General features: G+C 45.7%; 1 protein-coding gene across 1 annotated transcript; it reads right to left on the reverse strand.

The window, feature by feature from the left end:
• Window positions 1-9,444: 9,444 nt before the first annotated feature.
• Window positions 9,445-38,512, reverse strand: ercc6l2 (excision repair cross-complementation group 6-like 2). Its single transcript, XM_084456852.1, is given in 21 exon segments — window positions 9,445-9,995; window positions 9,997-10,774; window positions 11,876-12,054; window positions 12,179-12,333; window positions 12,486-13,662; window positions 14,249-14,623; window positions 14,738-14,890; window positions 15,077-15,176; window positions 15,367-15,462; window positions 15,683-15,828; window positions 17,189-17,260; window positions 17,345-17,464; window positions 17,670-17,786; window positions 17,880-18,020; window positions 18,291-18,498; window positions 18,668-18,829; window positions 19,072-19,190; window positions 36,729-36,803; window positions 37,046-37,162; window positions 37,706-38,157; window positions 38,301-38,512. Coding segments are annotated over 21 exon segments (5,106 nt in total). The 5' UTR covers window positions 38,329-38,512; the 3' UTR covers window positions 9,445-9,659.
• Between the last annotated feature and the right edge of the window lie 33,577 nt (window positions 38,513-72,089).

Genomic DNA, 72,089 nt, shown 5'->3' on the forward strand with positions numbered 1-72,089 from the left:
CGTTCAGTGGACAACATAAAGACAGCAATATGGGGTAGTCTGCTTCACTGATGACAACCCCATGCGCACCAGGAACATATTGTGGTTTTAGGACAGTTTTGTTGACTGCAGCTGAGTGGGTTCTACAGACCAGCTGCTTAGAACAGTTTTGTAAACTCCAGAACAGTTTTGTGGATAGCTAGTGTGGTGCCATCTGAGGAGTGACTCTGTAGACCAGGGGTGGCCAACCAGTCAGAGACTAAGAGCCACAAAAATGACTGTGGTACCACCCAGAGCCCCACCATATATACCAGCGTTTCTCAACCTTTTTTTCAGTCACCGCACCCTTCATAAGTACTTAAAATCCCAAGGCACCCAGTCTAAAATAAGAAGAAAAACATTATTGTCCATTAAATATACATTTAAAGTTAATTTATTTAAAATTAATACATACAACAAGATATTTTCTGACATAATATATTTTGGACTGGGCTGGGTTAGGCTGGACTGGGCTGGGTTAGGCTGGGCTGGACTGGGTAAGGCTGGACTGGGCTGGGTTAGGCTGAACTGGCCTGGGTTAGGCTGGGCTGGACTGGGTTAGGCTGGACTGGACTGGGTTAGGCTGGACTGGGCTGGGTTAGGCTGGGCTGGGTTAGGCTGGACTGGACTGGGTTAGGCTGGACTGGGCTGGGTTGGGCTGGACTGGGCTCGAGATTTGAGGCTTTGAAATGTCCCAATGATGTCTGGCATATCAGACAGAATGTCTTACCATTACGTTCTATGAAGAAAAAATTACTCCCCACTCGGGTAAAAAATGTCCTGTGTTCGTCTTCATATATTCTTTTAGCTGCGCATTTCTTTCCAGCCATTCTTTGGTTGTGTACAGTAGCCTAGGCTACGTTAGCTTTTGTCGTAAAAGAGAATGACCCACGCAAAGCAAATTATTTTGTTTACAATAGGTGTGTTTACATGACAAATATTTTTCAATCTGGTTGATTTCAAGCTGATTTCATCTTGAGCGTATACAAGGGATACAAAGTAAACTGGTTGGATGTTTACATGCGACAACGAAACAAATGTTTCGAACGCGCACGCAGCCGTGAGTGATTGCGTTACGATGGTTACAAACAGCTGATTACGGAACTGTCGCGCGTGCCTTGATTAGTCAAGTCTTGAGCATGCGCAAAATGAACGCAGCATCAATCCGTTTCAAGGTAGTATACATGACGGACCAAACGGTTTCGAAAAGGTTTAAACTACCTTCTTGAAAGCGATTGGAATTTCAATCGGGTTGGGGCATTTCAGTCGGATTGAGGTGTTTATATGACATATTTTCAATCGGTTTGGTCTTCCAAACCTATTTGAAACCGATTCAAACTGTTCATGTAAACGCACCTAATAATTTTGTTACCAAGGTGATTTGCTACCTATATGATTGGTTTGAAGTGGTTCTCACGCGACTTCCTCACTAGCGAAACGAATCATGATTTTATGACAAATCTGCAATAAACTAAAATGGGCGGGAAGAAATGCACAGCGAAACTAGAGAGAGAGAAACGTTCTTATGGAATGAATGAATTTATGGAGGAGCCGCACATTGACGGGCAAAGAGCCGCATGCGGCTCGCGAGCCGCGGGTTGGCCACCCCTGCTGTAGACCTATGACGGCGTAGCTTGATGTCTCCTATGGTGTTGCTTTTGACGATGGTTATATCACTTGTTTGTTTGGCAATCTATATTTAGCTTCTATTGGTGTTTACCCTGCATTGTTTACCACATCTTGTCCTGTGTATTTATGAATCAGCTTACTCTTCATGTTCATTCATTCATTCATTCATGTTTTCTCCATGTAAAACGCTTAAAAAAACACAAAAAGCTAGATAATCTGTTTTCTCATGCATGTCCTCGTCAAATGTGTCTATCTTTGTCCATGATCTGTTTAACAAAATAATACAAGCTTTCTAAAAGGGAATGTTCTCTACTAACATTGTCTCGTCTCTAGTCTCGTCTTACTAACATCCCACTCGTGGGCTGTACCTTGACGTGGTGAGTGGGCTTCCAACTAAACAGGTCTTACTTCTCTATACAAAATGTCTACTCCTGGACTATTTTGAATCCACAACATGCTGTGTTATTCAGTTTTCAGTTTCTATGTGTTTTCAGATGTTGTGTAATGTTACTAATGATGTGATTGGATATTGTGTTTGTAAATATTGGTTTACAATGCAAATGTATGGTTTTTTACAATACAAATTTTCAAAGCCCGTTTTCTCAAAATGAGTTATTTCTCATCTTAGGGACATCAAAACCACCACTTGAGTAGCACCTACATACACCTAACTTTCCAGTTTTGTTCCAATCCATATTCTGAGAGTTTGTCCAATAGGGATTTTTTTAAATTTCATTCATAGCCTGATTTATATAACAGTTTATCCCTAAAACATGGCGAAAATTGGTCTTTTTATGACTGTTGACAGTATTTTCTGATTTCTGAAGTGAAGAAAAGAGATATCAAAAATCCCCCTTGGACAAAGTTTGAATAGGGATATGTGAACAAAATGAAACAAGAATTTTGAATCTGTCTTGAACCAGAATTTCCCGAAATTATGCAAATTAGCGCATATTTAGCGCATATAATGCCTAATTTGCATATTTATCCATAAGATTTCAGAAAACTTGTAATACAAAAAAGATGCTCCTTAATGTACCTAACAAACTGGGGGAGTTTGATGGTGATACCTATTAAGGATTTTTTTTTCCTATTCACCTGGGGTGTCTCCCCTTAATTACTAAAAAACGATAAAAAATATCACAAATCTGAATACATCTGAACAGCTAAAGACTATAAACATTTTAAAGTTTGAATGAGGTTTCTAGGACAAAGTTTTAAAGTAGTAGTTAAGGGCCAAAAAACTGAGGAGAATGATAATAACTAGAAAATTGCATTTCCTGCAGAAAATGCGTGTGAATGCTGAGCAGCTGAATGGAAAAGCAAAATTTTGCTGAAAATGCATGAATGTGAAAAATCTGAAATGTCAAATGCATCACACCTGAACGGCTGAAAAGCCTGGAAGCTGAAAGACCTTGAAGCTTAGCTGAACTGTGAAACTGGCAGAATTGGAAGCTGAAGTGCATTACATAAAGAAGCTAAGAACTTAAATACATTGCTACAAAAGCTGGAAGATAAACTGTTACACTGTAATGATGGAATGTATAGCTAAAAAGATTGGAAGCTGAAACACCTGGAAGCTTAGCTGAAATATGAAACTGGGAGAGTTGGAATCTGAACTGCATTGCCTAAAGAAGCTAAAAACTTAAACACATTGCTACAAAAGCTGGAAGATAAACTGTAATACTGTCAGAGCTGAAACATGGAATAAATGATGGAATGTATTGCTAAAAAGCTTGTAGGCTGGAAAACCTGGAAGCTTAGCTGAAATGTGAAACTGGCAGAATTGGAACTGCATTACCTAAAGAAGCTAAGAACTTAAATACTTTTAAACTTTTCAACCTGAGTAGTTTAAGCCTTTAACTGGGCCTTTAGCTTGAAAGATGAGCAATAGAGTAATACTGTCAAAGCTGAAAGATGGAATAAATAATGAGATGTATAGCTTAAAAGCTTGGAAGCCTATCGGGGACAGTACAGTGACCTCTGGGCAATGTATGCACAAGACGGTGAAGACCATATGTCTATAGCCCACATGGGCTGAGTTCTGTGGTTCATGGCGTGGATAGTGGTGTGGTGGAAAGACTCCGCCCCCTTGGGTCACAGGGCTGGTCGAGGGCAGTGCATCCTCTGGTGAAGACCGTGTGTCTCTAGCTCACTCAGGGCCTGACTTGTGGGATCTGTGGCGTGGATAGTGGCGTGGTGGCAAGACTCTGCCTCCTTGGGTCAGAGCCGATAGTAAACAGTGTAGGTCGCGCCAAGCTACCCACCTGCCTTCACCAGTGAAGACCGTGTGTCTCTAGCTGCCTCAGAGGCTGTGTTGTGAGTTCCGTGGCGTATTAGTGGCGTAATGGCGAGACTCCACCCCCTTGGGTCAGAGCCGGTCTTGGACAGTGTACGCCGCTCTGGGCCTCCCACCTGCCCCCACCGGCGAGGACCCTGTGTCCTTAGCCCACTCTGGGCATCCCACCTGCCCCCACCGGCGATGACCCTGTGTCCTTAGCCCACTCAGGGTCTGAGTTGTGGGGTGCGTGGCGTGGATAGTGGTGTGGTGGCGAGATTCCGCCCCCTTGGGTCAGAGCCAGACAGTGAAGACCATGTGTCTCTAGCCCACATGGGCTGAGTTGTGGTGTCCGTGGCGTGGTGGCGAGACTCCGCCCCCTTGGGTCAGAGCCGGTCGTGAACAGTGTAGGCCATACCGGACTACTCACCTGCCTTCACCAGTGAAGACCGTGTCTCTAGCCGCCTCAGAGGCTGTGTTGTGAGGTCCGTGGCGTGGTAGTGGCGTGGTGGCGAGACTCCGCCCTCTTGGGTCAGAGCCAGTGGTAAACACTGTAGGCCGTGCCGTGCTACCCACCTGCCTTCACCAGTGAAGACCGTGTGTCTCTAGCTGCCTCAGAGGCTGTGTTGTGAGGTCCGTGGCGTGGTGGCGAGATTCCGCCCCCTTGGATCAGAGCCGGTAGTGAACACTGTAGGCAGCACCGGGCTACCCACCTGCCTTCACCAGTGAAGACCGTGTGTCTCTAGCTGCCTCAGAGGCTGTGTTGTGAGGTCCGTGGCGTGGTAGTGGCGTGATGGCGAGACTCCGCCTCCTTGGGTCAGAGCCGGTCTTGGACAGTGTACGCCACTCTGGGCCTCCCACCTGCCCCCACCGGCGATGACCCTGTGTCCTTAGCCCACTCAGGGTCTAAGTTGTGGGGTGCGTGGCGTGGATAGTGGCGTGGTGGCGAGACTCAGAGCTGGTCGGGGGCAGATCAGTGACCTCCGCGCCATCCCCATGCACCCCCTGGCGAAGACCGCGTGTCTCTAGCCCACTCAGGGGCCGATCTGTACTGTACCTGTGGAGGTGTTAGTATGGAAGTTCAGATGAGAAGCAGTAGCTGTAGAGGTGTTTGTGTTGACAAAAGGACACATGCTCACGTTACAACTACTGCTAGTACTACACACAAAAATAGATTAGACCAGTCATCATGACTCATGCAGTTTTAATACGTTCATTAGCAAAAAAAGTACAAAAGCTATTAATATGAGTTTACAACCTGAATAATATTGTCATTCTGAATATTTCTTTGAATAGAAGGAAGGTAGGAAGGAAGTTAGGAAGGAAGGAAGGAGGGAAGGAAGGAAGGAAGGAAGGAAGGAAGGAAGGAAGGAAGGAAGGAAGGAAGGAAGGAAGGAAGGAAGGAAGGAAGGAAGGAAGGAATATGAATGCTACCACAGTAGTCATAAAAGGGTGCCTGTACAGAGAGCCTGCGTGTGTCCCCAAATTCAAATCCCAACTGACACTGTAAGCATCCTCTCATTCACTTCAATGGAAAGGCATGCCGGCTTCAGACAGCTCTCTCTCAAAAAGTATAAAGGTCACAGCCTAGATATTAACACAGTAGAAATCCTGAGAAAATGTAGCTTAAAAACTGTAGGCATGGCAACGAGTTAGAAAAAGGATAAAAATGCAAAATGAGCAGCTCAAAAGTAAGTGTGGGCCCATAGGTTTCAATGGAGAGCGCAGTTGCCAAACAAATTGTCTTACAGCGAAAACTATAAGTCACACGGCTTAGATACTTACATTCTACGAATCAGCACAGTTGTGTGAACGTAATGTATAATATGATGTATAATGAGAAGTTAAGACTGTAGGTGCGACAGCAGTTTACAAAACTTTTGTTTTAAACAAACGAGCTGCTATACTCTAAAAACAGAACATTCCACACATCCACTTCAATGTTAAAAAAAGGTCCAAAACAAACTTAAATTACATAAAAACTATAAGGAATTTTCCTTATATCTGTTGACACCTTGAAGACAGCTAAAGGTCCTGAACATTTTAAACTTTGAAGGAGGTTTCTAGCACAAAAAGATCTGCCCATAGACTTCAATTGTAAAAAAAAAAAAAAAAAAAGGTTGAAAAAAGCTGAATATTTTTTAAAAGTATTAGTTATTAAAATCTGACCCCATAAAGACCTTAAAGAGCTGAACATTTTGATAGTTGAATGGTTTCTGTAGCTCAAAGTATGAAGGAGTTGAAGGCTGAAGGAGGTTTCAAAACTCCCCCATTGACTTCCATTCAAAAGTTTGTTTGGAAAAAGCTGAATATTTTAAAAACTGTAAAAGGTATTACAAATCTGAAAGAGGTCCCATCGTGTCCTTAACAAGCTGAACATTTTGATACTTGAATGGTTGAAGTAGCTCAAAGTATGAAGGAGCTACAGATTGCCAAAAAAACGTACGGAGGAAGTAAGAAAAAACTATAAAGAACTGGTCTAAAGCATTCACACTAATAAAGAACTGGATAACAATAGTATGAATGCTGACAGCATTCACACTAATAAAGAACTGGATAACAATAATGTGAATGCTGAATCATCAAAGTACATTTCCTGGAGAAAATGTGAGGTGGGCTAGCTGCTGCAGCTGTATGTAACAGCTACTGCTAGTACTACTACGGACCGGGCAATCTCCATGCACCCACTGGCGAAGACCGTGTGTCTCTAGCCCACTCAGGGGCTGAATTGTGGGGTCCGTGGCATGGACAGTGGTGTGGTGGCGAGACTCCGCCCCCTCAGGTCAGAGCCGGTTGGGTACAGTGTACCCCTCTCCGGGCCACCTACCCGCCCCCACTGGTGAAGACCATGTGTCTCTAGCCCACTCAGGGGCTGAGTTGCGGGGCCCGTGGCGTGGATAGTGGCGTGGTGATGAGACTCCGCCCCCTCAAGTCAGAGCAGGTCGGGAGCAGTGCAATGACCTCCGGGTAATCTCCATGCACCCACGGGCGAAGACCGTGTGTCTCTACCCCACTCAGAGGCGTAGTTGTGGGTTCTGTGGCATGGATAGTGGCATGGTGATGAAACTCCGCCCGCTTAGGTCATAGCTAGTCAGGGACAGTGTAGCCCTCTCCAGGCTACCCACCAGCCCCCACCGGTGAAGACTGTGTGTCTCTAGCCCACTCAGGGGCTGAGTTGTGAGGCCCGTGGCGTGGATAGTAACGTGGTGGCGAGACTCCGCCCCCTCGGATCACACTGGGTCGAGGGCATTACAATGACCTCCGGGCAATCTCTGTGCACCCACTGGCTCAGACCTCGTGTCTCTAGCTCACTCAGAGGCTGAGTTGAGGGATCTGTGGCATGGTTACTGGCGTGACGGCGAGACTCCGCCCTCTCATGTCATAGCAGGTCGTGTACAGTGTACCCCAATCCGGGCCACCCACCTGCCTTCACCAGCGAAGACCGTGTGTCTCTAACCCACTCAGGGGCAATCTCCATGCACCCACCTTTAAGATACCTTCCAGCTCTCTCCTGTGAACTGTCACCATAGCAACCACAGCGCAGCAGCACAGCTCTACAGCACCACAGCACAGAACACACAGAATTCACTGACTCACTCGCCATATATTTCAATGGGGAGCGCAGTTGCTGAACAAATCGTCACACAGCGAAAACTATAAGTCACACAGCTTAGATACTTACATTGTACGAATCCAGCCAGCCTTTGCCGCCCGGGTCTGGTACGTCGGTGCCCCCCGCCTTCACCGCCACCTAGTTGGCAGCGCACCCGACCCCGACAATTCCTCCCGCGGCTGGTGGGTCCACGGGACGGTTGTGCACAGTTGTGTGAACATTTTAATATATAATGTGTGTGAGCGTTCAAAACTGTAGGAGTGCCAGCAGTTTACAAAATGTGTGAATATTTTCAAAGCAACAGCTGCCACCACTCTAAAAACAAAGTTTCTGAACATTCCAAAAGCAGTTTCAAGCAGTTTCAATGGGAAAAAAATAGTTTTAAAAGTTAAATTTCTACAAAACTATAAATAAAAAAAATAAAAAAAATCTGAATGGATCCGTTAAAGGGCTAAACATTATGAACATTTCAAAGTTTAAATGAAGTTTCTAGCACAGAGTATGAAGACGTAGTTAAGGAGACAAACTGGAGATAACTATAATAGAAAGAAAGAAAGAAAGAAAGAAAGAAAGAAAGAAAGAAAGAAAGAAAGAAAGAAAGAAAGAAAGAAAGAAAGAAAGAAAGAAAGAAAGAAAGAAAGAAAGAAAGAAAGAAAAATAGTGGGAATATCACAAGTTGGGCTAGCTTCTACAAGCTAACCCACCTAATAATAAACTATAAAGAACTGGATAACAATAGTGAAAGACTAAGAAGCCAAGGAGACACAGAGAGTAGGATCAGAAGAACAAGACTAAGAAGCCAAGGAGACAGAAAGAGTAGGCTTCTATTCCCCTCAGTCTCTGATGTGAACAGGTGTGAGAGATGTGTGGCCTGTCTGTGTGTGTGAGGAGACACATCAGGCCTGTTCTACCTCCCAGAGGGTCCACACACACGCACACACACACACACTGAAGTCTGGGTGTTCTGTTGAGGCACATATCAGCCTCCTTGTTTATTGATAGCCATCAACATTTTCTCGTTTCTACTAAACAAAACACAAACCTACACAGAGCTGCTCTCTTCTGTGGCTCCGCTTACCTCAGCACAACAGCTGAAAGATGTCAAACAGAGCTGCGAGTTCAGGCTCAGATCGCACTCTCCCACACACACACACACACACACACACACACACACACACACACACACACACACACACACACACACACACACACACACACACACACACACACACACACACACACACACACACACACACACACACACACACACACACACACACACACACACACACACACACACACACACACACACACTCTGGTCCAGTTGGTGGCGTCCACCGCCAGGTGTCAGAGGTCCTGATGGGCCTACCTTGTTTTTATAAAAACCTCACAAGGTTTTTGAACGTTTCCATCTGGAGGACAAGCTGACTCAAAGCCGATATAAACTATTGAAATCTCTACGGGGATTGTATACACTGAAGCCAAATTAATTCAAAATTATCGAAACCTCAGTACAGCTTTCAATAGGTTTTCTATCAGCTGTGGAAAAGCTTGCCCCCGGAAATAGAAAATTCAAAAGTTGAGTTGATGTATTAATGAAAGCAACCATAGGAAACTTGTACACTCTTCCCTTCCTGTGCGTGATAGGTCAGCCGGTATATGCATGCGTTATAGTGCTATTTACATACAACAGGAAATGCTACAAGTTCATCAATGAGGATAAAGTGGAGCAGGGAGAAAAGTAAAGGAATAGAATTCATTCTGATTCCAGTAACAGTCACTGACCTTTGTTTATTCCAGGAAGCATGATCATAATTACAGTAACATCTGAGTTTGCTTTTCAAACTACTATCAGGTTGAGAGATGCTCTTGATTCCCAACTGGTGGAAATAGTACAATAGGGCAATAATACAGTACATTTCCTAACCCTTTTTAAAAAAGCAACTGAAAGGTTAGTGTTAACTTAAAAAGGTTAGTGTTGACTTAAAGGGTCTGATTAAAACACCCACAGAAACAACCAACTAACCTATACATTCAGCTATAGGGATTCTGCCTATTAAGACATGGCAATAAAATAAAAGTGTATAAACAAACTTTTTTTTAAATCAGTACATTGTTCTGTCATCTCTTCCACAGGAACTTGTCGTTCCTTTTCCACAGTGCTGCGTTCTCTCGTTCCTCCCCTCCCCTGGGCTTGGCCCTGAGCTTGGTGCTCAAACACACCCTCTCCACCTCACTCAGGTCCGTCAGCCGGTTGATACTTTCCTCGTTCCCCTCGCTCAGGATGTCCCAGAAGTCTTTGCGGCTTCCCCTCGGCCTCTCGGTGGGTCGCGAAGGGGGTGTCACGGGGGGGGGGGGCGCGGCACCGGGCGGAGGGGGAATGCGCGAGGGCGGGGCTGATGCCTGGCGATGGCAGTGCAGCGGCGGCATGTCTGGGAGGGGTCGTGACTCGGGTTTTTGGGGACCTTTGGTCAGCGGTCCTGCGTTTGGGCTTGAGCAGGTCGTCCAGGATGGAGGTGTCGCCTATCAGCTCTGAGAGGAGGAGCTGCTGGCCGGGGCTCGAGGGGGGCTGAGGGGTCTCTCTCTGCCGCAGGATGTCCTCCCTCCCCCCGGGGGAGACCAGCAGGCCTCTCCCCCCTCCCTGCTCGGGGGCAGAGGAGTTAGCCTGGGTTGGACACCCATGGCTGAGGGCAGAGGAGGACGGAGTGGGTCCAGGGTCTCCGTCCCTCTGGTCCAGGTCCTCCCCGGGGCCCAGAACCATGCTCCTACCACTGGCACGCTCTGGGCTGGAGAGACCAGCCGCCCTGGAGTTCCGAGAACCGTAACCCTCTTTCTTTCTCTTCGCCCCTACTCTGGCCTCCCGGCGCCTCTCGTCCTCCTCTTCCTCGGGGAACTGGGCCGCTCTCTGAGGTAATACAAAACTGGTTGTGGTCCTATCTGCTGTCTGGGGTTCTTGCTCTAGAACCGCTCGGTGGTGGGTTCTTTTAAAGGTCTTTTTGTTTCTGGGTCTAGAGGAGGAAGAGGAGGAGGGCTGTGCAGTCCTCTCGGGTGTGGGCTGGGCAGTCACAGGTTCTGGGTAGTTCTCCCTGATGATGGTTGCTAGCTCGGTGCCCTGGGAGGTGTAGAACTGTCGTAGGCGGGCCAGTCTCTGAGCCGAGGTGCTCCTCAGAACCTCCTGGGCAAACTGACGGACTGACTCTGCTCCGCACACAGCCGCCATTGCCTCCAGCTGCTGCCTGCAACACACGCACGCACGCACAGACACACGCACAGACACACGCACACACGCACGCACGCACGCATGCACGCACACACGCACACACCGCTTAAGCTCCCTTCCTGTGTAGCAGCAGTCATTAAAATGTGGCAAAGCCAGACTGGGGCACAGAAATAGTTGTGTTAGGCCCTGGTGGTGCAGCTCATTACGAGGTGTTCCTAGCATTTGTGGCTTTCATAGGAAAAACAAATACAGCAACAGTGGTAGAAAAAAAAACTTGAACCGCTGGATTTAAATCCTTTAACAGCAGAGTTAATTGAGGGGAATAGAGTTGCGAAATGTGTGTGTGTGTGTTTGTTATGGGCTAAAATAGGTCTTTCCCTGGAGAGATAGAGTGAGGCCAGGGTGAGAAGATGAGAGGGAGAGTGTGTTAGGAGACAAGTAGTGTGTGTGTGTGTGTGTGTGTGTATGTATGTGTGTGTCGGTTTGGAAGACCCAGGGGCCAGCATTATGGGCAGTCTCAGGAGAGCTGTGGTCTTGGATGGGGAAAAGGCCTGTACTGAAACAGTCTGAACACAACTGGGTAATCACTGGCAAGATGCTGGGAAATGGGTGGGAGGGATACTCAGAGGTGGTCCTGACACACACACACACGCTCATACACACACACACGCTCATACACACACACACACACACACACACACACACACACACACACACACACACACACACACACACACACACACACACAGTGCCCCTTAGGCCCAGATGGGGGCGCCACACCCTAGCTCTGGAGGGTTCTGGTCTGGCCATCTGCCCTGCTCTACCGGGAATGTCTCACCCTCCTCCCCTCCTCTCCCCCAGCCCCCCTTCCCTCCTCTCTCATATCTTACCCCTCTTCTCTCCCTCTCTCTTTCCTCTCTCTCCTCGTCCCCCTCCTCTAATTTCTTCCCTCTTTCCCCATTCCCTCTCCTCTCTCCTTTCTTCCCTCTCCTCTGTTCCCTCTCCCCTCCTCTCATCTCTTCCCTCTCCTCTATCTTCCTCCTCCACTCCTCTCCCCCTCCACTCCTCTCTCCCCTCCTCTCCTCTATCGTTGTTGTCTCTCCTCCTGTCCCCTCACCTGCGCATGGCTCCGGGGGTCTCTCCAATGATGAAGGTGGTGTGTGTGGTGGGGTGGACGCTCCGGGCGGTGTGTGTAGCTGGGTGGTCGGGGGAAGGCCTCTCCCCCGGCCCCTGCCCTGCTGCCAGCCCCCATCCCGCCTCGGAATGGGCCTGGGGGGCAGTCTGCTCACACTGGGGCTGTAGCACGCACGCAAACAACAAACATGTTATTATAACACAAACTTATGTGTGTGTGTGTGTGTGTGTGTGTGTGTGTGTGTGTGTGGACCAGAAGCTTGTCTAGGTTCGGGGGGACATGTACCTCTTGGCTCTCCAGCAGCTGATTGGCTGGGAGCTGGGAGTACCTCTTGTGTTCGAACACGTCTCGGAGTGCGGCCCGGCTGATTCGCTCCTCGGCCTTGCTCCCGCCCACCACCCGCTGGTTGGAGTGGGTATAGACAACCTCCTGTACGCAGCCTGAACACATGCGCGCGCACGCACGCACGCACACACACACACACACACTTTATGTTGTGTTTATCACTACAAACTTTCCTTTAGAAAGTTTACAATTATTTTTAGGCTATTGCCTATCTGTTCTATGTAAAGAAATTGACGCTCAACCTTACCTAGAACATGATCTATGGTTCCTTGGGCTGCTCTGACTGTGTGTGGAACATCATTGTTCTTCAGACCGGTGAAAGAGACAGCCGGTCTGTCCGTCTGTCCAGGCCTGTCCATCTGTCTGGCTGCTCTGGGCCCGTCTGTCTGTCCAGGCCTGTCCATCTGTCTGGCTGCTCTGGGCCCGTCTGTCTGTCCAGGCCTGTCCATCTGTCTGGCTGCTCTAGGCCCGTCTGTCTGTCCAGGCCTGTCCATCTGTCTGGCTGCTCTGGTCCCGTCTGTCTGTCCAGGCCTGTCCATCTGTCTGGCTGCTCTGGTCCCGTCTGACTGCAGGGCTGCAAGATGGCCGCCCAGTACAGGCCTCCCCTTCCTGACAGGACAGTGTTTTTCATCTGAGGAGCTGAAGGACGCGATGTCCTCTGTGTGTCTGGACCTGGCTCTGGGTCTGCCCCTCCCTCTCGGCGCGGTCGGTCTGCGCTGTAAGGAGGGCCCTGTGGGCCTGGTCATCACCTCCATATCCAAGTCCTCGGACTCGTCCGAGTAAAACCCCGGCCACTGCATGCTGGAAACCGCGGCTCTGGCGTTGAAGGGTCTGCCTCCGTCCGAGGACGAGCCTGAGTCTTCATCATCCCGGACCTCCTCCGCCATCATCCTCCTCTTCCTCCTGCTGCTCTTCATCCCAGCGGCAGAGCCCGGCCTCTCTCCCCGCGCGTCGTCGTCGCTCCCTTCGTACACCGGACCGCGGGCCCCCTCTCTGCTCCGTCCTCGTCCTCCTCCGCTCCCTCCGTCGGAGCCGCCAGACACAGGCCGGTCACCCTTCCCTCTCTGCAGGGCGGCGCTGCTCCCCTCCTGCCTCCCTGGGTCTCCCGCAGCCACCCTGTCCCCCTCGCGGTCGCTTCCTCCTCCTCCCCTGGACTCCGGCCCCTCTCTCACCCCCGGCCCCAGCAACAGCCGGGAGAAGCCGTGCTGGAGGAGACTCCGCAGCCCAGGGGAGGTGGAGGTGGACACTCTCTCGGGCAGTTCGGGGGCCTTCCTGCTGCTACCCCCCCGCTCCTCCTCATCATCCTCGCTGCCACTGCTGAAGTCCAGTAATTTTCTGGGGGGACGCGCTGCGCCCCGGGTTCCCTTGTTGGCGCCCCCACTGCCCGGCTCTGAGGGGGATACTCCTGGAGCCTCCCCGGGCTCCTGAAACACACACACACACCATGAGATCAAGTCAAGATTGATTTTACAGTGCGTGATCGCAGAGTTTCCATTGACTTTACAAAGACAAAACAGATGGGTAATGATGGATGATATCACAATTAGCTACACTACAGGCCTCGCCATCTATCAAGTATTCCTCCTCGGAATGCTAAAATGGCTGTAATGATAAATAATCTGAATATAAACATGCTCGCAGGCCCGCAGTCATGACTTAATGAACAGTTAAACAATATGACACACAGCCGAACATCCGCGGTGGCTCGGAGAAGCTTGTGAGAGCGCCTTTATGGGCGAGACCACCTACAGCGATACTAATCTTATGAAATTTGCCAACCAGATGACTCTTCCGTATGTGTGTGTGTACATTATTGCACCCTGGTGTATGTGTGGTTGTTAAAGTCTGAATGGCTATGCAGCCAGATCTATAAAGGGGACAGCGTGTGAATGTGTGTGCCTGTGTGTTTCAGTATATAGAATGGAGCTTCAGCTGGGAACTGTGACAGCAGATAAGGGGCATCACTGTGTAAATAAATAGGCCAGATAGCTAGCCTTCAGTGTGGTCTGCTGCTTCCATTACAACAAGGTAGTTACAGCCATCTGTTGGTGGACACACTATCATAAAGAGAGAAAGAAAGAGAGAGATGGGAGGAGGGAAGGCAGAGGGGAGATGGAAAGAGAGGGGGATTTGGTACAATGAGAGATGGAGAGAGAGAGGGGCAGCAAGAAGACCATGTGTGAGGTATCCCCGCTCTTTCACGAGGGAATGAAGGGATGAGTGGGCCGTCTGAGAGGCAGAGAAGGGTGGGAACGACGAGCGCCTCCTGTCACGGTCCCTGAGAAAGAAAGAGCTTCTCACGCTCTCTCTCTTCCTCTCCTCCTCCTCCTCTTCCCCTGTGTGCGTGCTGGCAGTCATCACTCCCACCTCCACTCGGCCCTCCCGCTGCGAGGAACACACACGTTATACTCACACAAACACAAACATACACGCTCTGCAACCTCGTCACGATTGTGCCACGTGCTACGATCGGTCGACGTGATAAGGGGCTTCCCTGACCTCCAGTATCTGGCGCGTGAGGCAGGTTCCCTGGGTCTGCAGCCTGAACAGGTTCCTGACCCCAAACAGCTCCCCCTTCTGGCCGTCAGCGCCCTGCACCGCCTCGAAGTAGCGCCGGGCGCTCTCCCTGCCAACCACCGAACACTGCAGCTGCTGCAAGGGAGGAGAGAAGATGGGAGAGAGAGAGGAGGAGAAAGGAGGGAGGGAGGAGAAGGTGAACAAAAGGGCATTGTTGCAATGGCAGTTGGACTTAAGCAGCGGTAAAGGTGACGCGTTTTAGAGAAGTGGCGTCCTCCCAAACGGCGGACAGAGACGGAGGAGAGAGCAACGGTGCCGCACCTGCTTGTAGATCTGTCTGAGGTAGACGACCTCCTCCACCGTCCCCAGAGAGATGAGTCTGAGCACAGTCACGTCCCGGCACTGGCCGATACGATAGGCCCTGGCGGACACGCACACACAGAGGGAGAGAGCAGGGTTGGGAGAGACCATGTGGAGCAGCGGCATGTCCATTACTGGAAGAGAAACGTTCAGAATACAGCATAGGCTCGCTGCCCACGCCATCCACTGTAAACCACACAAGCAATGTGGCTGGCCAAGAGAGTATGTACTGCAGATAGAGCAGCCCTCACCTGTCTATGGCCTGCAGGTCGTTGGCCGGGTTCCAGGTAGGGTCGAACAGCACCACCACATTGGCCCCTACAAAGTTGAGGCCTAGACTCCCGGCCCTGGGAGTGAAGAGAGAGAGAGAGAGAGAGAGAGAGAGAGGGAGGGACGGAGGGAGGGAGGGAGAGAGAGAGAGAGAGTAGAGCTAGCCATGGTACTCACATGGTGAAGATCAGACAGAGGTTGAAATCCCTGTGTGTGTGTGTGGGGGGTAGGTACTCACCTGGTGGAGACCAGGCAGAGGTTGATATCTCTGTGTGGGGGGGGGGTCATGGTACTCACATGGTGGAGACCAGGCAGAGGTTGATGTCTGGGCAGCTGTTGAACTCATTCACTATCCCCATCCGGTCCCGGGCCTTGGTGTTGCCGTCCAGGCGGCTGTAGTCCAGGCCCTCCGCCATGCAATAACTCTCCAGAACATCCAGCAGCTTCAGGGTTAACACAGTCGGAGGGAGGGAGGGAGGGAGGGAGGGAGGGAGGGAGGGAGGGAGGCAGGGAGGGTGGGTGGGTTGGTTGGTTGGTTGGTTGGTTGGATGAATGGTTGGATGGATGGATGGATGGATGGATGGATGGATGGATGGATGGATGGATGGATGGATGGATGGGTGGGTCGGGTGGGTGGATGGATGGATGGATGGATGGATGGATGGATGGATGGATGGATGGATGGATGGATGGATGGATGGATGGATGGGTGGGTCGGGTGGGTGGATGGATGGATGGATGGATGGATGGATGGACGGACGGACGGACGGACAGACAGACCGATGCTTTAATAATCCCAGAGGGGAAATTCCTTGGCTGTAGCAGTACATAAAACACATAAGCACAGTAAAAACAGCACAACAGCCCAATAAGGGCATTAGAAAGGCACAATCAGTACCATTTACAGTAAAAACAATTAAACCAGAGTGTAAATATCATCTCAGCTGTACCAGTCAAATTCAACTCACTCCAAGGTGGCTCAGGTCCATGGCATCCCACCAGTCAGGGGATGCGCTGAGCAGTCTGATGGCACCTGGTAGGACGGACCTACCGTAGCGCGCTGTGGCAGAATCAGTCTGCAGATGGAAGTGCTCCTCTGCCTAGTCTCAACGCCAGACCCATGAGAGTTCTTTCACTGATGCATTACATGAGCTACGCTAACTACATTACTGCATGCTGCAGATCTCTCTATGAGTCTGGGACACTTCATGCAAAGATCTAGTCATCAAATCCTGACAATTCATTGGTACTGAAACGCCGGAATCCCGGCGACACCAATCAGTAACAACTTTCTCGACCACCCAACCTGACCCCACTCATCCAACCTGGGCTAGCATCTCTCATTTGCTGCTACAACCAGTCACTCTTTCAACTTTGACCTGTCGATACTCCCTCAGAATACCAGTGTATTGTAGTATGCGGAGCGCAGCGTCCATGATGGCCCTCAGTATAGAGGGCCTTATAGAGACTTTTCCGAGAAAAACATCTCTCCTGCTACCACCCTACCACTCAGTCTGTAAACTAAACATCATTGCCATGGGCAGCAGGAGGGGGGTTGGATGGGTTTGTCCTTGAGAGCGGAGCCCTCCAGCTTTGACACAATCAAAGCCCGCTGTTAGATGACATCATTGACACTTTCCTACTGGACACACTAGACCATTTCAGATCATCCAACTCTCACACGCCCCTCCCTAAAATCACTTGAAAGCACACACTACACACACTGCATGCCTACACACACACACACACACACACACACACACACAAACACACACACACACACAGTGGAATAGAACGAGTTACCTTGGTGGACAGAGAGAAGAGCAGGACTTTGTCTTTCCTCTGAACATAATGTCTGAGCAGCTTCTGAAGGACCTGCGATCGAGGGATGAGAGATTTGATTGAATCAACCTAAATACATATGAACAATATATCAGTTATTAACCCCCAGCTACGTACCTTCATCTTGCCACTGTACATGGGGTCTGACATGGCCTCAAAAGACTTGTGTTTGCATCCCTGCACAAAGTCGGGAAACATCTGGAACACCTTCTCACAGATGGCACTCACATACTTCACCTAAGAAGATCACGAGGAGATGTATTACCAAGTTACAGTAGGTACAGGAGTAGTACACACAGTGTGATATTAGTGGCATTTACTAATTCCCAAATGTGTCATTTCTGTCAGAGATAGAAAAAAAAAAAACTCTACTACTTGCTTTTAATCATGATTGAACAAATGAATATGACTTGTTCAGTCACGTGTTCAGTAGAACGCTCACCTGTTTTCTGCTGATGCCTGCTGTGGTCTGCAGCAAGGCCACGTGATTGGCTACCTTCCTTAGAATGGCCAGGTAGCTAAAGTACAGGACTCTCATCTCCACGCCCTCAGAGTTCACCTGCTTAACACATTAACACATTGTCAAATCAATATTGAAACCGTGTCCCTTCCTTCCTTGTTGAAAGGGTTAAAGGTTGAATAGGCGACTGACCTTGTAGCAGCATTTCCTGCGCGTGCGTCTGCTGCCACAGTCACACATGTCCGAGGAGCGCAGCAGCAGAGTAACGTCCTCAGTCTCCAACACTGTCCTGTACACCGTCTGCTGGAAGTCTGTCAGCGAGCAGTACACCACCTGCACGTCACGGGGGACACAGTCTCACACATGGGACTAGAGCTAGGAGACGCACTGACCAGAAGACCCAGGGGATAGGTCAGAATGGGATTTCTTATTAACTAAGGGGGAGGTCAGGTCAGGTCTTTGGTTATTAATGGATTGTCAAATGGAGAATAACTAATTTTGTTGATAAGATAAGATAACTGATAAGATAAGATAACTGATTTTGTCTAATAAGGTTGAATTGACATGGATGGACTCTCTGTAGCAACCTCCGTCTCAACCTACCCTGTCATCCTTCTTGGGTAGCTGTTCACTGATCAGAGCCTTGGTCCGCCTGAGGAACCAATGGGAAAGCTTCTTGGCCAGGATCTGGACCGCCTTCCTCCCTGAAGCTAGGGAGCGTTTGGTTGTGCTGTGTCTCTGGCCCTGCTCGATGGGATCAGAGAACTTGTTCTTGAAGTGACTCAGGCTACCAAGGCAACCAGGGACGGCCCTGGGGAAGACAGCACAAATGTAAGGTCAATCTACAGCAAGGCAAAGAAAATCTAGCCAGTTACACTTTCATGAGAATATACTTATATCATAGAAATGTTAAATGTTATAATGACCAGTCATCTACTAGTGTGATAATGTGCCCCATCTTCAGTATGAACACAACCTACCAGTCCATGACACACCAGAGGTCGTCCAGGTTGTTCTGTAGGATGGTGCCGGTGAGGCCCACTCGGACCCGGCACCTCAGGTCCTTCATGGCCTGGGTGATCTGGGAGTTGGGGTTCTTGATCTTGTGGGCCTCGTCCACTATCACAGCACACCAGTCCACACTGGAGATGGAGAGGGTACCTCAGTACACATAGTGGATTTACTAAGCTACAGTACACAATGTACAGGCCCAATGAGATCTGATCATAGCACTTGATTACGGATGATGGAACTCAGTGTCTTATCTTACTGTCTATAACCCCACATTACAGTCTAAGACCCACATTTGGTTCTCCTAAAAGTGACAGCTGAGTTAGCTGGCTACCCCAGCTTAGTCTTTCTGAGTGGTCTGTGTCTTATCTACCTATTGAACTGGTCCAGGCAGAGGCGCAGGGTCTCGTATGTGGTGAGGGCGATCTCGGAGCGGCCCCGCATCACCTTGGCCAGCTCCTCCTCCTTCCGCAGTCCGTGGACCACCACCACCTGGAAGTAGGGATGTAAATTTTAGGCATTTTTCTTTATGGATAATTGGTAATGTTAACGATCAGTTAATCGATTAATTCAATAAAAATGCTATAATAATATTAATAAAAATCGTTTTTGTTCCTCAATCAGTTTTATTATTTTCTCATCAACATTCCGCAATCAGTTTCATTCCTTTCTCAACATTAGGAATTAGGTTATTAAAATGAAAATAAAACATTAACTTAATATTCCTCCAAAATGAACTTGGTAAGGAAAAACTGTAACAGAACGAATTATTCTTTTATTCTAACGAAATCTGCACATCGGACATCCCTACTAACACAGTACGTAAAGCTGACGGGACACATAGGTCGCAGTTTGGTAAATTTGCGACGGACCTAGTTGACACCTAGCTGACACGTGCCTATACAGTCGCAAAATAACCAAAATAACTGACCTCAAGGAGACTGTAAGGCAACGTAGCGTCACTGCTGCTTAAATCCGTAACTACGATGTAATTAAATGACGTGACAATGCTGTTACATTACAGTCCCACCCTGACTTTATTGGAAATGTACATTTGTCACAGTGGGTCAGAACATTTGTAAATTACTTAGGTTTTAAAATAAATTTTGAAGTCATACAGTTACAGAATTGTAATAATGAGGCGAAATCCTGCATGTCTGTTTTGTGTGTAATTTCTAATTTACAGTTAATATTAACACTAAAGATTTGCAGTCTAGGCATAATAAAAATAATGATAAAAAATATGCCTACGAATAAAGTCCTAATTTTGCAACCTAAATGTGAGCAATTAACGCTGAGCAGTGAACGTAAAACAAAGAATGCAAGGCATTGGTCTACTTTCTTAGGTGACACAATTGAAGAACTAGACAAACAAGTAACACACTCTGGTACAGTAGGTGGCGGTATGCACATTTAAGTTGTTTGTGATCCGCCACTAAACCCAGCGAAGAAGACGACGACGGGATATCCTTCCGTTTTGTTTGAAACAGAAACGATTGAGAAAGACCAACACGCCAGTCTTTATCCCCGCGACAACACAGATCCTGTAAATATCTCAATTTCAATGTATACATAGCTAGCTATGTATTTTGGTATCGTCCCAGATAAATGACACCAAAGTTATGTGCAAGCTACCCTTTTGTAATGATTATCTATATGCAGATGCTCTCTTTCCAATATTAGCTAACTAGCTAGCCAGCTAACGTGATTAGCTTTTTTCTGTACATCATGGCTAGCTAAGTAGCCTACGTAAAATTACTCTGTCGCAATGATTGTTATAACTTTCGCTTTTGTGTAATTGTAGCTTAAATTGTAATGTTGGCTTGGCAACTTGAGAATATTTCAGTTGTGTACACTATAACTTTGGTGAAGTGTTGTCGTGGGCCATTGCTTCCTAATTACGGGCAATGATGGAGTCTTCTCGAGTCTAGCAGACTTGCTCGAGCTCCTGCACGTTCGTACCGTTTCATCGCTTGGGATAAAATGGGATAATTAGCTTACTCATTGATTTCGCATAACCCACGACACCGTTAGTAGGTGTTCGTTTTTAGGCATTCATTTTTCCGAAGTTAACATTAACAGAATACTAGAAGCCCCGACAACGGAGCTAGGCTAGCTAGCAAGATTTGTTATAGCAGCCATCTTGTTTTTTTTGGTTATAGCAGCCATCTTGGTGGTTTTGGGATGTGATTGTTATATATATACATATACATGTTACATGTTATATATACATATATACTCTTAACTGTTGATATGGTTGCTCATGCCGTCAAACGGGTAAAGAATTGTGTACTACATTTTCACTCACATACAAATCCAAATTTTGCATAATAGGTACTCATGATGTGGACTACTAATATAGTGTCTTGCAAAATCTATTTAATTACTGAGGGTGAAGGGTGGTAGACATGTTGCCTTGTTCCTCTACTTGTTCTTGTTAAGAAAGATCAGCATGTCGACATGTTCGGGGTTGAGTTCTATTAATACATCCATGGTCGGGAGTGGAGCCTGGTAACAAGCAGTCCAGCGTAGAAAATACCCTCTCCGATGGCACTGATGTCGCGGGAATGCAGAGGTAGGCCTACTGGCGTGCTAACTGTGTCAATCTGGGGAGTCTCGTGGCGTTAACGTCCCACCAGTCTTCCGGATTTCTATCCAGTTGTTGGGGCATGTCGCGTACAAAGTTCTCAACCATGACAAACAATGTCCATGTTGCCAATAGCAGGAGCGGCTGCGTACTGCTCGCCCAAAAGGAGAGCCATGGCTGAGACATTACGCACAGCTGCAGCTTCAGCTCCCGTTGCTGGCTGAGCGTCTGCATCGAGAAAGCAGAAGGATGAACTGCGCTTACCTCATAGAGAGTCTACCTTCATATTTTCTGCTTGTTATGTGCACATTTAGTTATGTAAAAACGACCACAAATCATCACTATGAATTCTGTAAAGTGTCTCCCTGAAAATATTGCTTGGCGATGCCTCGTCATTGTATTAGAATTCCATATTACTGTACCAACGTTACTGTCCATAGGAGTTGGTGGAATGGGAGTTAACGTAGCCCCCCTCCAGGATTCCAAATTGCAGCGCTATCGTCCAAATTAGCAACCCAGTTTAAAACCGACCCATCGCCGCTAGATTTGAAAACAGGAATTGTTTAGAGGACACTTTGAGCTACAAAGAAAGCTAAATTGTTATCACCAAACGTTGTCTGGTTATATACATTTCAAGGGCGTAGGTTTGGTTTCGACATTGGTAGGGACTATATAACAGTGTAGCCTGCATACACACTTTTTTGCTGGGGACGAGAGGTTAAACCTCTTAAATATTAATATATTTATGAAATTGAATAATACCAATACAATGGACCTCATTCCTGAACGCAGTTAGAAGAAGTTAAGAAGAAATTTCTGGGACAATTCTGGCATTCCTGAATGGTTTCTTATCTCGGATTTGTTCTTATCTAAGAACAGGATTTAAGAACGCGGAAATGCAGTCATAGGTAAATAAGCACTAAACTCAGTCGCTATACTCAGACTCAGCACAACAGCACCTTATATTCCATAGTCGTCAGAATGGACACATCTACATTCTGTAAATACTGTAAACATGTGAATATCCATAACTAAAATATATCACATGGTCCTACATAATATAGATATAGGGCATATCAAGATCCATAAGTAGCCTAATCATGCATTTAACTAAACTGTAGGCTACAATTCAATCTGCTCTCAGCACATCCCATCCCTTTCATGTAGGCTATATATTTTGCATATTGTATTAAAAGTCCATATATACCGTCTTGTTTTCTTTTGTTATTTTGTATTGGTTTGTTTCACCTTGCCTTGCTTAGTGTGCACGTTATGAGAGCCAGCAGAGAAACATCTTACTGCTCATTTTACTGGTATGTTGCATGTGATGAATAAAACGTCGAATTTGCACGTGAACTTGAACATCAATCATGTCAATTGGGAACGTCTCAACTTTTTCCGCGCTGTCTGGGGATTTTGTGTGCACACGACCCTGTAGTAAGGAGCTGGCGGGGCGTTTATGTATGCAACTTCAGGTGTACGAGAACGCGCATTCAACTTAAGAAGGGGAGCACAGCTGAGAACACTTTGGCGGTTTAGGAACACATTTCCACCCATTCATGAATCCGGCGGGGATCTTTCTTAGGGTTGGTCTTACGAAGTTCGTAAGAAGACATTTAAGAAGACACTTAAGAAAATGTTCAGGTATGAGCACCAATCTTAGTGTATCACATCCTGCCTGCAGCTGCGTCCCTCCACTCTCTCTCTCTCGGTTGCTGCTGCGTCCCTCCACTCTCTCTCTTGGTTGCTGCTGTGTCCCTTCACTCTCTTTCTCTCGGCTGCTGCTGTGTCCCTCCACTCTCTCTCTCGACTGCTGCTGTGTTTCATGCATAAAAATGATTTGATTAAAATTGAGATTTTCATTGGAGTTTTAGACTGACATTCAACTCATAAATTGATATATCTGTCCATTAGGGGAGTCACAAAATACCAGACAGCAGGAGGCAATACTAATTGTGGAATTCCACAATCCTGGATACCCAATTCGAAACCATATGTGACGGGTAGTACCATACCGTCCCTTTAAGACAAAGCACACTAGGCAGGCGGGGGGGGGCAGTCCCAAACCTGATATTCCAGGTGTGTTGGGGATGAATGTCATGCAGGAGTGTTATGAGGAGTTGTTTAGTCAGCATGGCTTAGGCCTTATTGATCTCCCCACCGTGAAACAGTTTGACACCTGGCAGCGAGCATTATTGCATTGCCACCATGCTCAGTTGAGAACTGAGTCAGAGAATTTAGGCTCAGTCAGGGTCCGGGGGAAGAGGGGGTTAAGGATTTCAGGGGGTAGTATGAAACTAGTGGCTACGACTTGTTCGTCTCGCCATTCTAATTCTCAAGGCTCTACCTTGTTTGAAACCTCTCCTGAGGGCCTTCCCAGTGGCCTTCTACTCTCCCCAGCAGTGGTCAAGGTGGTTGAGGGTACAGCTTATATCCCCGTGGTAAATGTAGGGAACACGGAGGACGTCTTATTCCCCCGAACTGCCCTTGGGACCCTTGGGTCCAAGGGAAGGGGTGGCCACTGTGTCTGCCCACACCGTAGAGGAAGGTTCCACGTTGGCCACCATTGAGGCCATTTACTTCTCAGGTCTTAGTGAGCATGAGCAGGGAAATGTAAGGTCTTTGTTGTGCAACTACCAGTCTGTGTTTTCCTCCCATGAGGGTGACTTGGGTTGCACCGACCGGATTTCCCATGAAATACCACTCCTAGATGACGCACTGGTGCGCCAGAGGTTTAGGCGTATCCCCCCTTCACAGTATGAGGCTGTTAAGGACCACATCCACCAGCTCCTTGAGAGCCAAGTTATACGTGAAAGTAGTAGCCCTTATGCCTCTCCTCTCTCTGGTTCTAGTAAAGAAAAAAGATGGCAGCCTGCGTTTGTGCATGGATTATAGAGAGTTAAATAGCAAGACCCGGAAAGGATGCCTTTCCTCTACCCCGCATCGAGGAGTCCTTGGATGCACTATCGGGGGCTCGCTGGTTCTCGACTTTAGATCTAGCAAGTGGGTACAATCAGGTCCCAGTAGCGGAAGCAGATCGAATGAAGACTGCCTTCTGCACCCCCTTTGGCTTTTTCGAATTCAATAGAATGAGTTTTGGCCTTTGCAATGCACCAAGCACCTTTCAAAGGTGGATGGAGAGAATGTTTGGCGAACAGCACTGCCAATCTCTTCTCCTTTATTTAGATGACATCATTGTTTTTTCCGCCACAGTGGATGACCATCTGCGTCATCTCGATGTTGTTTTGGGCCGGTTGCAAGAGGAGGGGCTGAAGGCTAAATTTAGAAAAGTGCAGTTTCTTGAGGAGTGAGGTGAGGTACCTAGGGCATGTGATTTCCTGTGATGGTGTGGCAACAGACCCTGACAAGATTTCCGCAGTCGCTAATTGGGCACTCCCGAAGCATGTGTCCGAACTGCCGTCATTTCTAGGCTTCGCCAGCTACTATAGGCGGTTTGTGGAGGGCTTTGCCCGATTGGCCGCTCCCCTTCACCACCTAGTCGCAGAGATGGGGCGGACCAAATCAAGGCGAGCCTTGGGTGAAGGGTGGACTACTGAATGTGAGCATAGCTTCCAGGAATTAAAAGCCAGGTTAGTTTCAGCCCCTGTCTTGGCCTACGCTGACTTTTCTCTCCCCTTTGTTCTTGAGGTAGATGCTAGTTACAGCGGGCTTGGAGCAGTCCTTTCCCAGGAACAGGGAGTGAAAGTGAGGCCAGTGGCCTATGTAAGCCGTGGCCCTAGGCCCACCGAACGCAATATGTCTAACTACAGTTCGATGAAGCTCGAATTTTCTGCCCTAAAGTGGGCAATGGCTGAACAATTCAGAGATTATTTGTTAGGCCATAAGTGCGTGGTGTATACAGATAACAATCCGCTTAGCTATCTCACCACTGCCAAGTTGGGTGCTCTAGAGCAGCGTTTGGCTTCCCAGCTGGCTGCTTTTGATTTCACCATTAAGTATCGACCAGGTCGTGCCAATGGGAATGCCGATGCATTATCCCGCCAATACCAGCAGGAGGACCCCTTGGTCACCCTGCAGACACTGGTGCCGGGAACTTCTCTCCCAATACCATTGCAAATTGCTGCACAGGCAGACATGCTCCTTCAAGTGACCCAGTCCGCCATCTCTGTCCTCCCCACATATTCAAGTGTTGATCTAGTGGCCTTGCAAGCAGCTGACCTGACTGTTAGTGCGTTCTTGGGGTTTTGGCAGAGGGCCAAGGGCCCAAATCGGCAAGAAGCAGCAGCTTTCTTGGTCTGTGCTGGAGATCCTCCGCCAGTGGGGTAGGATGGTGGAGGAAGATGGGGTCCTTTACCGATGCGTTTCCCGGCCTGATGGGGGAGAGGAGGTGCGCCAGCTGGTGCTGCCGGAGGTGCTCAAGGCAGAGGTGCTAGGGCAGCTCCATGATGCCCATGGGCATCAGGGAGTAGAGAGAACCACAGAGCTGGTAAGGCTGCGCTGCTATTGGCCAGGAATGCTCAGGGACATCAAAGACTGGTGCCAGCGGTGTGAGAGATGTACTTTGGCCAAAGCCGTGCAGCCAAAAGTGCGAACGTCCATGGGACATCTCTTGGCCTCATGACCAAACGAGATCTTGGCTATAGATTTCACATGCCTCGAACCCTCTGGTGATGGCCATGAACAAATTTTGATAATGGCCGATGTTTTTTCTAAGTATACGCAGGCGGTCCCCACTAGAGACCAGCGAGCCCCTACAGTGGCACGAATACTGGTTCAGGAGTGGTTTTATTGCTTTTGGGTCCCAGCCCGGATCTGATCAAGGTCGAAGTTTTGAGGGTGATTTGATCCGACAGCTTTGTCAGTTATATGGCATCCAGAAAACTCGCACTACACCATACCACCCACAAGGAAATGGGCAGTGTGAAAGGTTCAATCGAACCTTACATGATCTCCTGAGAACCCTGCCCTTTGGGCAAAAGAGGAACTGGCCTAGTTATCTTCCACAGTTGATGTTCTCTTACAACACCACAGCTCACCAGTCCACGGGTGAGTCACCCTTCCTCCTTATGTTTGCTGCCAGTCGATTTCCTGCTGGGCAGAGTGGAGGAGCCAACAAATGGCAGTGTGCATATCTGGCTCCAGGAGCACCAGAAACGTCTACAAACGGCCTACAATGGGGCTAAGGAGCGGCTTCGGGTGGCGGCCGAACGCCGTAAGGTGAGACACGATCATCAAGGGGTAGATGGAGGGCTGAAGGTAAACCAGTGTGTGTATTTACAGGACCGTAGCATCAGAGGTCGGAATAAGATCCAGGACCGGTGTGGCCCCACCCAGTACCGGATCATCCGAGCCCCGGAGGAGGGTGGTTCCGTTTATACAGTGGAACCTGCTGATGGGCCTGGCCAGGTAAAGCATGTCAATCGGACACATATAAGACCTGTCCCTGCAAATCCCTCTGCCTTGATTCCCGGTGCTGAAGAATTGCCGGCTTGGGATGAAGGGGAGGAGGAGGAGGCAGACCTCTGGGCATGGAGGGAAATTGTACCATCAGGTCATCGACCGGTGGGACCCTTGGCCGTACCCCAAACCTTAGTCTGCCCTCCCCCACCTCCTGACTTGCCTCTACTTGAGGACCATCAGCCTGTAGAGCCAACAGTCCGTAGGACCACCCGTAGTACTGCAGGCTGCCACCGTAACATCCACCACCTACCCAGGTCCACTGTGGCCTTGGACAGTGGACTTAATCAGCGTTAGGCCTGCTGTAGTTAAGTGCTCTAGGGGTGAAGTAATTGTATCACTGGGACGACGATTGAAAAGGGGGGGGTAGATTGTGACGGATTGTACCGTACCGTCCCTTTAAGACAAAGCACCCTAGGCAGGGGGGGGGGGGGGAGCTCCCAGGTGCTTAATTTCACCTGTGTGGATTTGTGGTCCATTGTTTGCTCTGTTTGGGGTGCTGACTGGTTGCAAGCGGTAGTCGGCCTGAGGGGTGCTGCTGTGCTGTCTGGGGCTTAGTGTGCTGCTGGCCTGCCCACAGTGGTGTTCTGCCTGAGGGGTGCTGCTGTGTCTGGTCTAGGGCAGGTCGAGCAGCTTTTCTATATGTTAGTATATGTTCAGTATATGCTTACTGTGGACATGAGGCTAAGTCCCTTGTCAATGTTAAGGCAGTGTTTGGTGGCCATTTGGGGCTGCCGCCCACAAGGGTCTGGGGCTATACTCTGAACTGATCGAGGTAGGCATTGGTTTCCTAAGGGCTCTCCAGCTGAATGGTGATAGGTGTGCATGGTATATAATGTATGTGTATGTGTGTGTATGTATGTGTATAGGTGGTAATTTATGTAGAAATGTATGTTTGGACAAAATAAATAAATACATTATTTTATACTGGGAGCTACGTCCTCTGCCCTTCATTTGATTGAAGACCTGTGTGTGATAGAAGAGTAAGTCCCAGGGTGCAAGGCCCTGGGTGGCGTTGTCGTACACCTACCACATGCCACACATAGTTGGAAAAAATCAATGAATACTAGCCGATGGGCTATTAGCTATAGCTTTATCAAACCCAGTCTGTGCTAGACGTAATGCTAATTTTCGCCATATAAAACTCCCATTAACTTATGCTAAAAAATGTCAGTGATATTAAAGTTGTAAGTTTTGATATGAAAATAAATACATTGTGTTAGCCTGACAAGGGTTCTTGTTACAATTATAGGGGAAACTGAATACTCATACGGTAACGTTATCTAGAGGAGGAGCCAGCCTCAGGGCAGTTTTTCTTTTTACAAGCCCGTCCCTGTGTAGCCTGTTTTCTTACAGTTATTAGCTAACGTATACTTGCTAACTGGAATCTTATAATTTTCACTATATTGGCCGGAGGGTGTTTTAAATAAAGTAGTGTATGATAAAGTTTTTTTTTTTTTCCAACTATGGTTTCGAATTGGGTATCCAGGATTGTGGAATTCCACAATTGGTATTGCCTACTGTCTGGTATTTTGTGACTACCCTAATGGACAGATATATCAATTTATGAGTTGAATGTCAGTCTAAAAATCCAATGAAAATCTCAATTTTAATCAAATCATTTTTATGCATGAAACACAGCAGCAGTCGAGAGAGAGAGTGGAGGGACACAGCAGCAGCCGAGAGAAAGAGAGTGAAGGGACGCAGCAGCAACCAAGAGAGAGAGTGGAGGGACGCAGCAGCAGCAACAACCGAGAGAGAGAGAGAGTGTGGAGGGACGCAGCAGCAGCAAAAGTCGAGAGAGTGGAGGGACGCAGCTGCAGGCAGGATGTGATACACTAAGATTGGTGCTCATTCCTGAACATTTTCTTAAGTGTCTTCTTAAATATCTTCTTACGAACTTCGTAAGACCAACCCTAAGAAAGATCCCCGCCGGATTCATGAATGGGTGGAAATGTGTTCCTAAACCGCCAAAGTGTTCTCAGCTGTGCTCCCCTTCTTAAGTTGAATGCGCGTTCTCGTACACCTGAAGTTGCATACATAAACGCCCCGCCAGCTCCTTACTACAGGGTCGTGTGCACACAAAATCCCCAGACAGCGCAGAAAAAGTTGCGACGTTCCCAATTGACATGATTGATGTTCAAGGGCACGTGCAAATTCGAAGTTTTATTGGTCACATGCAACATACCAGTAAAATGAGCAGTAAGATGTTTCTCTGCTGGCTCTTATAACATGCACACTAAGCTTAAGCAAGGTGAAACAAACCAATACAAAACTAGTGCTGCGAGCAGCAGTGAGCGGGCCCTCGCACCCCACGCGTGTCGGGGTGCTGCGCCGTTAAAAGGCTGTGCTATTTCGGTGTGCAGTACTGAGAGAAACTTCCTGTCACCAGTAGGTGGCGCTCTAGGCGTGACTCAATACCGAAGCATAGATGTGTTCAGGACGGTACCTTGATGAAGCGTGAGAAATGTTGAGTAAATCGGATAACGTATGTAGGAGTTATGAGGACTTCCTGTTTCACCAGTAGGTGGCGCTGTAAGTGTGACTCAATACCGACACATAGATGGGTTCAGAAGGCCACCTTCATGAAGCATCAGCAATTTGGTGCAAATCGGATGATGTATGCAGGAGTTATGAGGACTTCCTGTTTGACCAATAGGTGGCGCTATACGTATGACGCAATACTGACACATAGATGTGTTCAGGACAGAACCGTCATGAAGCGTGAGCTATATCGGACAAATTGGATAATGTATGGAGGAGTTATGAGGACTTCCTGTTTCACCAATAGGTGGCGCTATAAGTATGATGCCATACTGAAACATAGATGTGTTCAGGACAGAACCGTCATGAAGCGTGAGATATATCGGACAAATTGGATAATGTATGGAGGAGTTATGAGGACTTCCTGTTTCACCAATAGGTGGCGCTATAAGTATGACGCAATACTGACACATAGATGTGTTCAGGACACAACCGTCATGAAGCGTGAGATATATCGGACAAATTGGATAATGTATGGAGGAGTTATGAGGACTTCGTGTTTTACCAATAGGTGGCGCTATAAGTATGACGCAATACTGACACATAGATGTGTTCAGGACAGAACCTTCATGAAGCGTGAGATATATCGGACGAATCGGATAATGTATGGAGGAGTTATGAGGACTTCCTGTTTCACCAATAGGTGGCGCTATAAGTATGACGCAATACTGACACATAGATGTGTTCAGGACAGAACTGTCATGAAGCGTGAGACATATCGGACAAATCGGATAATGTATGGAGGAGTTATGAGGACGTACTGTTTCACCAATAGGTGGCGCTATAAGTATGACATATGCTGACATATAGATGTGTTCAGGACAGAACTGACATGAAGCGTGAGACATATCGGACAAATGGGATAATGTTTGGAGGAGTTATGAGGACGTACTGTTTCACCAATAGGTGGCGCTATAAGTATGACGCAATACTGACACATAGATGTGTTCAGGACAGAACCGTCATGAAGCGTGAGATATATCGGACAAATTGGATAATGTATGGAGGAGTTATGAGGACTTCCTGTTTCACCAATAGGTGGCGCTATAAGTATGACGCAATACTGACACATAGATGTGTTCAGGACACAACCGTCATGAAGCGTGAGATATATCGGACAAATTGGATAATGTATGGAGGAGTTATGAGGACTTCGTGTTTTACCAATAGGTGGCGCTATAAGTATGACGCAATACTGACACATAGATGTGTTCAGGACAGAACCTTCATGAAGCGTGAGATATATCGGACGAATCGGATAATGTATGGAGGAGTTATGAGGACTTCCTGTTTCACCAATAGGTGGCGCTATAAGTATGACGCAATACTGACACATAGATGTGTTCAGGACAGAACTGTCATGAAGCGTGAGACATATCGGACAAATCGGATAATGTATGGAGGAGTTATGAGGACGTACTGTTTCACCAATAGGTGGCGCTATAAGTATGACATATGCTGACATATAGATGTGTTCAGGACAGAACTGACATGAAGCGTGAGACATATCGGACAAATCGGATAATGTTTGGAGGAGTTATGAGGACGTACTGTTTCACCAATAGGTGGCGCTATAAGTATGACGCAATACTGACACATAGATGTGTTCAGGACAGAACCGTCATGAAGCGTGAGATATATCGGACAAATTGGATAATGTATGGAGGAGTTATGAGGACTTCCTGTTTCACCAATAGGTGGCGCTATAAGTATGACGCAATACTGACACATAGATGTGTTCAGGACAGAACTGTCATGAAGCGTGAGACATATCGGACAAATCAGAGAATGTATGTAGGAGTTATGAGGACGTACTGTTTCACCAATAGGTGGCGCTATAAGTATGACGCAATACTGACACATAGATGTGTTCAGGACAGAACTGTCATGAAGCGTGAGACATATCGGACAAATCGGAGAATGTATGGAGGAGTTATGAGGACGTACTGTTTCACCAATAGGTGGCGCTATAAGTATGACATATGCTGACATATAGATGTGTTCAGTACAGAACCGTCATGAAGCGTGAGATATATCGGACAAATCGGATAATGTATGGAGGAGTTATGAAGACTTCGTGTTTTATGGCGAAATGTCAAACTTTGGCGGGGCGCCACGGCAAGGGTGTTTGGTGAAAACTCAATTTTTTTGATAACTTTTGATCACAAAGGTCTTAAGATGAAGCTGACCGAATATGAAGTTGATCGGATGAAATCTGTAGGAGGAGTTCGTTAAAGTACGAGGCATGGAAATGGTAAAAACAAGGGAAAATGGCACATTAAGAGCAAAATGGCGGACTTCCTGTTGCATGTTGGGTATAGCTCCAAGAGACATTTCAGTGTGTCTCGATGAAATACATATGCCCTCCGAATTTCGTTCTCCTACATCAAACTGAAAGGTGGGGCTCGCCATTTTAAACTTTCCAGGGGGCGCTCTTGAGCCGTTTTGCCACACCCATTTCTGTCACCCATGAATTATCAAATTTTTCACCGGGACTGACGTATCTGCAAAGTTTCATCCGTTTTCATCGATGTTTAGGCCGCCAAAAAGGCATTTGTTTTGGAAGAAGAAGAATAATCCTTCGAAATACAATAGGGCCTCGCACCGCCAGTGCTCGGGCCCTAATAACAAAAGAAAACAAGACGGTATATATGGACTTTTAATACAATATGCAAAATATATAGCCTACATGAAAGGGATGGGATGTGCTGAGAGCAGATTGAATTGTAGCCTACAGTTAGTTAAATGCATGAGTAGGGATCTTGATAGGCCCTAAGAAGGGGGTACTGCGTGTGTTCAGCAAGATGGCCGCGCCTATGTCGGCTGCCTGTCATCCAAGCTGGTTGCTCGTTCTGTTCGTCCTGTTTGTATGTCTATCGCTGTCTGTGAGCAGTGCAACACCGTTGATTATTTACGATCAACATACCTTGCTGGCCATCCGTGCCTCGGTGGCGAGTTCATTGTCTCACCACTCTGAACAATGGAGCTCCCACCGGACTTTGCGTTCCGAGGTCCCCGGGACAATCTGGGCTCCGTCCTGGTGCTGCCCCCGGTTGAGACGTGCCAGGAGACGGGGTAGACGAGCTGGAGCTGCGATGAAGCTTCGTATGCTAGCTCGGGGCAGCCCGCTGTCCCTGCGCCATTACATCTCCGCAGCCGTAGGCCCCGGCCTAAGGCTATCCTGCCTCCGACCCATCCTGCCGGCGTTTTCCTCGCGTCCACCGGCCTTCGACCTTGTGATCCATCGGCGACCACACACGAGTGTGGCTTGGGTGCCTGCGTGTCCACGGTCCTGCGCCAACGATCCAGAAACTCGCCTCCAACAACACACGAGTGTGGCTTCAGTGCCTGCGTGTAGGCAAGCCAGGAACTGGCCTGGGTGCCTGCGGCCGCTGCCTCGAGCCTCAACGTTCGGTAGAGCCGGCTCCGACGCCATTTCCTTCGGACTACTAAATGCTCGATCCATAGCGAATAAATCGTTCTACCTGAATGACCTCTTTACATCTAAAGAACTGGACTGTCTGCTGATTTCGGAAACCTGGCAAAAAGCCGATGAATTTGCCCCGCTAATTGAACTCTGCCCCCCCAGCTGCGCTTTTTCCTGCGCCCCCAGATCTTCAGGCCGAGGAGGAGGACTGGCTATGGTCTACAGGGACTGTTTTTCCTCACGGACGGTGAGCTCTGGATCTTACTCATCCTTTGAAGTTCTTACGAATAAAATCGGACGCCTGAATCCCTTCTACTGTGTTTTAATATATCGCCCCCCAGGCAGAAATAGTTCATTCTTAGCAGAATTCGGTGACTTCCTAGCCTCCATCATTCGCCTGGACAGAATCCTTATGATCGGCGATTTCAACGTTCATATAAATAATAGCTCGGATACATTTGCTGTGAACTTCCTCAATGTTACTGAGTCGTTTCACTTTAGCCAACATGTTACTGGTCCTACACACATCAAGGGCAATACTTTGGACCTTGTGTTTACGTTAGGTCTTAAAGTCAGTGACGTTTGCGCTGAAGAGATGCTAGTGACTGACCACAAATGTATACTGTTTAGTCTGTCTTTTGACAACGATTTTGTGCCGGAGAAGCGCATGAAAAGCTCACGCATTGTGAACAGCTTAGCTGTAGATAATTTCACTGCCAGCTTTGACTGTAATATTTTAACGTCGCCTGACGATGACGTAGACCGCCTGCTCCATGTTTTTAACTCGCGCTGCACGGCTGTTTTAGATGACGTAGCACCCATTGTGACTCGCAAAGTTTGCCCTGTCAACTCATCCCCGTGGCTGAATGATGAGATTCGTGATCCCCGCCGCAAATGCCGCAAAACAGAGAGGCTGTGGAAAGCTACCAACCTCCAAGTGCATCGTCTCTATCTCAAAGAGCTTTTAGTCGATTTTAACGAACTGGTTAAGACTACTAGAGCTGCATATTTTGCCAAACTTATATCCTCCACCAAGCACAACCCTAGAGTGTTGTTTAGTACTATAAATAGTATTGTTAGCCCCCCTCTCCCATCTGCACCTATCCTTTCTAATGAAGACTGCAATCTTTTTCTCCAGTTTTTTATAAACAAAGTTGCTGATGTAAGGGCTAACATCGCCCCTCCCTCCTCCCCCTCCTCCATCCCTCTCTGTCAAGTCAGGGATTCAGCTCTGAGCAGCTTTTCTGGTATCTCCCTAAAGGACCTCACAGTCTTGGTGTGCTCCATGAAACCTTCCTCAAGCCCCCTAGACATTTTACCAACGTCGATGCTGAAGGAAGTTATGACCTCTGTGGGCCCCAGTCTTCTCACCATCATAAATAGGTCCCTAGCCTCAGGTACGGTTCCAGCCCTTTTTAAGCAGGCGGTTGTTCAGCCGCTGCTCAAGAAGCCCAATCTGGACCCCTCCCTGCCAAGCAACTACAGGCCCATCTCTAAGCTGTCCTTTGTCTCGAAGGTGCTGGAGAAAGTGGTGGCAAACCAACTCACCACCTATCTAACCAACCATAACATCTCAGACAAATTTCAATCCGGGTTCCGCAAGCAACATTCCACGGAAACTGCCCTCCTCAGGGTCTCCAATGACATCATGATGTCGTCTGACGCCGGCGAATGCTCCGTCCTGGTCCTGCTAGACCTCAGCGCAGCGTTCGATACGGTGGACCACGGCATCCTGCTGGATAGGCTCAGGGAGTGGGTGGGCATCACAGGGAGTGCTCTTAGTTGGTTTGCCTCCTACCTCAGAGAGAGAAGTTTCTCTGTGGCTGTTGGTCCCTTTAAATCGGACCCCCATCCCTTGTCGTGTGGTGTGCCACAGGGATCCGTGCTGGGACCAACTCTGTTTGCCCTATATATGCTCCCCCTCGGTCTTCTCATCAGCACATTCAAGGGTGTCAAATATCATCTATATGCTGACGACATCCAACTCCAGTTCTCTTTTAAACCCGGTAAAGTCGAGGGACTCAGCATCCTTCATGACTGTCTGTCGGCCATTGACCAATGGATGGCGGATAATTTCCTGCAATTGAACGCCTCCAAGACTGAAGTGCTGATCGTTGCAAATGATAAGACTGCCGCTACAGTGGTAAACCACATGGGGTCCCTCAAGGGAAATGTGAGGCCCTCTGTTAGAAACCTGGGTGTCTTCTTTGATCAGGCTATGCACTTGGACAAACATGTCAAATCCCTAACGCGTTCCTGTTTTTTCCACCTCAGAAATATTGCCAAACTCCGGTCCATTGTATCACATGCTGAATTAGAAATGTCTGTCCATGCATTTATTTCATCACGACTTGACTACTGTAATTCACTGTTTACCTGCCTCCACAAATCCTCTGTGGGACAACTTCAGCTAGTCCAAAACGCTGCTGCAAGACTACTCACCAGGTCAAAGAAGACATGCCACATCACCCCTATCCTGGCCTCCCTGCACTGGCTCCCAGTTCACCTCCGGATCGAGTTCAAAGTCCTGGTGTTTACCCACCGAGCTCTCCACGGACGGACCCCGGCCTACATCTCAGAACTTTTACACCCTCACTCTCTGAGTCGGTCTCTGAGGTCATCCGACCAGGGTCTCCTGGCGGTGCCCCGGACCAGACTAAAAACTCAGGGTGACAGAGCATTTGAGGCGGTGGCGCCAAGACTCTGGAACGCTCTTCCCCAGGCCCTGAGAGAGCCATCCACTGAACTCATGTTCAAAAAACTTCTTAAGACACACATGTTCAGGCAGGCCTTCGGCCATCTATAACGCCTTGCTGCTCGCAATGTTGTTGTTTTATCTGTTCTGTGTCGTTTTAATCTTGTCTTGTGTTGTATTGCCATTTTAATTTATTACTGTAAAGCACTCTGTGCATCCGTGCTGTGAAGAGCGCTATATAAATAAAGCTTACTTACTTACTTACTTACTATATCTATATTATGTAGGACCATGTGATATATTTTAGTTATGGATATTCACATGTTTTCAGTATTTACAGAATGTAGATGTGTCCATTCTGACGACTATGGAATATAAGGTGCTGTTGTGCTGAGTCTGAGTATAGCGACTGAGTTTAGTGCTTATTTATTAATTCACTGCCATTTGCAGTTTGTGTAGCCTAGTGCTTTTATTTATTTCAGGACACCGCGATGCCTTGTAGAATCATGAATGTGAAACGCAATTGGAAATATATATATCCTCGTATTTATGATTATGATTATTATTCAAGCCTATAGGATGTCTGTAGAATTGATGTGAACGCAATCACCTCGGATTTCTCATAAATTCAGCCCTTGCGAACGGGCGCACTCCAATCTGGCCTACCTACGACTGCATTTCCGCGTTCTTAAATCCTGTTCTTAGATAACAACAAATCCGAGATAAGAAACCATTCAGGAATGCCAGAATTGTCCCGGGAACTTCGTAAGTAGAGTTAAGAAATTTCTTCTTAACTTCTTCTAACTGCGTTCAGGAATGAGGTCCATTGTATTTGTATTATTCAATTTCATAAATATATTAATATTTAAGAGGTTTAACCTCTCGTCCCCAGCAAAAATTGTGTATGCAGGCTACACTGTTATATAGTCCCTACCAATGTCGAAACCAAACCTACGCCCATATACATTTACAGTTTTTGTGGCGTTGTCGCCTCAGAGTGTGCGTTAACGTAGCCACTACTAAACTTTCACTTTCTGTTTACATACTGGTAGGCCTCTTTGATTTGTTTTGTTGGATGACACAGGGCATATTTTTTGGTTTGTGCAACGTTTTTGCAATAAAAGTTCTTAAATTAAGGGATTATGTCCATGAGAGTTTAACTTTAAGAAATAAAGGCCTGCCTCTAATATAGGTCTACCTCCAATAAAGGCCTGGGGCTCTCTGCAGCTCAGTAAATAAAGGCCCCGACCACTATTAGAGGATTTACGGTACACAATCATATATCGAGTAAAATCACATTATCGAGTAAATCCTTAATGATCCATTAATCGATTTTCGATTAATTGATTGCATCCTTACCTGGAAGTGGCCCCAGGTGTCCAGCTCATCCTTCCAGTTATAGAGCACTGACAAGGGGGCCACAATCAGGAAGGCCTGGGCAGGACCGCCGCCACAGAGGACAAAGGGACATGAATGTTCATTTGCGGAAGGGTTAGGCCATAGGGTGTATGTATGTAGCTTCCGATCTTCACAGCAAATGCATTTCTTTTTAATGACTGTACAGTTCTTGGTTACATAGAAACAGACAGTATTATGTTTTATATTGATGAAAACTTTAAAAACAGTAGCATTGGTTTCTATTCAAGGTGTTAAGGCTTCATCTACCAGCTGCCTACCTTATTAGGTCTGTAGTGTTCTGAGCAGGCCTGTGTCAGAACAAACTGGGGCCTGTTGTTCTCTATGTCCTCCCACGTCCCTGTTTTATGCAGCACCGCAGCCAAGAAACCAATTACCTTTTAATAAACACACACACACACACACACACAAACACGAAGAGGACATCAGTTGTGCCTCCTCTTAATGACCCCCAAACACAATTCAGTGTTCACAATTCTTGTTTGTGTAGCTACAGTATTTTTCCATTATTACTACAGTCATTATTTTTCCGCGGTAGTCTTCTTCTGTGGTGGTGGCGGTGCTTTGAAGCTTCAAAGCACCGCCACCACCACAGAAGAAGACAACCTCGTAAAAATAATTTCACTCGGACAGAACGCGTCTAAATAAGTTATTTAATGGTAGCGTTGAGGCTTCAAAACCCAGCATTTCTTTAAATTGACCCTTTTGCTTAGGTAAGTGAAGTTTCATGTTTATCTGACAGTTCCAAATATGAGCGCCTCTCCTAAATAGGCCGACACCGATTTAATTTCACGGCGAAGTGAATGGAGCTGGAAAGGACTGTTGTCTGGCATGAGCGAGCGTAATGTGACAACAGGACTGAGAAGGGCTACAGTCTAACTCAGCTTCTACCTAATAAAGTTTGATTTGATTTGATTTACCTGGACGGTCTTCCCCAGGCCCATATCGTCCCCCAGGATACAGCCTCTGCGCTGGTTATAGTTGTGGTAGAGGAACCTGATGCCCTCTCTCTGGTAGTCCCTCAGGTACCTGTTGATGGTGTAGGGGACTCTATCTCCGGTCTGTGACAGAGCCAAGGGCTCAGAGGGACCAGGGGGATTCAGACTGCTGGTGTGGAAGAGAGGCTTTTCCTTGGCAGAACATCCTCTCATATCAGAAGTGTCTGTTAGCCTCTGGAGTTTAGGGACAGGAAAGGTCTCGACTTTCTCCTCCTCGTAGTCGCCGTCTTCCTCACAGTGGTCAGTGAATCTGACCAGAGTCGTGGCGGTAGCTGCATGAGACGTGGAGGAGGAGAGTTTCAGGATGGTTCCCTCGCGAACGGTGCCGTCTCTGGGGCCAGGAGCCAGGCAGGTGTCCCCCTCCTGCCACCCCACTGAAAGACAACAATATTGATATAGCTTGTTAGCCAAGTTAGCTAGCTAGCAACTAAGGTGGCAGTTCACCGGCTGTCTGGATAGAAGACGACAGTGAGACAGATTAGTTAGCTAGTAGGCCATCATTAGCTGTGTGTCAAACCTTTGACAGCTGTAGAGGATGAAGCCATCAATGTAATCCATTGCAGCAGCAGCTGTAAGCCTGAGTTATCGTCATGCTAGCTAGCTAGCTAACGTTACCTAATAGAGCTTACCTGTGCTAGCTAGTGCTAGCTACAGTATTCAACCTAAGTAACGTTAGTCTAGCTTATTTTAAACGTGCTAGTCTTTGTAGCACCACAGGCAGTCGGTCGCTAGAAGAGGAGGACATGCGTCAATTAAGTATAGATTATAGACAAATGCCTCGGTGACTTGTCCAAACTTGCTACCTAGTGCTAACAATGAATGTAACTAGCTACAATGCACTGAACACTATAGGAGATCTCGAAGGCTGTTTATCTATTTTAATTACCGGAGCAGCACTTTCCATACAAAAACACGAATATAAATGTCTTTCCTCGGTTGCAAATAAAATTGAAAACATAGTCCTAAGTGTGAAAAAGACTTTGAAAGTCTGATGCTTTCATTAAAGAAGTAGAATAGAAGAATAGAAAGTTTATTTTCCCATATGAGGGCTTGGCACAAAAGAGTCGTAAGTGACATTTTTCAGAATTTTCCTTTATTGTATTTATTTAATTAAAGCATATTTGAGCAATATATATACTTTTATAGAAACTAGGCTTCAGGGAATTCATATTTTAAAAGAGTTCCTCAACTACACATTAAGGTTCCCAATCTGGCAATTTACTATTATAACAGTTATATACTATAGTCTAGCAGTCTATCTTCATCTACTTATTCCATCCAATCATGGATGACTGTGACTGTGACCGTAATAAAGGCGGTACAATTAACGTTATACAAGTACAAGTAGTTTGCCCAGATAAGATTTGGGTCTAATTTTCCATTAATCAAGATCGCTGTTGATATAAGATAAGATGAACTTGAAATGAAATTTGGCTGTTACAGCAGCGAGAATGTACAGTGCCGATCAGAGTAAAGAATATACATAGAAGAGTACAAAATATATACTGTACATGCAATAGCCTATGTATTAAGGTATAGAATATATACACTATGTATATGTATTATATATATGAATGAGTATATATTATATTTATACAGATTGTATGTATGTAAGGGGGGGGGGTGCAGGCACTGTTATAGAATCTGATGGCCTCTGGCACGAAGGAACGCCTGAACTACTCTGTTTTGCATTTGGGAGGGATGAGCCCATGCCTCAAGGTGGTTCCCATCTGCCACAGCTCATCATAGAGGGGATGGGAGGGGTTGTCCAGGATGGACTTCAGTTTCTCCCTCATCCTCCTCTCCACCGCAGCCTCCTGGCTGTCCAGTTGTTGCCCCACAACTGAGCTGGTCTTCCTCATCAGTTTGTTCAGTTTGTTTGTCTCCCCAGACCTGGTGCTGCCTCCCTAGCCTCCCCAGCATGGTTAGGGTTAGCAGACTGGTAGAACATCAGCAGAAGCTGCTACACCCATCAAAGGACCTGAGTCTCCTGAGGAAGAACAGTCTGGTCTGTTGGCCTCATTGGACCTCATTCCTGAACGCAGTTAAGAAGAGGTTAAGAAGAATTTTCTTCTTAACTCCACTTACGAAGTTCCCGGGATAATTCTGGCATTCCTGAATGGTTTCTTATCTCGGGTTTGTTCTTATCTAAGAATAGGATTTAAGAACGCGTCTGCTTACCTCTCTCCATATCAAACTTGTTCACCCCACTGGCACCCAGTTGAAGAGTGTTGTGCAACGCTATTTCTACGCATTGGATATGGACTCCGCTATCCAATGTGCCTCGGATGCCTGCCATCAATGTGCGGCTTTGAGGAGGGCCCCTGCATTCTTGTGTGACCAGTCTACGGGTGACCCGCCCGAGGTTGTCAGGTCCACGTTTGCGGCCGACGTGTTCAGACAGGACTGCCAGTTCATTCTGGTTGTCCGGGAGTGTGTCACATTGTATACGCTGTCGTCTCTCATCGAGGATGAACGCCGGGAGACACTCCGAGATGCCTTGATCCGTCTGTGCCTGGGCTTGTATCCCCTTGATGGCCCTTTTGCTGTGATCAGGACTGACCCTGCCCCTGGGTTCGCTGCGTTGGCGGGGGATGAGTCGCTCGCTGGGCACAGGTTGGCCATCGAGGTGGGCAGGGCCAAGAATGTCAATAAGAACCCAGTGGCTGAGAGGGCTGTTCAAGAGCTTCAGGGTGAGATTCTTCATCTTGAGCCGAACTGTAGAGCTGTTACCCCCCTGTTGCTCTCCGTCTGAACTTCCGCGTGAGGTCACGTGGCCTGTCTGCCAGTGAAATGCTGTTTCAGCGTGATCAGTTTTCCCATAAGCAATTGCCTGTGGAGGACCAGGATCTCATTTTGAGACAGCATGACCAGCGCACCGCTAACCATCCATACAGCGAGGTGTCGAAGGTGCCCTCTGGTCGCGTGGCCGTGCCCCCCACCATCCGGTCTGGCGAACTTGTGTACCTGTATGGTGACCGGAATAAGTCTAGAGCCTGTGACAGATACCTGGTCACTAGCGTCGATGGGTCATGGTGCAATATCCGGAAGTTCACTGGATCTCAGCTTCGGCGCACCTCCTACAGGCCCAGGTTGGGTGACTGCTATAAGGTGGAAGGTCCCTCTACGGCCCCAGAGCCCCTCACTGACTGCCTTGCGTCTGTTGAGGACATGGACGACTCTGTGCTGCACAGCCCTGACATTCCACCGGCCATTGCTGAGCCCCCGCCGGCACCTGGCCTGCCTTGTGCTGATGACGTGGGGGATGCGACTGTGTCTCCCTCGGGGACCGGGGCTGTGCCCGTCGATGTGCATGTGCCTTCCCTGGAACCGGGTGGTACACCTCGGCGCTCAGGGCGTCGCCGGCTGTTGCCGTGGCATTTCATAAGGCAACTTTCATAAGGCCAGTTGTTCTTTTACTGGTGGTGTTGTTTTCTGTTGCCCTGTCCTTTTGCTTATGTGGGTGTTGTCCTGCTTTTGGTCATTAGTCATTTCTCGTGTGACGGGAGGGGGGTGTCTTTAGTTTGAGAAAAGAGGGTGGCGCCAGGAATGTTGTTGTGAGTTACCTAGGTAACCGTGGGTTCCTATTCCGGCCTGTCTGTTTTGGTTGCGTGTCTTTTCACTAAATGGCTGCCGCCACATTCCATAACGTGTTTGTGATTCATTGATGTCGTCCATCATTACTGGCGATGTGTAATGTTTGTCTCGCACTAGCTGGACGTAGCTAGTATATACATTCCCTTGTTGTCCAACTTTTGCCGCTACTTGTAGATTGTAAGGTTAATATATTGTTTAGCTTGCTAACTAAGTTGGTTTTGCTTTTGCGTTTTAACATAGGCTACATCCTGGGTCGTATTGTGCTGCAGAGGTTTTCTGTTCAGAAAGCTAAAAGCTGTTACCAGCCGGCAGATTGACTGTGAATGCCTTTTTCTGTAGCATTGCTGTATAGAAGTATGTCACAAAATGTGTTTGTGTGTGTGCATGCCAGTGCCACAAACACTTATTTTTCACATTATTGTTGGATTGATGTTGTTGCTATTTGCACAGTTGTCAGTGTTGCAACCCCATTCACTGCTGTTGTAGGCCTACATTTGCATCTTGATTCTAATGTAAAATAAAATTATAAAAAGTTCACGCCTTTGTTCTCTGTGGCTACATGATTGAAAAGTAAGAAGTTGAAACAAAGTTGCAGTTTCAACAGTGATGCAAAGTTGACTCAAAGACCTTAATTTACCCATGTTGAAAAGTAAGCCGTTGAAACAAAGTTGGGATTTCAAAGTTGATTCACCTTTCAAATTCAACACATATTCAGCAGTGATTGTAAGACCTTAATTCACCCATGTTGAAGAGTAAGATGTTGGAACAACGTCGCGATATAAACATTAATTCACCTTTCAAAATCAAAACCTAATCCAACATTGATTCACATAGTCACATGGTGTTGAATCACCCGTGAATCAACGTTGAAATGCCAGCTGGGTAAAAGCACTACACAAACACTGCAAATGGCAGTGGATTAATAAATAAACACTAAACTCAGTCGCTATACTCAGACTCAGCACAACAGCACCTTATGTCGTCAGAATGGACACATCTACATTTTGTAAATAAACATGTGAATATCCATAACTAGGCCTACAATATATCATATGGTCCTACATAATATAGATAGGGCATATCAAGATCCATAAGTAGCCTAGCCTACTCATGCATTTAACTAAACTGTACAATTGAATCTGCTCTCAGCACATCCCATCCCTTTCATGTAGGCTATATATTTTGCATTTTGTATTAAAAGTCAATCGCCTATACCGTCTTGTTTTCTTTTGTTATTTTGTATTGGTTTACACGGTCTTCACTGGTGGGTGCATGGAAGTTGCCCGGATGTCAGTGCACTACCCCCGACCTGCTCTGACTGGAGGGGGCGGAGTCTCGCAATCATGCCACTATCCACACCACAGACCTCACTGCACAGCCTCTGAGGTGGCTAGAGACACATGGTCTCCACTGCTGAAGGCAGGTGGGTAGCCTGGCATGGCCTACACTGTCCACGACCGGCTCTGACCCAAGGGGGCGGAGTCTTGACACCATGCCACTGAACACGCCACGGACACCACAACTCAGACCGTGAGTGGGTTAGAGACACATGGTCTTCACGGGTGGGTGCATGGAGATTGCCAAGAGGTGACTGTACTGTCCCCGACAGGTTGTGACCCGAGGAGGCGGAGTCTCGCCACCACGCCACTATCTACACCACAGACCCCACAACTCAGCCCCTGAGTGAGCTAGAGACACACAGTCTTCACCAAGGAGATTGCCCGGAGGTCAATGCACTGCCCCGGACCAATGGTGACCAAGTGGGAGGAGTCTTTCCACCACGCCACTATCCACGCCATGGACCACAGAACTCAGCCCATGTGGGCTAGAGACACACGGTCTTCACCATCTGGTGCATACAGATTGCCCAGAGATCACTGTACTGTCCCCGACAGGCTTCCAAGCTTTTAAGCTATACATCTCATTATTTATTCCATCTTTCAGCTTTGACAGTATTACCCTATTGCTCATCGGTCAAGCTAAAGGCTCAGTTAAAGGCTTAAACTACTCAGGTTGAACAGTTTAAAAGTATTTAAGTTCTTAGCTTCTTTAGGTAATGCAGTTCCAATTCTGCCAGTTTGACATTTCAGCTAAGCTTCCAGGTTTTCCAGCTTACAAGCTTTTTTAGCAATACATTCCATAATTTATTCCATGTTCCAGTTTTGACAGTATTACAGTTCATCTTCCAGCTTTTGTAGCAATGTATTTAAGTTTTTAGCTTCTTTAGGCAATGCAGTTCAGATTCCAATTCTGCCAGTTTTATATTTCAGCTGAGCTTCAAGTTTTTTCTGCTTCCAGACTTTTCAGCTGTTCAGGTGTGATGCATTTGACATTTCAGATTTTTCACATTCATGCATTTTCAGCAATGCTTTTGCTATTACATTCAGCTGCTCAGCATTCACACGCATTTTCTGCAGGAAATGCAATTTTCTAGTTGAATTGTGATAGCACCAATGCCTGACAATCAATGATGTTATACGATATGACGATGAAATAGGCTCCTTTTTCCCCGTAGGCTTACTTCTCCACCTCGAGCTTCACTTTTTACATTTTAATAGCCTGTTCTATCTCTCCTCTTGTATAGAGACTTCACATTGTCTACTCCAACCTGAAACTATGAAAAACTATAGCCTACATTTGCTTTATTTAAGCGTCCCCTGCCAGTCTAGGGGTTGAAGCTGTAAGATATATTGATATAGGCTACAATTGCTTTTCATGCCATAAGAATAGGCATAGCCCAATGATCTAGCCTAAAACGTAGGCAGTATTTTTTCAGCTTTCCTTCCTGCCTTTGGCAGTAGCGACTGTGTTGCGCCTATAGTTCATATTTCTATATTATTGCTCCTGTTGTGTAAAATACAATGGACGGAACTGGGTTATGTGTATTTTGTTTGCCTTGTCCATGGCCATGTCCGAATACCCATACTAAGGTATGCGAATGGTAATTTCGAGCAAATACCGCCCCTTTTACCGTGAACGCGCCATAGCTATATTGGACCAGCTGTGTCGACTTAACGAGTTGATAGCCACAGTCGTAGTACCGTTCATCTGTGATTGCGGTTGTCCGGTTTACTCGAGCGAACTAGCGAAAAGTTATCCTGGATATGTTGAACGAGCTTCGTAGTAGGCCTACGGGGCCCTGGCCAGGGTAAATTCACAATAACCTGTCTGTGTAAGGTGTATGACACCAGCAAAGCAGGGAGAGAACTGAATATTAGGCTCCTGGATATTAGGCTACTGGATGACCAAAATCTCTGTGACTGTAAAACTTGGTATCTAAGGAGTCACCTCTCTACATGTCTAACCAATACTGCCTATGTAGCAGACGTTGTTTTGAGGTACCGAACAGCCAAAATATCACCCCCAGATCTTAGGGAATTATTTTTTGGTCTAGCAGTACATGTTTGGTTACCTTCATCTAGAAGGTTTGTCATGTTTTGGGAACATTCCATGAATATCCCCCAATATAGCAAAAAAGGACAAAGGATAGGACAGTGATCAGCAATAAATATTTATTGTTTATTGTCTCATAGTTGCATTAAAACGTAATATTTGTATTACACATTCAACATGGATGCTGAAGGACCTATATTCATGTCAAAAACATCCAATACAAGTACAGCATACATACGGTAAACCTATTACTGTATAACCTGTGACAGTGCTATACTGTTATACATACAAGGAGTACACTACGAAGGCATAGCACTCTCTGTTGCAGAACTTGGCCCGGCATATCTGGGTGTCTGACACACTTGTTATGGGGACTCTGGAAAGGAAGAGAGTGAGAGAGTCAGGGTGCATGTTGGACATCCTCTGTGCATGTGTACTGTCTGTTTATGTGTGATCTAGAGGAGGCAGGAGCCTGTAGACATTTAGTGTGTTTATCATCAATGAGACAGCATTCTAAGGAAGAGACTGTCCAGGCTGCAGTACAAGGAGACACCTTAGATTGTAGGCTACATGTGTGTGCATGTTAATATAAGAGTGTCAGCAGGACTGGGGTTGTTGATGATATGGTTACGAGTTTTTCCTCAATACACAAATGTAATTCTACTGCATACACAAACACAGAGGACACACTGATGCAATGTGATACAGTGGGATCAAATGTATCATGACCGAATGTCTGTAGTTCAGGCTAGCTATTTCGGCCATGCTCAGTAACTAGCAAGCCACTGTCGTCTAATATTAACCATTAAAGCCAAAATGGCAAGCTATACATAACTTACCTAAAAACGTATCTAGCTAGCTAGCTAACGTTAGCTATCTAGCTAGCTAACGCTAGCTGGCTAGCGTAAGCAAACGTTAACAAAGGTAGCTAGGTAGTGCTAGCTAAAACACCCAGACACCTGTTAAATTGTTTTCTGATGATAATGCAGGCTATTTTAAATAATTGATGTTATAGCGTTATAATGTATAACGTCACCTTAACGTTACCATCAGTTCGGAAGATTGGCAAACTTGTCGGCAGCTTCAAGTTGTGTTGTAGTTGCTATGCAACCGATCCACGGCAGGCATCACAGGCAGGCATACACAGTCGATCTATGCACTCTGATACTGATTAACCAATGGGAGTAAGGGATCACCATGATGGACAGCCCCCTAATTAGCATATAAGGAGTGAGCAAACAAAGAATAAATAAATGTGGAAATAAATGTGGAAAAGAATGTGGAAATAAATACATAAATAAATAAATGAATAAATAAATGAATATGGAAATAAATGCAAGAAATAATGAATCAAACAATAAATATATAATTTTATACATTTCTATCAAATTTAATGTATTTATTTACACATTACTGCATGCATTTAATTATTCATTTTTGTGCATATTTATACATTCATTTATTTATTGGTAATTTCTTGAGTCATTTATTTATTTATGTATTTATTTTAAATTTTGACAGGTTTGGTCCTCCATATCTGCCGTTAAGTGCAGGAATTCTCAATCCACATGACCGACGAGAACCTGGCTCTGCGTTAAATTGACGCAAGACAAAAAACACTGAAATAAGCGAATTATTTAAACAGCATTATAGGCCTGATGATTCCGTCCCAAGCTTTTTGATCCAAATAAGCGGTGATATTCTGGTCCAGATCTGACTAGTCTGATATAACTTGAGTCCGGATTCGTCCGTATCATAGTTTTGAGGTGGGCTAGCTTGCAGAAGCTAGCCCAACTTCTGATATTCCCACTATTTCTTTCTTTCTTTCTTATTAGGTGGGCTAGCTTGCAGAAGCTAGCCCAACTTGTGATATTCCCACTATTTCTTTCTTTCTTTCTTATTATTATTCTCCCCGTTTTTTGTCTCCTTAACTACTTCTTCATACTTTGTGCTAGAAACTTCATTCAAACTTTAAAATGTTCATGACGTTCAGCTCTTGAAAGGATCCATTCAGATTTTTGATATTTGTTATAGTTTTTAAGAAATGTAACTTTTAAAACTATTTTTTGTCCCATTGAAACTGCTTGAAACTGCTTTTGGAATGTTCAGAAACTATGTTTTTAGAGTGGTGGCAGCAGATGCTTTGAAAATATTCACACATTTTGTAAACTGCTGGCACTCCTACAGTTTTGAAAGCTTACACATATTATACATCAAAATGTTCACACAACTGTGCTGATTCGTACAATGTAAGTATCTAAGCAGTGTGACAGTTTTCGCTGTATGACGATTTGTTCGGCAACTGCGCTCCTCATTGAAATGTATGGCAACGCACTCTAGCTTTTGAGCTGCTAATTTTGCATTTTTAGTCTTTTTCTAACTTGTCGCTATGCCTACAGTTTTAACAGCTCATACACATATTATATATCGAAATGTTCCCATAACTGTGCTGATTCGTACAATGTAAGTATCTAAGCCGTGTGACTTATAGTTTTCACTGTATGACGATTTGTTCGGCAACTGCGCTCTCCATTGAAACGTATGGGCCCACACTACCTTTTGAGCTGCTAATTTTGCATTTTTACCCTTTTTCTAACTCGTCGCCATGCCTACAGTTTTTAAGCTACACGGACATATCATAGCCTAAAATGTTCAGCATTTTCTCAGGATTACTACGGTGTCAATATCTAGGCTGTGACCTTTATACTTTTTGAGAGAGAGCTGTCTGAAGCCAACATGCCTTTCCATTAAAGTGAATGAGAGGATGCTCACAGTGTCAGTTGGGATTTGAATTTGGGGACACGTGCAGGCTCTCTGTACAGGCACCCTTTTATGACTACTGTGGTAGCATTCATATTCATTCATTCCGTCTTTCTTTCTTTCTCTTTCCTTCTTTCTTTCTTTCCTTATATTCAAAGAAATATTCAGAATGACACTCTTTTACAAGGCTGCAAACTCATATTAATATATTTTCTCCTCTTTCAGCTACTGAACTCAATAAAACTATGAGTTATGATGAGTGGTCTAATCTAGTTTTGAGTGTAGTACTAGCAGTACTTATAACAAACACCTACTGCTCTTCACTGCTACTGCTTCTAACCTCAACTTCCATACAACACCTCCACAGCTACTGCTCGGCCCGGGGTGAGCTATAGACACATGTTCTCCAATGAGGGGTGCATGGGGATGGCCTGGCAATCACTGACCTGCCCCCCACAACCTCTGACCTGAGGTGGCGGAGTCTCGCCACCACGCCACTATCCACGCCACTGTCCCCACATCTCAGACCCTGAGTGAGCTACAGACACACAGTCTTCACTGTTGGGTGCATGGAGATTGCCCGGATGTCAGTGCACTGCCGCCGACCTGCTCTGACCGGAGGGGGCGGAGTCTCGCCATCACGCCACTATCCACGCCACGGACCTCACAACACAGCCTCTGAGGTGGCTAGAGACACACGGTCTTCACTGGTGAAGGCAGGTGGGTAGCCTGGCATGGCCTACACTGTCCACGACCGGCTCTGACCCAAGGGAGCGGAGTCTCGCCACCACGCCACTGAACATGCTACGGACACCACAACTCAGCCCTTGAGTGGGCTGGAGACACATGGTCTTCACTGGTGAAGGCAGGTGGATAGCCCGGTGCGGCCTACACTGTTCACGCCTGGCTCTGAACCAAGCGGGCGGAGTCTCGCCACCACGCCACAGACCCCACAACTCAGCCCCTGATTGAGCTAGAGACACACAGTCTTCACCAGTGGGTGCAAGGAGACCGCAGGTCTTCATGGTGGAGTCAAGTAGGTGGCCGGGAGAGGGGTACACTGTCCCCGACTGGCTCTGACCTGAGGGGGTGGAGTCTCACCACCACGCCACTATCCACGCCACGGGCCCCACAACTCAACCCCTGAGTGGGCTAGAGACACACAGTCTTCATTGGTGGATGCATGGAAATTGGCCGGTCCGGAGTTGTACTAGCAGTAGCTGTTACATACAGCTGCAGCAGCTAGCCCCCATTTTCTCCAGGAAATGTACTTTCTAGTTTTGTTTTTCCATATTTGCCATTTTGTCATGTATGAAAAGACCCAAAATGAACACTGTAAGCAGATTACTTGATTATTATAAGTGAATAATTTAAACAGCATTTGTACTACTGGCTAATGATTCTGGCCCAAGCTTTTTGATAATATAAGCGGTTGATCACTGTAACCGTGATATATAAGCGGTTTCCATTGTTATTGAAATAGGGTGATATTCTGGTCCAGATATGACTAGTCATGATATGAATTCAGTTGGCCCCAATAGGGCTCGTCCGGATTCGTCCAGGTCCGTCCATACTTGCTGGGAACGTCTCAACTTTTTCCGCGTTCTCTGGGGATTTTGTGTGCACACAACCATAGACATATATACGTAGTAGACGCCTCATTGGTCGTTGGATTGTACGGGAGCGTCGCCGCCATATTGGTGAGGGAGTTGTTTGGACACTTGTGTGCAGCTTTGGGATGTACACACGTGCGCACAGTCCAAACTAGATCCTGGGGAAGTACCTTTCACAGGTAAGGCTGAACAATTGTTTTCAGTTGTATTAAGCCATCATAACATTATTTTGAGAGCTTACTAGCTGGCAACCGAAGTCAGACTAGATTAGTCTAACGTAGCTACCGATGGCTAACTAATGTTAGCTGCCGCTAGCTAGCTCATGCTAGCGCTATGAAAGCTAGCTAGCTATACTTTATAAGATATTATATAAATAAATGGGTCATTATCAAGATTTTCACCTACTGTATATTGGCCTTTTTCACCAACTTTAATTTTATGACAAGCTATTCATTTAGGCAGAGCGACTGACATGAATCTGACTGTAGTTAGCTAGCTAATAATAGCTAACCTTTCCTACACTTTTGAAGGTTTCCCAAGGAGAAAGAGTTGAGGAGGCAGTGGGAAGTAGCTCTGCAGTGAGCACTTTAAAGGATTAACATGGTAATTTTCACTTTTTTTGAGTTTGAACGTGCTATTTGCACAATAGGACATTGAAGAAACACAATAAAAACATTAAATATATCAGTTTTGTCGTTTTTGAGAAACTGGAAGCGTAACATTTTCAGTCCAATTTGACTCGGGGTAAAAATACTCCGAATTTGTGACGTTTTTCCCTTTGTTGACGTCACCCTAAAGTTTGAAAATCCCGCCTCCACTCCCCTGCACCGCCTCCAACAGAAATCTGTCTGCCTCCCGCACCTGCTGTCTTTGCGCCTTCACCATCTATCCAACATGGTAAGGCAGCTCTGAACCCTTTCTCATCTTGAGAATAATTGAATAGTTGCAGTCTCTTAATTTTATATAATTTGTACGTTTTATAGACCTAATTGTATTTGTGGTTGTCATACATATTGGGAAGTTTTCACCATGATCTCCGTGTCTGAGTAGCCAACCTAGCTAATGTTAGATAAACGAACCATAACGTTAGCTGTAATTGGCAACGGTTTTTAAAAAGCTGTCTGATCCAGCTAGCTATTTGTCTTTATCCAGCATGTTGACGTTAGCTAGCCTAATGTTTGGAATGTCAGCTAGCTGTGTTAATTATCCTAGCATGCTAACGTTAGCTCTCAATGCATTTGCTTTTGGTAACGTTAGCCCTCCAGTGCAATGGCAGAAACACAGCGCACCATACTGTACTCTTCCCTGGCATAAAATCTACTTGCACCAGGTGCAAACTGTGCTGTAAGGTTTCCGAAGCGATAGCCTACCATAACTGTTGTGAGCTTGCTTTGTTGTATAGGCCAATAGTTATCCAAGTCAAAGTTGGATATAAGTCAGTTTGTCTCCACAAGAATCTCCCGATTATCTCTCGCTCAAACTTAATTCGATATAATGTAGACTTACTGATAAATAGCCTATTGTTGTAATTTATGCTGTTTTGCATATGCAAAAAATAAACATAAAAATAACGATGCTATTACTAATCGCTTTTATAATTTGCCCCCTTTTCTTGTAGCCAGATCACTACATTTCCAATACTGGGACTCGGGAGGTCCAGGTCCCGCGCTTCAGGGCTCTGGGGGTGTGCAGGTCCTGGAGGGCAGGTTGGGACTCGGGAGGTCCAGGTCCCGCGCTTCAGGGCTCTGGGGTAGAGGTCTTCACGGGTCGGGTAAATCCGAGAGGACCCGAACTGGACCCGAGACCCGTACGGGTCCGGGTCCACATTTCCACGCTTTTATTATGGTCAATTGGGTTCGGGTGGATCCGATTCTATTACCTCGGGTCTCGGGTCTGTGTCATTATGCGTAATACCCGAGAGAAACGCATGACGCGAATTCAGTGAGACCGCGGGCGCGACGCGAGCGGAGACACGGCAGCCACCAGTAGCCTAGCCTACCTTGTGAAAAATAAGCGGAAAGAAAATGAATATAAAGAGGTCAAACCTAGTGGCAGCTTTGTGTAGCCTTATTTATTTACGGCCGTTTCATTTCCATGCTGCCACATCACAGCCTGACAAAACAGCGATTGATCCTGTCAAGATTGAGAGGAAATCGCAATTCCATCAAACTGTGATGCAACAGCATGCAAGCCAACAGCCGTGACAGCCTAAGTGATTAATGCTACTGCTACTTGCTACTACTGCCTGTCGGATCTGTAAAATACCCGATCCGACTCGGGTCTCGGGTCTCTGTCCTACTCCTGCTCTCGGACAAAATCGGGTCCGGTATACATATTTTAAAAAATGATCAGATTTAGTCGGATCTCGGAACAAATGTCTCGGGTCCATCTCGGTTTCGGGTCCACATTTTAGACCCGAGAAGACCTCTACTCTGGGGGTGTGCAGGTCCTGGAGGACAGGTTGCAGCCAATGTCACCTAATGATATTATAAATGTTACAACACCGCCCTGTTTTATGAGAAAGTAGCCTATGTCTTAATTTAATGTCATGTTGTATGCGCAACAATTACCTCGGAAAATAAAGACGTAGTCCTACCCGTGCGGGTTTTTGTCATTTATTTATTCTCACATTGAGATCTTAACTTGATCAAACACACCTGCTGTGTACTGAATCGTTTGTCCTAAGGTCTTGTATTGCAGCGTTGTGATGCGCATATAGAGGCTACTGTGCTAAAATTATGACTACATTTCAGGGTGGTTGGAGGTGAAGATATTAAGTCAAGTTATGTTCCTTTCATAATTTACAACTCCAAATAATTGTAATTCTGCAAAACATTCTGAAAGTTGTGTAAGGCTTATCATCACTGTGGCATCTGCTCCACATAATGTTGATCATCCCAGCACCTCGATCCGACCCAACTTCAGGAAGCATTGCGCATTTTGGGATTAAACAGCTCCAGTAGCGATATTCTATTATAACCAGAGGGCATTACAATAACATTCAAAACGAGATCTATTGACTGCATGACCTGTTAGTCTCCAGACTCCCGAGTAGGCTATACCCCTTGACCGCTGCGCTCACGGAGTCGTGGTGCACGGCCCTCTAACTCATCGATTATGTTGAATCGCTGCGCTACGCATGCAGTCTGCCACATATTAGTAGGATCAGTAGGCTAGCCTATATGTAGGCTACATCCCCAGCCCCTTTCTGCAAAATGTATTGTGTTGCCTTTGTATGTGAAATGAGCTATAATGATTTAATTGATCTGACCAATAATCAGTTATTGCAGTGGTATTCCGCTCGATTCCTTTATATCACCACAACTGACAGATGTTGAACCCAGAACAGTAACGTTTCAGTGTTCAACTGGCTTTGTTGGACACCTACTAAGATAAATAACGTTAGACTGGTGAACAATGCGGATGTTATGTCGGTTTCACAGCGCAAATGATCTGTCTTCTGGCAAGACCCACAATTGCAATTATTTGACTAAATAGGTACTGTTCGTAGCTGGCTGAAAGCTATCACGTTAGTCTAATAGCCCAAGGCTTGCGTGGCCGGCTGCAGGGTGCTTTTTCCTCTGTGTCGTGGGGGAGACGTGTCGTCGTTATACTTTTAATATAATATTAAGGACTTTGTAAATGCCCCTGGTTAGCAGCTAGAAAAATGGCTATTGATCTGGCTGTTGTGCGATCTAGCTCGTGTTGTCTAGCTCGGAGCGGTGGTAGCTATGGTAACGGGGCACACGTCTGTCAATCATAATGATTCCAGTTGGTCATTTGCTCAGAGAACTGTCAATCAGTTGTAATGAATCACGCCCAGTTTTGAGTGAGTGAACTTTTTGAGTGGCAGATTCAGACCTATAAAAACATATTTTAAAATAATTTTTATGGATGAATTCTGAAATAGTTAAACACATTTGTTTTGTTGTTGCCTAAATATATCTGGAAAGTGTTATATTGAATTACCATGTTAATCCTTTAAGACAGAGGATTTTGACAAGATAGGTCAGACTGTCAGGATTAGAGATGGAGCTGTACCTTCTGTCTTCAGTTTCCTGACACATCTCCAGAGAGAAGTGTATCACTAGCTAGCCTAGATTATTAGGATTTAATAGGATTTTTATGGTTGTTCTTTCTGAATGTTTAGGAATCAATGATGTATTGCACTGTGAGATACTGCAAGTTATTTTTTTCTTTCACTTCAGCCAGTGGCAACCAGGACAACACAAACCTCAAGGAAGGCTGAAGAGTTACTGTCAGCGGACTGTCCTCTGCATATGCAAGACAATGAATCTAATCTCTGCCAATTTGTACTTGCCCTGCCCCAAACAGCATCATGGCCCTGGTCATATTCCAATCTCTCTCTCTCTCTCCCTCTCTCTCTCACCCACACACACACACTGCCACTCTTTTTAGACAAACTCACGCATACACATGCACACATAGAAACATGCTAGTGTTGAATGTGTCCATGACACACACACACACACACACAAACACACACAAACACACACACACACACACACACACACACACACACACACAGTGGTGGCAGTGGAATTGAGGGGTGATGAGATTAAAGGAGTAGTAAAGGGAAAATGCATGTTTAGTCCTGTTTTAAGGTTACTTATGATCATATACAATGGTTCAGATCAAAACGTTCACAAAAATAGCACTTTTGAGAAAGTCTGATAATTGCTCTACCGCCGTTTTGGTCATACAATGGATGTGGGTGGGCACCTTGAAATATCATTCAAAAAACATGTTATTGTCATACAATTTGGGAAGTTTTTACCATGATCTCCGTGTCTGAGTAGCCAACCTAGCTAATGTTAGATAAACGAACCATAACGTTAGCTGTAATTGGCAACAGTTTTTAAAAAGCTGTCTGATCCAGCTAGCTATCTGTATTTATCCAGCATGTTGACGTTAGCTAGCCTAATGTTTGGAATGTCAGCTAGCTGTGTTAATAATCCTAGCATGCTAACGTTAGCCCTCTTGTGCAATGGCAGAAACACAGCGCACCATACTGTACTCTTCTCTGGCATAAAATCTACTTGCACCAGGTGCAAACTGTGCTGTATGGTTTCCGAAGCGATAGCCTACCATAACTGTTGTGAGCGTGCTTTTTGTATAGGCCAATACAATAGGCAACGTTACGAAGTCAAAGTTGGATATAAGTCAGTTTGTCTCCACAAGAATCTCCCGATTATCTCTCTCAAAATTAATTCGATATAATGTAGACATACTGATAAATAGCTATTGTTGTAATTTATGCTGTTTTGCATATGCAAAATAACGATGCTATTACTAATCGCTTATATAATTTGCCCCCTTTTCTTGTAGCCCGATCACTACATTTCCAATACTGGGACTCGGGAGGTCCACGTCCCGCGCTTCAGGGCTCTGGAGGTGTGCAGGTCCTGGAGGGCAGGTTGCAGCCAATGTCACCTAATGATATTATATATATGTTACAACACCACCCTGTTTTATGAGAAAGTAGCCTATGTCTTAATTTAATGTCATGTTGTATGCGCAACAATTACCTCGGAAAATAAAGACGTAGTCCTACAGTACCCGTGCGGGTTTTTGTCATTTATTTATTCTCACATTTGAACTTGATCAAACACACCTGCTGTGTACTGAATCGTTTGTCCTAAGGTCTTGTATTGCAGCGTTGTGATGCGCATATAGAGGCTATTGTGCTAAAATTATGACTACATTTCAGGGTGGGTGGAGGTGAAGATATTAAGTCAAGTTATTATGTTCCTTTCCTAATTTACAACTCCAAATAATTGTAATTCTGCAAAACATTCTGAAAGTTGTGTAAACCTAATCATCACTGTGGCATCTGCTCCACATAATGTTGATCATCCCAGGACCTCGATCCGACCCAACTTCAGGAAGCATTGCGCATTTTGGGATTAAACAGCTCCAGTAGCGATATTCTATTATAACCAGAGGGCATTACAATAACATTCAAAACGAGATCTATTGACTGCATGACCTGTTTGTCTCCAGACTCCGGAGTAGGCTATACCCCTTGACCGCTGCGCTCACGGAGTCTTGGAGCACGGCCCTCTGTCTCCAAACTCATCGATTATGTTGAATCGCTGCGCTATGCATGCAGTCTGCCACATATTAGTAGGATCAGTAGGCTAGCCTATATGTAGGCTACATCCCCAGCCCCTTTCTAAATCCCCCAGCCCCTTTCAAAATGTATTGTGTTGCCTTTGTATGTGAAATGAGCTATAATGATTTAATTGATCTGACTAATAATCAGTTATTGCAGTGGTATTCCGCTCGATTCCTTATATCACCTCAACTGACAGATGTTGAACCCAGAACAGTAACGTTCCAGTGTTCAACTGGCTTTGTTGGACACCTTCTAAGATAAATAACGTTAGACTGGTGAACAATGCGGATGTTATGTCGGTTTCACAGCGCAAATGATCTGTCTTCTGGCAAGACCCACAATTGCAATTATTTGACTAAATAGGTACTGTTCGTAGCTGGCTGAAAGCTATAACGTTAGTCTAATAGCCCAAGCCTCCAAGCTTGCGTTGCCGGCTGCAGGGTGCTTTTCCCTCTGTGTCGTGGGGGAGACGTGTCGTCGTTATACCTTTACCGTACTTTTCCCAAATTGGCCTAATGCAAATTCGAGGATACGGCCTGTTAGGTAGCGTGTATCTTTATAATGTTTGGGGGTTAATATAATATTAAAGACTTTGTAAATGCCCCTGGTTAGTGTAACTGCCCTTGGTTGAACGATGAATGAAGAACGGAGTCTCTACTGATGCTACACCATTTATTCGTCTTCCTCGTCGAAGCATCGTGAAAACTAGACATACAATACAAAGGGTATCAAAAGCAAGGCTCCGAACCGGTTCAAGGAACAGAAACGAAAACCGAAAACGAACGGTATTTTACGAGGAACAGAAACAGGAACGAAAACGAAATGGTCTTTAATTGTTCCAGAACAGAAACGTTAATTTGAAATCTTTAAAACCGGTTAATAACGTTATTTTTTCGTTCTTTGTAGTAGGCCTATATAACTTAAAAATAATTGTAAAAAAGAAGAAAGCTGAGCCTTTTATGGCTGAATAGGCTAAATTAAATTAATTAAATTTGTAGCCTACATCTTGTCCTGTTTTTGTAATGTAGCCTAGACCCCTAAATCTGTTATTTCACAGTCAGGATCTTAAATGCTTGCTTAGCGAAATGAAGAGATTTAGATATTACAACAACACACAACATGCATAGCCTAGTTCCGACTAGGGATGTGCGCAGCGGCTATTTTCACTGATGACTAGACAGTGGTTTTGTAACCGATTACATGACTAGTCTAAAAACAGGATTCCCAAGTTTCTACAACAAGTGCTATTTAGAAAAATTGAGGATGTTTCTCAAACTCTGCAAGCTAAGATGCATGACTATTCTTGATGTTTCCCAACCACTCAGCGGCAGCCAATTTGCACGCGTTGCGCAGGGCTGTCACACACTCTCCTTTGTTTTCCAGTGCAAAACAGTAGTTCAGCCTGTCCTTACAGCTTATTACTTAGCAAAGATATCAATGTGATTTATTTTGTTTAATTGAAGAAGAGTAGGCTAGCCTATAGCCTGTAATGTTTCAGTAGGCTAAAACTAGATTTCACATAAAGACCGCGGATGTCAGAGGGCAATAACGTTCGAAGGCAAATTTATTCCAACATTGGTCCACAAAGAATGATGCAAATAATAAAGTGAAAGAAATAATAGTCTACTGTGCAAATATGTTTTATATGGACCTGCCTACTGTGCAAATATAATGTTTTATATGGACCTGCGTGTCTGCAATAAAGTTCCTCTATCTTTATAACCAACAATCAGCGGAAGCCAATTTTTACTCGTTGCGCATCTCGCTCCAAGTATGGTTTGGCTATTTAAAACACGGAGTACAGTTGCTTGGATGTATACTAGTATGCATAAACCTATGTTTTGCGAATTTAATGGTCTGCCTCCTTCAGAGTTCAACTCAGCAATTAGGCTGTGAAAGCGAGCGCGCCTCTTGGAATCTAGTCATAGTCATTATTGTTGCACAGATTTCTGTCACGTCTTGACTTTCACAAACCAAATGATTAGGCTACATTAATTAATATGAGCACACTTGTGTGCCATGCAACCCTGATCATTGAATAGCATAAGTTAAATTACTATAATATTAAAGACCCCATACAAAAGGAACGCAGCATAGCCTAAACAATAGGGATTGTGCAGATGAATGAATGAGGTGACTAATTATTTATAAATAACATAAAACATTACAAAACGAAATAAAGACAAACAATAGGCCTACAGGCGCAGAATAAAATAGCTTGCAGCAACAGTACAAGAAAATATTTGTACAAGAAATACTGTAGGCCTATAGAGTCTTAATAGGCTAACACCCCCGGAACGGTGAACGGAACGTTATTTTTCGTTCTTAACCGGTTCAGGAACACTATGTTGGTGGCGGAACACGAGAACGGAAACGTTAAATATTCTGGTTCTGCTCGGAGCAAACCGATTGAAAAATAATTTCGTTTTTAAGCCCTGATCAAAAGAAAACTAGACATACAATACAAAGGGTATCAAAAGTACAATACAAAGTATGTCAAATGTACAGCTTCAAATATCATTCATAAATGAACAAATATAGCTAAGTTATTATTCAAACGAAGGGGAAGCAAGTAAATGAACAGAAAAACATTCACAATTAGCCAGTAATACGGTATCGCTAACGAGCTACAACAAAACATAGCTAAAGCCTAGTTAGGATATCACAATGACGCTACCTCGTTCCGCTGACCAAGGGCTGTTAGCTCGTTTGTGTTCTCTTCAAAAATCGGTAGTCCGCCTCACGGTAGTCTCCAACAATGTGATCTCCATCAAACTCTAATAAATTTGAAATAAACTCAAGACTTTGATAAACTCTGACAATCTCCTGACAATTTCTCTGTCTTATCCGCGTTACTCTTCCTCCCTTGCTCTCAGCAGTAGAGCGCCAAAACCAAAAACCCATGGCTCCAGTGGAACCCCCACATCCGCTAAGACGAAATCTAACAAAACAAGGACACACGAATAGCAGATGAAATAAACAAAACTCCACCGTATTCAAAACGCTGTTGACCCCCCCCTATATCCAAGGCAGCACAAATGGCAAACCAATGGTCATTTACACTCCCACCAAATCCTGCTAGGAAGAACAACACAGAGAATGAGTGATGCAAACAGGATTTCTAGACTAATATATGTCTGTTTAACTGTCGGCAGAGAGTCATATGTAGGGTCAGTTCTAGTCGCTCTCAAGAAAGAGTACTAGTTGCTGTACTGGTCTCTCGATGATAGAACATTTGGATGGATTATCTTGACTGCGTTTCCCTGTTAGAATCTTGACTCTTCGGACCAGACCATCACTCTCCTGAGTGGCTTCAACCACCTTTCCTAGAAGCCACTGACTTCTGGGAGGTTTTCATCTTTGATGATGACTATGTCATTCGTCTTGAGGTTACGTCGAGGTACATGCCATTTCTGTCTGGTGGAGATGTTCAGGAGGTACTCTTTCCTCCAGCGTCCCCAGAACTGCTCTATCAAGTACTGAACCCTGCGCCACCTCTTGGTTGCATACATGTCCTCCTTCACAAACTCCCCGGGGGGTGGCAAGGCAACCTTTGACTTCATCATGATGAGATGATTAGGCGTCAACGGCTCTAGAGCTTTTGGGTCATTGATTCCATCTATCGTCAGGGGGCGGCTGTTAACGATGGCCATGGCCTCATAGAATAGTGTTCTTAGTGAAGCGTCATCAAGTCTCCCTGGACACTGTGCAAGAGTGGCGTTCAATACGTTCCTGATGCTCCGGATCTGGCGTTCCCAGACACCGCCGGCGTGGCTAGCTGAGGGGGCGTTAAAGACAAAGTCACACTGTTTGTCAGCTAGAAATGCTTCCAATAGCTTAGTGTCACACTGTTTGAGCGCCTCTCTGAGCTCATTTCTGGCTCCTATGAAGTTTGAACCACAGTCACAATGAAGTTCACGGACAGCTCCTCTGAGGCTGATGAAGCATCTCAATGCAATAATAAAAGCATCTGTAGATAGATCCTTAAGCATTTCGATATGGACAGCTCGAGAAGCAAAACAAGTGAAGACCAGGCCATACCTTTTATATTCCTTACGAGCCTTCCTGATTAGGAAAGGTCCAAAACAGTCCATGCCGCTGTGGGTAAAGGGCCCTGAAGCTTCCACACGCTCTTCGGGGAGTTCGGCCATCTGCAGTTCTTCTGTGGGACGTCAAAGTTTCCTGCATTGTATGCAATTGTGTATCAAGTTGGCCACTAGTTTGCTCCCACCGATGACCCAGAACCCATTTGCTCTGAGCTCCATCTGCATTTGGCCTCGACCCTGGTGACAAATCTTGGCATGACTGTAGGCCAGAACCAGCTTAGTGATATGGCTATTCTTTGGAAGGATTACTGGGTGTTTTAGCTCCTGACTGAGTGATGACTTCTTCAGCCTTCCGCCAACACAAAGGAGTTCCTTGTGTAAGATATGGTCAAGGGAGAAGAGAGGGTTAGAACTTGGAAGGTTCTCTCCTCTCTGAAGGATCTTAATCTCTTGGAGGAAGGCCTTCTGTTGGACGAGCTTGATTATTGTTTCAGCAGCTTTCTCTCGTTCTGTGGCGGTTACAACTTCACTACAGTATTTTCCTTTAGATCCCAGTCTTCTGATTCTTGCGATCACATTGAGGAGCTTGATCCAAGAGGAAAACTGACCTAGCCGGTCAAGAATGTCTGCGCATTTGCTGAGCCTGGTCGCACATACTAGAACAGTCTTAACCTCAGGATCGCCTATGAGTAGCTCCGTCGTGGAGTTGGGCTCTGTGTGTACTTCTTGCTCCCAGAGAAAGGCTGGCCCTTGAACCCAATTCGAGGAAGAGATTTGTCTTGCTTGAAGGCCTCGAGAGGCATGGTCTGCGGGATTTTCTGCCGTATCCACGTGATGCCATTGGCAGAGGTTCGTGTTATCTCTTATCAGCTGAACCCGGTTTGCGACAAAGACGTGAAATCTGCGTGCATCATTGTTGATGTATCCCAGTACCACTTGGAAATCCGTCCAGAAAAATTCTTCATCGATTTTCATTTCGAGCTCACGCTTTAACAAAACACTTAATCTCGTTGCCACTACAGCTGCTGAGAGCTCCAACCTTGGGATGCTCATGACCTTTGTTGGTGCTACCTTGGCTTTGGCCATCACCAGACTCGTGTGAACTTCACCTCTGTCATTTTTGTATCTAAGGTATAAACATGCTCCATATCCCTTGCTACTAGCATCGGAGAAGTGATGTAGTTCAACCTTGATGATGTTTCCGAAGTTCTGAGGGTGGTAGCATCTGGGGATCGCAACTTCCTTTAGCGACTGGAGTCCAGATATCCACTCCTCCCACCGTGGTTCTAGGTCCTCTGGCAATGGATCATCCCACCCAGTACTCCTGCGGCATAGCTCTTGTAGGATACACTTTCCACTTACGACGAAAGGTGCTACGAACCCAAGTGGGTCATATAGAGAGGCGACAACAGACAGGATACTTCGGCGGGTAGGAGGCTGGTCTTTTGTCCCGATGTTGAAGATAATGTGTCCTTTTATATTGACCATTGAATGCCGAGTGCCCGCTCTGTATGGGTCACGTCCTGTTTGAGTTCGAGGGGTTCCAGGGACGACGCTCTTCCAGAGGGGCTCACACAGTCGAGGACTGCCTTCTGGTTTGAGTTGAATTTGTGAACACGTAGCCCTCCTCGTTTGCACAGTTCCTGTGCGCTAGTGATTAGTTCTTTGGCTTCCTCAACTGATGGGATACTGGTCAACCCATCGTCGACATAGAAGTTTTTCTCAATGAAGGCTGACGCCAATGGATAGTCACTTTCATGCTGTCGTGCCAAATACTTCAGTCCGAAGTTGGCACACCCCGGGGATGAGGAGGCTCCAAAGATATGGACCGTCATTCTGTAATTTTGTGGTACCTTCTCCATGTCTCCGTCCTCCCACCATAAGAATCTTAGATAGTTTCGGGATTCAGGCGCGACGCGGAATTGGTAGAACATTCTTTCCACCGATGATGGCCATGTTCTCCCTCCTGAAGCGGCAGAGGACCCCTACTAAAGGGTTGATCAAGTCGGGACCAGTGAGTAGAGTCTCATTCAGAGAGACACCGCAGAACTTAGCTGAGCAGTCAAAGACAACTCTTAGCTTGCCAGGCTTTTTGGAATGATAGACCCCGTGATGAGGTAGATACCAGGCAGTCTCTCTCTCGGTCGGCGCGGATATCAACTCTGCCTCACCCCGGTAGATCATTTCTTCCATGAAGGTTTTGTAGTGTTCATAGTACTGTTCATCAGCTTTCAGCTTCTTCTTCAGTGACTGGAGGCGAATGGTAGCCAGCCTTTTGTTATTTGGCAGTGAGGGGGGATTGCTGCTTTTGAAAGGGAGGGGCATTTCAAGGTGGCCATCCTTGTACCTGATGTTGTCACTGAGGAACTGAATGAACTGGACATCCTCCTGGGATACATACTTCTCCTCACAACCTCTTTCAATGAAGTCTGACTCCAAAGCCTTCAGAACATCAGAGACTGGAGGGGTTGGCATTTCTTTCACTGCGATTCGGTGTACAAAGCTTTGACTTCCCTGTCTGTCTAGATGTGGATAAGATGAGCCTATAATGCTCCAACCGAGGTCAGTCCGCTGTGCGAAAGGTTCGTTCTCACCACCTATGACGGCTTCTAATGGGGCTAGTGCCGATGGACAGTTACATCCAATTAACAGTCCTACCTCACAGTCTTGAGGTGATGGTAGCTTATCTGCTAGATGTCGGAGGTGAGGCCACCTCTCTGCGGTTTTCTTTGTTGGGATGTACGACTTATCCACTGGGATGAAGCTGCGGGTGTAGGCCTGGTTTACTTGAAGCTGTTTACCAGAATGGAGTCCGCGAACTCGTAGCCCGTAGATTCTCTTACTTGGTAGGACTGTATCAATGGCGGTCATGGTGCCAAGTTTTAGTTTCACTGATTGGGCTTCCACATTTAAGGGGAGACACTGTAGGTGAAAACATCGTTTTTCAACGCCCTGGTCAAATTTGAGATTTTGTGCTAGTTTGCTTCCATAACATGTCTTCTTTCATACTAGTGGAAATAAAACATAAAAAATACGCATTTAGATGTTTATTTTACTTCATTTAGTCTGTTTGCGTCTGTAGATTCTTCCTAAAATCACCAAAAGTTAGCATCTTTTCACAACGTCTCGCAGCGTTTCTTTCGTCTGGACCGGGTCATGCCGGGTATCATTGGATTGGTCTCTCTCTCTAGCACAATGTTATCGCAACCAAACCTGATAGTTTCATTTGTATCAGCAACCAATCGTGGAAATACAAAGGCGGGTTTGATGCTAACCGTGAAATCTCATTGGCTGTTGTTGATTTCTGAGAACGTGATTGGTTCAGCGCGTCATGTGACACGTTTCCGCTTCCTTATATCTAATCCAAACAATGCCGTCTGTAAAGCGTTCTAAACGTAATAAGCAACAACGACAACAGTGTTTGCCCGCAAGGTTGAACAGAAAACAAGAGAAACTAAATGGAAAGGTTTACATTTATGAGATATAAAGTGCCTATTCGCGCAAGTTGTCATTAGCCGGTGCTAGCATGTCCAGTGAGCAGCAGGGAGATGAGGCTAGCGTTAGCATGTCCAGTGAGCAGCAGAGAGATGCGGCGCGTTTGAATGAGCTGATAACTGGGTTGATTTGTCCTAATTGTGCAGGGACTGGTCTTAAAATTAACATAGATCCTCAGAATAGTGGGTTCTGTAGTACTTTGCTCTTAGAGTGCAGTCTTTGTGAGAAATGGCTATCGCAAAAGTGTCTACACATCGACTGGCTTCATGATACAACTAGGAATGATGTTGCATTTGATGTCAATGTGAGGATGGTCCTCTTAGCGCACAAGTTAGGGTTGGGGTATGCAGCTCTCCAAAAGATTAGTAAAGTGTTGGATCCCAGGGCTTCATCTGAAAACGTATCAGAAACATGACAAGAGGGTGACAGGTAGGCTATTGAAACGTGTTCCCTCTCTCTCTCTCTCTCTCTCTCTCTAGCCAATATCAGAAGCCTATACATATGCACAGTAGTCTCCCTCTCTCTACCTGTGGCATTTCTACATGCATCCATAAACTGACCAAATAAACTGTTTTAATTTCAGTTGCTGAAATAGAGAGAGGTCTGGAGTCCTTGCACAGAAGCAGAGAGCAGATAAGCCAGGCATATGCAGATGTGGACCCAGAGGTAGGTAAGCTGACTGCCAATAAATGCAAAATGTTACAAAATTATTACAATTGAGAATTATTACAATAATTCTCAATAACCAGCGTTCAGTGGACAACATGAAGGCGGCAATATGGGGTAGTCTGCTTCACTGATGACAACCCCATGCGCACCAGGAACATATTGTGGTTTTAGGACAGTTTTGGGGACTGCAGCTGAGTGGGTTCTACAGACCAGCTGCTTAGAACAGTTTTGTGAACTCCAGCTGAGTGGGTTCTACAAACTAGCTGCCTAGAATAGTTTTGTGGATAGCTAGTGTGGTGCCATCTGAGGAGTGACTCTGTAGACCTATGACGGCGTAGCTTGATGTCTCCTATGGTGTTGCTTTTGATGATGGTTATATCACTTCTTTGTTTGGCAATCTATATTTAGCTTCTATTGGTGTTTACCCTGCATTGTTTACCACATCTTGTCCTGTGTATTTATGAATCAGCTTACTCTTCATATTCATTCATTCATGTTTTCTCCATGTAAAACGCTTAAAAAAACACAAAAAGCTAGATAATCTGTTTTCTCATGCATGTCCTCGTCAAATGTGTCTATCTTTGTCCATGATCTGTTCAACAAAATAATACAAGCTTTCTAAAAGGGAATGTTCTCTTCCCTACTAACATTGTCTCGTCTCTAGTCTCGTCTTACTAACATCCCACTCGTGGGCTGTACCTTGACGTGGTGAGTGGGCTTCCAACTAAACAGGTCTTGCTTCTCTATACAAAATGTCTACTCCTGGACTATTCTGAATCCACAACATGCTGTGTTATTCAGTTTTCAGTTTCTATGTGTTTTCAGATGTTGTGTAATGTTACTAATGATGTGATTGGATACTGTTTTTGTAAATATTGGTTTACAATGCAAATGTATGTTTTTTTACAATACAAATTTTCAAAGCCCGTTTTCTCAAAATGAGTTATTCCTCATCTTAGGGACATCAAAACCACCACTTGAGTAGCACCTACATACACCTAACTTTCCAGTTTTGTTCCAATCCATATTCTGAAGGGTTTGGCCAAGGGGGATTTTTTTTTATTTCATTCATAGCCTGATTTGTATAACAGTTTATCCCTAAAACATGGCGAAGTCTTTTTATGACTGTTGACAGTATTTTCTGATTTCTGAAGTGAAGAAAAGAGATATCAAAAATCCCCCTTGGACAAAGTTTGAATAGGGATATGTGAACAAAATGAAACAAGAATTTTGAATCTGGCTTGAACCAGTTAAAAAAATTGATGTCCCGAAATTATGCAAATTAGCGCATATTTAGGTCTGGGTATTCTCCTGAGTTGTCAAGTTGATTAACCACGATCCGGCTCCACTTCCGCACAATCCATTCCGGTAACTTCTTAAGCAGTTTGTGGTTCTCTTCGCAATCATTTAGGATAGACAGCCCTCTGACGTGGGGTATTGCTTCTGCACATCCCTGCAGAAAGTCTGCAAATTCTCTGAGTGCTAGTGGGTCAGATGCGCCAATTCTGGGCCAATTGGCTAGTTTGTCTCGGAAAGCTTTCTGTACTATAAAGGGGTTCCCATACCTCTCTTGGAGGACCTTCCAGGCGCCATTGTACGCATCTTCTGAACTTCGGTAGAAGAATCCTTCTACAGCCTTGAGTGCTCCTCCAGCAAGGTAAGTTTTCAAGTAGAACATTTTCTCACTAGCTGAGATGGGTTTCTGATCAATAAGAGCCATGAAAGACATCTTCCAGTCTATGTATTTGATTGGGTCACCACTAAACACTGTCGGTCCAGGCACTGGTAGTCGATTTACACTTAGTGAGTTCGCTATTGCCAGGGCAAAGCTGGAAGTTTCCTCAGATGCTATTATTCCCAGGGAGGCTGGTCGAGGTTGGAACGATGTAGCCTTTGGGTTTAGTTGAGCTGCAGGTTTAGTCTCTTGGTAAGCAGCACCTATTTCGTGATGTACATCATCCTCATTATCACTTCCGAAACTCTCGTATGCTCTAACTCGAGCTGCTGCTACCTGAACTTCCTTATCTGCTTGTAACTGCACTAGCTTTGTTTTCTCCTCTTCCAGCTTTATTCGATTATTCGCCAGCAATGTGGCTTCTTGAAGTTTCAAATCACTTTCCATTCTTGTGAGTAGTGCTTGCTGAGCCTGGATATCTTTCATCACCCTTGCTTGTTCTCGCTTGGCTGCAAGTTCTGCTTCTGCGTCTAATCGTCACTGGAGCTATTGGAGACTGCACTTGAGTAGTTATTAGATTTACCTGATGTCTCAGAGACTGCAGTTTTAGTTTTTGTGTAGCCGAAGACGGAACCATATTCAGCTTTGTTTAGCGCTATCCTCACTGTCTTTCTCTAGTTGTTCATTATAGTTCTCATTAATCGTTTCTAATCGCTTGCTCACAAGGTGAAGTATCTCGTCAGTCAGCGTATTGCAGGAGTCCATCTTATTCGCAATATCTGGAGTTGTGGTACGGTTACGTGTAATGGGCTCGTACTGACAGCGTACTACATCACATCTTGTTTTGATTTCACTTTGGATTTTATCAAGGTCGTCTGGAGAGCAGAGGGCCTTCAATGTTGACCTACTATCTTTCGCTGTCTGCTTCCAGGACGCATACGCCTTATTAAAGGCGTTCTCATGTTTTTTGGCATTCTGGTCGTGCATCTCTTGGCCTTTTTCTGTTAGAGGTCTTTGGCGGGGTTCTGGTTTGTCTTGAGCCTCTAAGACTTCGCTCTCCTTTAGTTCGCTGCTCACTTCCCTTTCCTGGAGTGACATTTTTATTTTTATGATTTGTATATCTGGTTTCACTATTAGACTGCAGATTTAGTTGTCATACGCCTGTGGTAAACCTCTGTGAGTAGTGACTTTAGGTCTATGATGAGATTTATACTACTCACACCTTGACATTTATAGAACTATTTAGACACTGTTAAGGATTTCAGTACAAAGGAGAAATTATTTAGAAATATGACCGGTGGTGGGGGCTAAATGACTAGACAATTTCACTCTTAAGTAGTCTAAAGTTGACCAATAACACAATACATTCAACTCAACATAGGTAATTGTAGTATAAATCTGTACTTATTTCACAATTAAATTGAATGGAAAGTCTCTTTGACCCTTAAATGATGTCTGATTTAAATATGTATATGTAAATATTTCAAGATGGTTTATCATGCACTTCTGTAGTTTCTTGGAGGTAACTGTTTACAGTCTCTCGGTGCATCTGTGACATACAGATGGTTCGGCCTACTGTGACCTGTTGTTCTCTTCCATTCTTGCTTGAAGGTGTGGGCTTCTCAGGCGTAGCTAGCGTCGAGTTTTCACTGTAACTGCCCTTGGTTGAACGATGAATGAAGAACGGAGTCTACTGATGCTACACCATTTATTCGTCTTCCTCGTTGTGTCGAAGCATCGTGAAAACTAGACATACAATACAAAGGGTATCAAAAGTACAATACAAAGTATGTAAAATGTACAGCTTCACATATCATCCATAAATCAACAAATATAGCAAAGTTATTATTCAAACGAAGGGGAAGCAAGTAAATGAACAGAAAAACATTCACAATTAGCCAGTAATACGGTATCGCTAACTAGCTACAATAAAACATGGCTAAAGCCTAGTTAGGATATCACAATGACGCTACCTCGTTCCGCTGACCAAGGGCTGTTAGCTCGTTTGTGTTCTCTTCAGAAAGGACAATTGGTAGTCCGCCTCACGGTAGTCTCCAACAACGTGATCTCCATCAAACTCTAATAAATTTGAAATAAACTCAAGACTTTTATAAACTCTGACAATCTCCTGACAATATCTCCATCTTATCCGCGTTACTCTTCCTCCCTTGCTCTCAGCAGTAGAGCGCCAAAACCAAAAACCCATGGCTCCAGTGGAACCCCCACATCCGCTAAGACGAAATCTAACAAAAAAAGGACACACGAATAGCAGATGAAATAAACAAAACTCCACCGTATTCAAAAACGCTGTTGACCCCCCCTATATCCAAGGCAGCACAAATGGCAAACCAATGGTCATTTACAGTTAGCAGCTAGAAAAATGGCTATTTATCTGGCTGTTGCACGATCTAGCTCTTGTGTTGTCTAGCTCGGAGCGGTGGTAGCTATGGTAACGGGGCACACGTCTGTCAATCATAATGATTCCAGTTGGTCATTTGCTCAGAGAACTGTCAATCAGTTGTTATGAATCACGCCAAGTTTTGAGTGAGTGAACTTTTTGAGTGGCAGATTCAGACCTATAAAAACATTTTTAAAGATTTTTTATGGATGAATTCTGAAAAAGTTAAACACATTTGTTTTGTTGTTGCCTAAAGATATCTGGAAAGTGTTATATTGAATTACCATGTGAATCCTTTAATGGTAGAAACGAATATCTGATGTGATGAGGTAAGGGGTCTTAAAGTGTGTGTGTGTGTGTGTGTGTATGTTCCAGAGGAGAGCAAGGAGACCCTGAGGAGCTAACCCTGTATTGTCACATCTCATGGATATTTGTGGAAAAATCAATTTACAACTTCCAATGAACAAAATTACTTGGTTCTCTCTTAGGTTATCTTGCTTTGCCATGATCATATTGACAAAACATTTTCTTTTGAAGGTACCTGTCTGTTGTGGGGTTCATCATGAGTATTGACACCCTAATGTTGCTGATTCCTGAACTGCTACAATCTCAGGGATACGTCTGCACATATCGTTTTAGCCAGGATCCCTTGGAGCTTCTCTTCAATGCAATCAGAGCATCAGGTAGGGATCTCGGAAGTTTATAAATTGTCTTTTTTTGTCCGAAAAGAGAGACTATAAGTGTGTGTGTGTTTGCGTGCACGTGCTTGCGTGTTTGTGTGTGTGGGCGCACTTGTTTTGTAGGGGGCTGGAATAACAACCCAGCTGCAGGTCAGTTCCAGGCCACTTTCTGCCGTCTCATGGTCCAGTGCGGTGTCTCTCCAAGCACGTCAGGCAACGTGGCAGCACTGGATGAGACCGTGTCCCTGTCTGCTGTAGAGATGTCCTCTGCTGTAGCAGCAGAAGAAACAGAAGACCTTCCATCCCCTTTTGTTAACATCTCTGCGATTCTGTGTGACCATAGCTACCTACCAACTCGCTTTGGTGGCCTTGTGGAAAATGCCCTTGTGTACATAGCAAGTTTTGTCGTTCGCCAGGGCTGTCCTGTGATGTGTGCCGTGCTAGCTTGGTGACAGATGCTGTACCTGCATCATTTGATCAGAGGGACCACTTGCTTACACTAAAAAACAAAGGAGGGCTAATGATTTCTTCTGAGGGTACAGTGAAGGTGGTCAGATCAGCTGAGCGGTGTATTCGCCAGTCTTCATCAAGGCAAGCCGTCAGTGTGTCCATGATCAGTCAGTTTGTACGCGCTGAGATTGGGTCAGAGGATGTGTTTTCCCTCAGGGAGCACATTCAGGAAACCCAGTATGGAATTGACAACCACCATTTTCTGCTCTTGTCAGTAGTTGTGTCTGTCTTCCACAAAGTAAGGCTGCATCACATAGCAAAACTGAACACTCTTAAACTACAGAGTGGCAGCTCCTGAAAACAGTTCTGTTCCAAGGGTTTTAGCTTCCATCCCCCTAGTGGTAGAAACCCTGGAGTGCTTATACAAAGTGTCTTACCAGGTGACACAAAACATGGAAAATAGCATAACTTTTGGAATAAATGTATATGTTTTCATGCACTACAAATCTACTGGTCGTATTATCCATCCTCCTCATCCACAGTTTTTTAGTTACTGGTTGCATAATCTGCCTCCTCAAGAGCGCACAGCGCGCAGACTGGCTATTCTCCGTTACGTCTGTAGGCTACACTCGAGGATCACATTCTCTACTCTACGATCGGCTTGTTGGTGCCTGGAATATTGTGTGCAATATGCCTGAATATTTATCCGATTTTGAGGATATAGAAGATGACTTAGAATATGATGCACGCTGATCGAAGGGTAGAGAATGTGAGCCGCGAGTGTAGCCTACATACGGAGAATAGCCAGTTTGCGCACTGTGCGCATGCGTGCTGGAGCAAGTGGGGAAGCTATTTCGTTTCTAAAGACGTTTCTAAAGATCATATTACAGAGGCATGTGAAAAACCACAAAAAGCCCTCGCTCTATGCAAGCACAACTAGCGATTCATAAAGACAGATTGATGAAAACAACCGTTTTGCGGCAGAAAATAGATTTTTTAGAAGCTGCATTCTCAGTGCCCCGTCCGCCGCCATTACATGGATATACTTGGCTTGCGCTGGATTTTACATTTCTTCTACAGGCCTCCGAATTACACCAAAGTTATCTCGGTGAGTCAAACGTCTTTTCATATGCCGTAAATAAGGTCCAGGTTGTCAAAAACGAGCATTCTCCTTTAAGGAAGTCATATGTAATGACGTCGGCTAACATTTGCTATGCATTTAGCAATCAAGCTGCTATGATCACGCAAATCATAGGTATGAACGTATATGTCTATGATGCAAATGATCATGACTTGGTTACTTTAGGAAATCGTTGGAAAAGACCTAGAGGGTAAGTGGGTCAATGTTGAATAACTTAATAGCTAACATTACCTAATGTTACATTTCCTTATATCAATGTCAACTATATTGATACTGTTTAGGCTAGGTAGCTATGCTAACGGTAGCTAATGCTAACGTTTTAGGATTAACTAAGTTAACGTTTCAGATGTATTTCAATTGTAACTTAATGTTGAGCATGCTCAATGTAACATTGTTCATACATTGATTACAGTCTGTAATCTTGTGTCTGGCGTTATTTAGCTATAGTGGGCTGATGATTGCTGCTGCTACTATAGCATTTGCCACATTATAAATCAAATTAATAAAGCATGGTTATTGTTAATACCTGTAGGGATTATTACCATTGCAAGTAAGCATGCCATGTATATGCCATGCCTGAAAATCAAATTAATATTGTAATTCTTCCCCATCTTAGCTCATTGTACACTGATATAATCATTATCCTTGCTTTTGCTAATACTCAGCTCTTTTATCAAACTTTATGCTAGGAAAGAAATCTGGGTGTCATTCAGTGCTTGTGTTCATCCAGGCTGTGGCGAAGACAGCCAGCCTAGGGGAGAAGTTCGGGACCAGGGAACTAGGATTGCTCTACTGCTTCCCTGCTCTGGGTGGGGCGTCTGGCACGCTGTCAGCCACGCCTTTATTCCAGTGCAGAACCGACAATTCCCTCTGACTCTCGCTACATACAGGCCTTGTTGGGCGAGCACCATAAGCCTGGGTTGAACTAGAGTGGATCGTCTGAAGGGAGGTGGGGAGGGGACTCCGCTACACATCAACCAATCACAGCGCTAGGCAGCTACTGGGTCAGACGTGGACACAGGTCAAGCTGATTTACGAAATTGGACCCAGGAGTGGAGCTACAGGGATGGTGCTGAGTGGGCGCCGTCCGCATATCGCAATACCCCTGCTCAGGCACGCTGGCCTGGAGGCTCACGGGCGAGCAGGGGAACGCTCAATACTCGATGCCCACGTGCATTCTGGCTGGCAAACAATTCTACTGTGAGCATTTGGTGATGTGTAGCGGAGTTCAGGCCCCCCTCCCTCTGGATAATCCATTCTAGCATCAACCATAACTGACCATTGGACAGTTAAGTGGTCCTTTTAATTAGGCACAAATTAGTGTTGATGTCCCGTCTATTGTTCTCATCCCTGTTTGTATAGGTTTAGTTATTTGTAGGATTTTATAGAGATCTTAAAGATGACAGTAGGCTATCTTTGGGGAGTAGGGGTAAGCTGGGGGAAAGTTATCTGATCAGTAGGGGAGGATAACATGCCTGTCTAGCCCAGCTTAAACTATGCGCCTATGTACTAGGCCAGGGGTGGCCAACCAGTCAGAGACTAAGAGCCACAAAAATTACTGTGGTACCAACCAGAGCCACACCATATATACCAGCGTTTCTCAACTCTTTTTTTCAGTCACCGCACCCTTCATAAGTACTTAAAATAGTCAAAAACAGTCTAAAATAAAAAGAAAAACATTATTGTCCATTAAATATACATACAAATATACATATTAATTTAAAATTAATACATACAACAAGATATTTTCTGACATAATATATTTTGGACTGGGTTGGGTTACGCTGGGCTGGGTAAGGCTGGACTGGACTGGGCTGGGCTGGGCTGGGTTAGGCTGGACTGAGCTGGATTGGACTGGATGGGCTGGGTTAGGCTGGACTGGACTGGATGGGCTGGGTTAGGCTGGACTGGGCTGGGTTAGGCTGGACTGGGATGGGCTGGGTTAGGCTGGGCTGGACTGGGCTGGGTTAGGCTGGACTGGGCTGGGTTAGGCTGGACTGTGCTGGGTTAGGCTGGACTGGGCTGGGTTAGGCTGGGCTGGGTTAGGCTGGGCTGGGTTAGGTTGGACTGGGCTGGGCTGGAGATTTGAGGCTTTGAAATGTCCCAATGATGTCTGGCATATCAGACAGAATGGCTGATTCCTTCACATTATATGAAGGAAAAATGACTCTCCCACTCGGGTAAAAAATGTCCTGTGTTCCTCTTCATATTTTCTTTTCGCTGCACATTTCTTTCCAGTCATTCTTTGGT

Source organism: Borostomias antarcticus (genome assembly GCF_949987555.1).
Source record: "Borostomias antarcticus genome assembly, chromosome: 23".
NCBI lineage: Eukaryota > Metazoa > Chordata > Actinopteri > Stomiiformes > Stomiidae > Borostomias > Borostomias antarcticus.